The 53,465-nt window shown below is 41.2% G+C and overlaps 1 protein-coding gene and 1 pseudogene across 1 annotated transcript; both read right to left on the minus strand.

Annotated features, from left to right (window-relative positions):
* Positions 1-3,230: 3,230 nt before the first annotated feature.
* On the minus strand, positions 3,231-20,280 carry LOC127439037 (hyaluronan and proteoglycan link protein 4-like). The gene is made up of 5 exons (XM_051695055.1): positions 20,105-20,280; positions 19,047-19,155; positions 8,169-8,531; positions 7,686-7,988; positions 3,231-5,684 (listed from the first exon to the last, which is right to left on the minus strand). Exons 1-5 carry the CDS (start codon positions 20,141-20,143, stop codon positions 5,320-5,322), a joined length of 1,179 nt encoding a protein of 392 aa, XP_051551015.1. The 5' UTR covers positions 20,144-20,280; the 3' UTR covers positions 3,231-5,319.
* Positions 20,281-25,690: 5,410 nt separating this feature from the next.
* LOC127438897 (transmembrane 6 superfamily member 2-like) lies at positions 25,691-50,119 on the minus strand (annotated as a pseudogene).
* Positions 50,120-53,465: the final 3,346 nt, after the last annotated feature.

Raw genomic sequence — 53,465 nt, forward strand, 5'->3', positions numbered from 1 at the left:
ACTTAAAACTGTGAGCTACAACTTCTGGTTTGAAAAAATTCAAAACGAGTTTAATTTCACAGCTTTAGCAGGAGATCTCTCTACGTGTGCAAGACTCTCCAAGTGTTCCAAGGGCACACTATCCTCATTAGATGTCAAGCTGGGGAATCTGTTTAGTGTTGCTCTTAAGATGACCTAGGCATTTTTCCAACTTCAAAAAAAACTGATTCCTGGTTTACTGTGAAGCTTCTGAACCAGTTACTATTCTGGGAGGGTTATGAATTTGAAGAAGTATAAACCCACTTCTTGCTCTATAAATATTAAGCATGTCATCTAAGAACTTTTTTGCTGACTGAAGGCTTTTGCTAATAGCCTCTGAATCACCAGATTCTCCTGGATTTACTTGCAATGCCTTTCCCACAGTAAACAGACAGCAATTTGAAAAAATGTGACAAACAAAAGTCTTCAAAAGTGAGTAACTAGAAAACTTTACAAAACAAGGAGGCCAGGAGTCACATCCACCTCATTTAGGAAATGCGATTGTACAGTTGCCACATAAACATTGAGATTCATAGCTATCCAAATGTTAATTCCTATTCTCAAGACTATTTGTCATTAAAGCAAATAAATTGATGAATACAGAAGGTCTACTAAGCCTTTGTAAGAGCCGCATTTAACAGGATAATGATGTGTGTGCAGATGGCGAGTCCTTAAACGCTAACAGCTTTTTAAAGTACTGGAGGATGCAAAGCAAGCCAAAAGTAAATAGCTAAATAAATAAAAAACATTGCTTTGCTCTGGTCGTTCTGGGCTGGCATGGCTATACATCGAGCCAGCTGCGTAAGCCTGCATGTACCTTTGTTGTGGTTCTACGATTGATGATCCGGAAATCTTCCTTTATTAAGCAGCTTAACACATCCTCAGTACAACAGGATTTTCATGCATTGGTGGCTTCGGGGATAGCTAGTTTATCAGCAAAGCTGGCTGCCTGCATTTCCTCTTACTTCTGGTCTTATTCCAATTGGGCAGCTCTGCCGTGCTCCAGGGAAGAGTTTAACCTTCACGACTTGGAAGGGCCACATCTCAGTGGGTGTTTTATAAAGCAGGTTGTGAGTTTTATTGCTGTGGCTATTGCATTAAACATCCTGACTCAAACAGGGCTGACATATTCGTCCCAATTCGCATACTCATACTATGCACTAAAAGTTTGTACTTTGCTGGCGATGGGAAAGTACATTTTGAAAATGTAGCAAGATCAAATGGCGACTACTAAAACTAACTCCAACCCCAGCTAATACATACTGAATATCAGATAAAAAAAAAATTATTAATAAAATAATATAGCTTATAACCTTTGACCAATAGGTGGTGCTGTCACTAATGAATATGGTGTGGCTAAGTTAGACCTGTTGTGCCAATAATATACAGTATATACATTTTCATGTCAATATGCCAAAGTGTTGCTGATACGCCCTCTTTTTTGTCTGTTGATATCAAATTCATTGATGCATTAAATGCAAACAGTTTGGTCTATCAAAAAAAATATATATATATATATAATATTAATAAATATAATATAATATTATATTTATTTATTTATTTTTTTTTTATTTATTTTTTTTTTTGCTTTAGAAACAAATTTGGTGAAGATCCAATGAACGCTTTAGGGGGAGTTCTAAAAAGTAGGTTTTCAAATTAAAAATGACGGACAGGAAAAAACTTGAAAACTTGAAAAAAAACAAAAATTGAGAGTTCATGGCAAATTGCTGCAAACTTGCCGCAAATTCAACACTAATTCTTTTCAAATGCAAATGAGCTTCACCACTACCGGTGAAGAGCTGCAAACTTCTGGCAAACATTTGCAGTAAATCACAAGCTCATTTGAATGTGAAAATAATGAGTGGCAAATTTGTGGAATGTTTGCAGCTAGTTTGCCAGAACTCTGGATTTTTTGTTAGGGAAATTGGAATAATTGTACTCTGCATGACCCAAGGAATATATAAAGACCTGTCTTATGACAATAGGCCAAAGTAATCAAATGTTATAAGTATTATTAAATATTTGGTTATATCTTTTGACTACTGGGTGGTGCTATCCCCAAACATCTTAGGTACCTTCATGGCATGGTGCTGATGATACATATCAAGTTTCATCCCAATACGCCAAAGAGTTGTTAAAATACAACGCTTTATGACAATTTCAAAATGGCCGTCATGCAATATGGCTGACCCAGGAACAGTGAGTATCTCCAAAGTCACTTTCAAGGCAAGTCAGTCCATTCGGCGGCCATATTTGGAACACTCCAAGGCAGGCTGGGCAGCTATTTTCAATGTAAATTTTGAAAAGCGGCATGAAATTACAGCTCCTGTCTATTTGAATAAGCAAAGACAGAAATCTCAAAAACAGTTGATCATATTTCAAATCAACAGTAAAAACCAACAATGATGGAATTTTAACTTGTGCTTCTTTAACTGCACATGCACATTCTTAAGTTGACTGACATGCAATAGGTGATTGAAAAAGGTGATTGTCTCTTTTACCTGTAAGGCAGGACTTCCTTTTGTACATCCACTGGACGTTCCAATTTTTCCCATTCATTTTAATACCAGTGGTCTGTCTCTGCTAAATTGTCTCTGGTATCACTCAAGCATCTCTAAACACAATTGCAAAAATAAACATTGTTTTTAAACAGCTTTCCCGAATACTCTGTCAGACTTTGGTCAGACAAACAGATAGTCTCCCACTAGTGGTGTAACTTCCTTTCCTCTTTGAGTTATGTTATAGATTGAGAGAGCTCAGAAAAAGAAGTACTCTAAACAGTTTCATTAACCCTCTGCCCTTTCTTTTCCACTTCAGACTGAGTTTTCTTAATACAGGCTGGCGAGTAAAAGCAGCACGCTTGCTCTTGATGCGTACTTGCGGCCGTTTCCAATCGCTAAAAACCAGCAGGATCCCTGTTCAAAGCTTACAGGCCATAAAGAAACAGTGAACAATTGCTGTTCACCACTGTAGGCTTGTTCAACAAAGCAGAACCTTTGTACGCACAGACTTATTACCCAGAGAAAAGAGTCAATCAATGTTAAAAACACTTACACCAATTATTATGTTCCTAATTTTCTCCTGATGCATTATGTAGAGCATTTTCTGAGTTTACAGAAGGAGAATGTCATGAAAGATTAGTTTGGTTAGGACTGTGGTGTTTGTTTGAAGGATGCAATGCCAAATCTCTCAAATATACAATTCAGAATCAATATTTTTCCAATTTATTTATTTTATTATTATTATTATTAGCTGTTTGATTTACAATTCTGGTCATTAATGATAATTTTCAACTGTACATGATCAAATTGCTACACATTTCCAACAAACTTTTCACTTTATTTACTCATTACACTGTATCCTTAGCATTCCGTTATATCCATTAGCTTTCCCAGTCAACTCAATGGCATGTTTTTAGGGTTAGATTAGGCTTTGAAGGTACACTCAGTAATTTTTTCCCCATTAAAAAAGTTTTACTTCTAAAGAAATGAATTGTAATTTTGAAATGTAAAAAATCATGTCCACTCACATGAGATGAGGACTCTAGTCATATTAGTAACCTTATAAAAGCTGTTTTATTCTAAAAACAGTGCCCTTGTGGGGGCCATTTTAGAATCACATGACCAGCTGAAAACTACTCGCTTAACCTCAGTAACCGTTTTGTTATTGTACACGTTCACTCTTGGATTAAATTAATCATGGCAGATTGTGAATAGTGAATTTCTACAATGGCACCTGTAACTGAAATGTATTGATTTTGAATGATGCTGCATCCACACCACTAGGTGTCACTGAAAGTCCAAGATGACATGACTAAAAAGTTATTGAGTGCACCTTTAAAACACAATTTGTGTTTTTAAGAAAGCAGTCATACATGCTTGTACACATAACACTGTGACTCAAACTTTGCGTAATAACTGTATATGTCTGTTAACCGTTTACTATATATAATTGATTACTGTTTTTTTTTTGTTTTTTTTCTGAATTTAAAAAAAATTATTAGACTCTCAAATTAATTTGTTCTTCTATTTGAATGTGCTTCATGATGAAAAAAGCAACCAGAAATGCGCAGCATGTAATGAAAGCTATCAGAGTATATTCAGCCTCATTTCAGCAGTTTCTTCCTTTGAAATTCACAAGGCCTCATTACAGCTGTTACTATGGTAATGTGAGGGTCACTTATGTTATTTTGGCAAAGCAACAAACATTTTCTCAAGTGTTTATGTAGACTGTAGACACAAAGCGCAGCATCACCGGGAGCTTGAGCCCAAGGAAAACAAAAATAGAAATGTGCAATTTGCTAGAGGCATGTTCAGACATCGCCATGGTTACCAGCGACATCAGGTTTTTCTTCCCATTTTGTGTCAGAGATCAAGCTTATGTGTTCACAAGCAATTCAGTTTCTCGCATCAAGAGCCATTTCGAGAATTGAGAGGCAAACACAAACAGGTAAATTACTTTACTTTAAAATGCATCATCATAGACAATATTGTGCAATATTACTTTTGAATGGATAGTGCAATTGTCGACCACTAAGAGGTATTAAAGCAGCTTATGTAATACATTCATAATATTTTAAAAGAATAGTTCACTTTAAGCTTTGTCTGTGTATTAAACATCTAAAAATGTCATGCTTATAATTCTGTTATTGCTTGCAAGGTCATTCAAAATATATAAAAATGTGCCAAGGACCTAGTGTCATATGCATAGTAATTGGCATAGCTCAAGTTTTGCTACTTGCTCAAATGGCAACAACTGTTTATTTCAATGAGCAAGCTAAGCCCAGTCAAGTCAGATTCATGCCAGCACCTGATGTGAATTTCAGCCTTTATCACTTTCTCATCATCAGGACATTAAGGGCTCTTCCTAATGCGCTACATTAAATTTGAGGCTAAATTATCTCTCCTACGTTCTTAGTGCTAATTTAATTGCTTCCCACATGTTTGTATTCCTTGGGACACAGCGAAGCATAAAATAAAAAAAAAACCCAAGGCTAATTTTTGTGTTCTCTTCATGCTAGGTATAACGAGAAACAATGTCGCTAATTAGCTGTCACATATTCTTCCCTAGATACACACATCTGAGAAAAAGTAGTGGACTTTTTCTATTTAGATATGATTGACACCTCATTTCAAGCAAAAGACAAAAATTAAACAAGCACAAGTAAGAACATGTTCAGCCAGCACTAGCCTAGTTGCCTGGTTGCCTAGCAGGTGTGCAAAAAAGCCTCATCTGTCAATAATTTTTGGCTAAACATGGAAGCCATGATGCTAGTAACAAAGCACTGGTATTTTGCTTTGCTCAGATATTTCTGGTGCTGTTGGTCGGTTTGAATGTTGTTTCTTGAGGAGGCTGCGTTGGATTGACGTCAAGGGGATCGGTGTTCTTGCGGAAGCAGTAGACCCCATACAGGCGGAACTTCTTATCAGGGAAACCGAGGTTTCGGACACCGGGCTCTGGGCCCCCACAGCGGGTCCGAGGGTTGACGATGGGGTAACGGATGCTGCCGTCCTCCACCCACCCTGCCTCACATCGGTCCATGAGCTGGATCTTCCAGGCAGCGTATAGTTGTCCAACCTTGGCTATTACTGTGCCATCCCGCTGACAAGCCTTTACAGCCTCCAGGTAGTTCACCTTCTTAAATCGTTTGAGGAAGTAAACGCGTCCTGCAACACAAAATTTTTTGTGCGAGATGATAAATGTAGCAAGATTATGAGGTAGAGTCTCGTACTGCCCTGCAAAGTCAAAATGCATTCATTACAACAACACTGAAAAAGAGAAAAATTGCTTCAAAGTACTGTAATTTGCCTTGGTTTTAGTGTGGGTTTTATAGTTTTCATACTCAAAGTTGAGCAAAACCTGTCTTTAAGAGGAGAGATCATAGTCTAAGAGACCTGATTTCAATCATAACAAATTTTGACAAAATGTGTATGCAATGGTGGCCAGCTGGTATGTGATAGCTGTGCAGTGTGTAAACCTCACTCTCCTGGCCTTAAGAGATGCACTAGTGACTGAAGCTTGAGGCTATGGGTTTATAGTCTCCTTGTTAGAACGTCCGACTCCCATGCCTGGGATCACCAGTTCGAATCCCACTTTGGGTGGGTCGAGTAGGACTGATGACATGTAGTTACTGTGTTTTGCCTTTGCATGGCAGCATAAATGAGCAGAACGAAACTTTTAGCTTTTTTTATTTCTGATTAAAATGTTGTGCAGTTGCACATAACTATATTGCAGCCGAATTTACCTAAAACACTTTGTCCATGTTGTGCTTAATTTGCTCAAAATCTTTTAATTTTATTTATTTATTTATTTTTTGTTTAGTTAATATAAAATGTTTTACAGCAGAAACTCTATGCAATGGGATCATGATTTCAAAGCCTGACTGAACCATGATAATATAAAATGTAGTTTTTGTGCAGGCCTGGCTGAGAAAGAGAAAAGAAGGAAGAAAAAAGAAAGATTCCATTTCTGACTGCCTCTTTTTTTCCAGTAGTCATTCATTGATTTTTGGTTTGTTTTTGTCATGTCGTCTAATTTTTTCCACAGGGTCATTCTGTAAATTTCAAGCAGCTGGTCAGTGCAGGGGCATTATTGAAAATTGCCCCAGTCACGAAGATTTCAGGACCAAATTTCTTCTAATAGCCCATTTAGGGATGAGAAGAATAGCCTTTTGGCTTTCAATGACCTGGCTGCAAGTGGGCCTGAAGAACTAGTCTTGTGTACCCACTGGATGATACAGCACTTAGTAACAAATGGTCTGAACCAGTACTCTTCCTGAAGACAAAATCAATTCAGCTCTCCACTGAGTAAACACCTATTATTCCAACAGAGTCGCAATGTGACTCCCCACCACAGCAGCTGTACTAAATCATAGTTTCCTGAATTTGATTTGGCCAATTTTGCTGCAAATCATACATCACTCAGTTAAGTTCTTCATTTGTGGCACAAGCAACATTTGTTGGGCATGCTTCAAATGAAAGACAATGAAAGGAGAAGTACCCTGCAAAAGAAAAACAACTCAAACTGCCTAAGGTGAATAGCTGGTCTTCCAGCCAGGACAAGCTAGTTAGGATGGTCTGTTTTGATGGTTTATAGAGGTTTGGAGCACTTGTCAGCTGGTCAGTCAGGGAACCTAGTTGGGTGGCCAGCTATACCAGCTCAACATCAGCTTGCCCAGACTAGGAGACAAGCTAATCTATCTTAAACCAGGTAAAATCAGCTTGACCAGACTGGGACACCAGCCAGACCAGCTACACACCAGATTGGCCAGGCTGGGAGACCAGCTAAACCAGATAAGGGATTGTTCAGAACAAACACATTCTTGCGCCAAAAAAGCTAGATAGCACAACAAATAGAAAAGAACGCAGGTTTTTTAAGACGCTTTTTCAAAAGTTGATGTTCAAAATAGACTTTGGCCAGGCTGGGAGACCAGCTAAACCAGCGAGATGCAAGGAGAGACACGTTGCAAGGGTCAACAGCACAAAAAACGTGTTCAAGTGAGCAGCCTCTAAGACTGGCAACCTTAAGCTGGACTAAGCTGTGTTATTTCAGCAAAGTAAGACAACCTTGTCAACAGGAACCTGGTCTAAATCAAAAACAGTCTCAAGCCAGAAGAGGTTGCAGACTGAGAAGCAAACTTACGCTATGTAAACCAAGGCAACACTCACCATTAAGGTTCGAGGTAAAGCAAAATGCATCATAGCGTTCATCATCTTTGTGCCTGTAGCCATAGTTGCGGACACCAGGGGGGCTGTCCTTGCGGCCACACTCATCTCGAGGATTGGAGATGGGGTACTGCACTGAGCCATCCTCTAACCAGCCAGCATTGCACCAGTCCAGCCCCTCAAGCCAGGCCTTGTGCAGCTGTGCATGGGAGGCAAGAATAGCATCCTGCTTCCTGCAGACTTCCTCAGCTTCATGGTAGTTCAGCTTGTAGCGTCCAGATGGTGGGTAATATGGAAATACCACACCTTTGAAAAGTCAGTTCAGAGACACACAAAGTAAAAATATTTATTTGACACTTAATTTGATTTTAGTTACTGTCATGACACTCCAATTGAGACACCTCCCTGCTGAAAGGACTAGCTTAGACCAGGATGAATTCCCGTGCTGGTCTTCCAGCAGGGTTGGCCAAAACCTTAATTCCTAACCTTCAAGGTCTAGATTGACAAATCCCGTGTCATCCTCCATATCATTGGTGACTTCGCACTCATAGCGACCATAGTCTTGCAAGGTGACATTGTGAATTATAACTGAGGCGTCTCCTGGTCCAGCCAGCTCCAGAGTCACACGGCCACGATAGGACCCAAATGCCTTCTGTTGTCGGCCCAATGCAACAAACACATCTTCGAACTGGAAAGCGTCTGAAACCTTCGTCCACTTGATGCGGATGCGGAAAGGATCGATGTCCTCTGGTTCATGGTGGAATCGGCAGGGAAGGGTGATAGTGCCACCACGATGAGTGACCACCTTACCTGGAGCAGTCTGGACTATGACTGCCCCTGTTTCATCCTCTGGGGAAAGAAAAAGAGGTGGAATTATTTCATAGTAAAGAATAACTATACACCTTGCAGGCATTAACATTTATTCATGGGATGACAGATGCTTTTATCCAAAGTCACTGAAGTCCGAAAAATACTTTGGTTTTCTGCATGGCATTACGTCTTGCACATTGTGCACATGATGCAAATTTCATAATCAGAACGGTACTTGCAAACTTTTCACATGCAGTCTAGTTTTTCCAGACGCACGGTCAGTCCGCATCTTTGCAAGTCATCGCTGCATGCACCTGACTGTGCAAAAAAATCACAAAGCAGTTGTAGTACGCATATATCAAACACAGCCATATGGGCCCATGGTCAAAAGAGTATACTTTTAAAGGCTAAGTGCTCAACCATGATGAATACCCTAGCCTTTACAGTGTATAGAAAGTAAACAATTTTTCAGTATGTGTTCCATGGGAACAAACCCATCACTTTCGTGTTACTAGTACCATGCTCTACCTTAAGAGGCAATCCATTTCAGAAACCAAGAGGGCCAGATTAAAACCAGAATAGATACAGAGCACTGCAGTTATGTTTATATGTAAATTGCAGGTGAATTCAGGTAAATTGGGCAACGTTTTGACATTGAGATGACAATTTAACTGAAATGTACATGATTTACCTGAATTCACCCAATATTTTGAACAGCCTCTTGGTGTCTACAGTGTTTTAAGAATTTACTTCAGATTTAGAATTGAGTAAAGTTTGGATTAAAATTAATCTGATGATAATTTGCAAAATTTGGGAAGAAGCTGCTGCGCAAAAAGTATCATTTGCGTAATCTTTTGTTTTCCTTTAAGTTTAAGATTAAGTCAATTCAGTTGACGAGTCACATTAGTCTGAAAAGCTGCATTGTGCATGAACGTGTCTTCATCTTTTAAGGGTGAACGTAAATTATGTTGTCATGCAGATGCAGCCTACGTGCTGCTTGTTGAGTACCTTGGCTCTACCTGTTGAGTTTATGGCTAAGTCCACTGAATTTTCATTGTTGTTGTTTAAGAAGCTACTTGAAGTAGCTATATTCTGTGGCATTAAAAAAAGACACTAAAAAGGTTTCAATCCTTCAGTGTTTTAATTTCCCACAGAATCAATTAATTGTTTCAGAATCCTGTCACATTCCTGTCACTCTGGCTGTCTGGGATTTTGTCTGACAGGACCATGGCATTATCGTCCCATGTCTGTCTTGTGTTTCATTGTCTGTCTTTGTGTGAGCCCGCAGTTTCAGTTGTATTACCTGCCGTGCACTCTTCGGTCTGTCTTGTTTCATGTCGGGAGCACGGTGTCTGGATCCTGACTCCCTGTCTGGTTCGGTTTCGGTCTGTGTCGGGATCCGGACACTCGTACTCCATGTCTGTCTGTTATTGATGTGGGTGCATCACGCTTATGCCATCTTGGCAGTGTGCACTCGTATAAATAGTTTATTTCTGTCTCTCGCGAACATGGGTGCGCATCACGCTCACATTGCGCTGCGCGTCCGGGTCATGAGTTGTCTTCATGTTGTGCTGAGGTTTGGTCACTACAGTCTAAGATTTCAGGTTTGTGTATGGCCAAACTCTCGCACAGTTGTCCTGTCTTGTTTTTGTCGCCTGTTGTGTGCATTGCATGGGATTTGCCTCGCGATGTACGTTCAGGTTTCGTTTAGTGTGAGAATGTATGGCATCATGTTGTTTGGTGTTGCTACACATTCTCTCGTCTTGTTTGTTGGTTGGCATGGGTGTATATTGCCTTATTGTCTTGGCAATGTGCACTCATGCCATTCGGGTGTTTAGTTTTGTGAGAGCACGTGGCTTTGTTTCTGTATCGCTGCATGTCTCTCTGTCTTACATCATACCCCGCCTCCTTGTTTGCCCATTATTAGTTTATTAGTCACACCTGCCCTGTCTTGTTAACCCATTTGATTTCTCTCCCTATTTTAGTCTCTTCGTGTTTGCTGTCCAGTGCCAGTTCGTCTTGTTTCCAGTCTTGTGTGCTTGTGTATCCAGTCGGTCTTTAATGTTCCAGTCGGTCCCATCTTGTTGGTCTGTTGGTCCTGTTTTTTATTCCCATCCCTACCTCGGCCCGGTCGGTCCTGTTTCCTGTTTCCCCTGCACCAGCCTGTATTATATTTCCTTCAAGGTAGTTTATGTTTATTGTTTTTCCCCTTGTGGGAGTTTGAGTTTGCCTTTATTTTTTTTATTTAATAAATTCCCTGTTTTTACCTCTGCGTTTGAGTCCTGAGCCTCTTATTCCTGACAGAATGAACTGGCCAAGATGGACCCAGCAGATTTTTTTTTTCAAACTGGTTCTCCTGCCCGCCAGCACGCAGAGCACATAAGGAGACTGCGCAGGGTATGGCAGGAGGACAAGTCCGTGTGGGGGTATGCCCTTTAGTTTTTATCATTGTCTAGGATACGATCAGACCTACCTAATCGATCTCTTTTTGGCAGGTCTGAACGAATTTTTAGATCGTGGGTCCCAGATCGGGATGAGGATGGAGGTTTCCTTGAGGCAGTCAGGCAGGCTATGAAATGGGAGGAGTTTGTTTTAGTCTGCGCCTCAGAGGACTTCTATTCCTCATCCCAACCCGAGGACAAGGGCACCCCCCACACGGAAGTGGACACCTCGGCCGAGCCCACTCGACCCACTCGACTGCCCCAGAACCAGTGCCTGAAGCCTCGGCCATCCCAGTGCCAGCATCCCCGGTCATGACGGCTGCTCCCACAGCAGTGCTTCCAGCCGCCCAGAAGAGGAGGAGGAGAAGGGTTCCTGTTCTCCAGTTGCTCTCAGCGCTCCCGGCCACGGAGGCTGTTCCCCAGTTACTGCCAGCGCTCCCGGCCATGGAGGCCATTCTCCAGTCACTGCCAGCGCTCCCGGCTATTTTAGCACTGTTTTAGACTCCTCGTGTTTGCTGTCCATTGCCAGTTCATCTTGTTACCAGTCTTGTGTGCTTGTGTCTACAGTCAGTCTTTAATTTTCCAGTTGGTCCCGTCTTGTTGGTCTATTAGTACTGTTCCCTGTCTGTCACTCACTCGACATTGTGTCGATGTAGTGACACTAGGGGTCACTCTTGGGAGCCCAAGACACCTCTGGTCTTTGATAAAAGGCCAATGAAAATTGGCGAGTGGTATTTGCATGCCACTCCCCCGGACATACGGGTATAAAGGAGCTGGTATGCAACCACTCATTCAGATTTTCTCTTCGGAGCTGAACGGTCATGCTCACTGAGCTGAGTACTACTGTTCATTCACCTCTGCTGGATCTGACGGCGCATTTCAGTGGCTTCTCCCCCCTCGGCACTGGTGCACTGCAGAGAATGCCCCTGGGCGCTTCGGCAGAAATAAAAGAGTATATTTCTCTAAAAGAGTATATTTCTCTAAAAGAGCGGCACACACGGAACGTCTTTTTAAAGACGCGTCTTTCTAAAGATGCTTTTCCGATTGTGTGTTATTCCTGGTTGCGCTCATTATCTCTCGCCTTCTGACGGTCACGATCACTGTCTTTCGTGTCTGGGCACTGCTCACGTGGAGACAGCGTTTGTGGATGGTCATGTTCTCATTGCGAGGATATGTCCATGGCAACGTTACGGTCGCGGCTCGCCTTCGTAAGAAAGCAAGCCACCCCAGAGGCTCCCCGCCTCGATCCTTTTACCCACGGGTATGAGGCCAGCATGGCTAGCACTGGGGGTGATTTGGGGACCCCAAATGGGACCGCCTCCGCCTGGTATCCCCCGCGGACCTCCCATTCCCCAGCACGCTCGTCTGCCCCGATCGGACTTCCGGATGAGTCCGCCGGCTCGTCTCATGGCGAGTTCGACCTCTTATTTGGAGCCCGTGAAAGTGATGAGCTCTCGAGCGCAGCATCGGAGAGTGGGCTCGTCCAGTCGGAAGCCTCAGCTGGGCTCCTTCCTTCAGGGACGATTGCCCAGTCACAGGCTGACAAGGAGATGACGACATGCTTTCCCGGGCAGCCGTGAGCATCAACTAGAGTGGAACTCACTGCTCTTCCCTGAACCCTCGCAGCTCGGTGATTGTTCCTGGGCTCGCGGCGCTGCTCAAAGCCACGCCCCGCCCCATTCCTTGAAGAGCTGACAAGGTGGCGGGAGGCACTTTTTACTGCCCGGTCCCGATCTTTTCAGTTTCCCTGCCCTCACTACCCTCGATGGTGGGGCGGCCAAGGGCTATTCGGCAATCCCCCAGTGGATAAAGGCGCTCGCGGTGCACCTATGCCCGCAGAGCGCCACCACCTGGCATGGGTGCCCAAAGCCCCCATCCAAGGCCTGTAGGTTTACGTCGTCTCTGACGGCCAAGGCCTACGTTGCCGCTGGACAAGCCGCCTCCGCCCTGCACGCCATGGCTCTCCTGCAAGTCTGCCAAGGCACTAAAGGAACTGCATGAGGGTAGTTCCACCCCGGGATTGATGCAGGAACTGCGCTCGGCGACCGACCTCGCGACGAAGGTCACGGTGCGGTCTCTCGGGTGGACAATGGCCACACTAGTGGTCCAGGAGCGCCACCTTTGGCTCAACCTGGTCGAGATGGGCGAGGCCGATAAGACACGATTCCTTGCTGCCCCCATTTCCCAGGTGGGCCTATTCGGCGACACCGTCGAGGACTTTGCCCAGCAGTTTTCGATGGTGGAGCAGTAGACGGATGCTAGCCAGCATATCCTACCCCGGCGCGGCTCAAGATCCCGCACCCTGTCTACTCATCACCAAGGGTGTCCCCCTGCGGTGACTGCACTGGCTCCGCCGCAGCCCACCCCTTCAGCCCAGCCCCGGAGTGGAGCCCACCGCAGGAAGCAGACGCCACCCGTCTCACGGCAGCCCAGAACCCGTGAAAGGCTTCAAAGCGCCCTTGAGACGGGCGACCCAGGGACAACGAAACCCGCTGCTCTGGAGCTGGTAAGCAGATCTCTCCATCTTTTTGTTACCTTTTGCATTTAATTGCGCTGCATGTCCAAGTGGCTGCAGTACTCAAGAGCTCAGCAAGAGCGGTTTCCTTGTTCCCTGGGTCACATATCCGGTGTGCATGGCCGTCATCACATCCTCCACTCTATTTGGCAGGTTTGGCGCTCCAGCGGCGGTCTCCCGCCCCTGAGCGCCCAGCTGTGGCACAAATCTGCCCCCAATGTGACAGTCTTTACGGGTCACGAGGTCAGGCCTCTTCCTCCCCCATCCCAGGCTGTTCCGGGGGTAGTCACAAGGAGTCAGGTAAGTGCTTCAATGTCCTTAGACTCAGCACGGCCACGACGTGGTGTGGCACCTGGAGCTCCGCCCCGACGCGAGGCCCCACCTGCCGGTACGTCCGATGACATTGTCCCTTTGGTCCCCCTTGCGCGGAACTTGGACGCATGGCTTGCGCTTTCCAATCCGTCGCGAGGGCTTGTTCAGACCGTCCGACTCGGCTACGCAATTCACTTCGCCGGGTGTCCGCCCAGGTTCAGCAGTGTCCACTTCACCTTGGTGAAGGACGAAAACGCTGCTACCTTGTGTGGAGATCGCTACCCTCCTACGGAAGGGCGTGATAGAACCTGTCCCTCCAGCCGAGAAGAAGAAGGGGTTTTTCAGCCCCTACTTCATACCGAAAAAAAGGCGGTGTGTTGTGGCCAATCTTGGACCTGTGAGTTCTGAACTAGGCTTTACACAGACTCCCGTTCAAGATGCTGATGCAAAAACGCATTCTGGCGAGCGTCCAGCATCAAGATTGGTGCGTGGTGGTAGGCCTTGAAGGATGCGTACTTCCATGTCTCGATCCTTCCTCGACACAGACCCTTCCTTTGGTTTGCATCCGAGAGTCAGGTGTATCAGTACAAAGTCCTCCCTTTCGGCCTGTCCCTGTCTCCTTGCATTTTTACGAAGGTTGCAGAGGCTGCCCTTGCCCCGTTAAGGGAGGCGGGGCAAGAATTCTCATTCTCAACTATCTCGACGGCTGGTAAATCCTAGCTCATTATCGAGACATGTTGTGTGCACATAGGGACCTGGTGCTCTCACACCTCAGCCAACTAGGGTTTCGGGTCAACTGGGAAAAGAGTAAGCTCCTCCCAGTTCAGAGCATCTCTTTTCTCGGTTTGGAGTTGGACTCAGTCTCCTTGACGGTGCACCTTATGAACGAGCGCGCCCAATCAGTGCTGGCCTGTTTGAAGGTGTTCAAACAGAAAACAGCAGTTCCACTGAAACTTTTTCAGAGGCTCCTGGGGCATATGGCATCCTTGGCGGTGGTCACCCCACACGGGTTGATGCATATGAGGCCGCTTCAGCACTGGATCCAGACTCAAGTCCCGAGATGGGCATGGCACCACGGGACACGTCGCGTGGTCATCACGCCGGTCTGTCACTGTCTTTTCAGCCCTTGGACCGACCTCTCGTTTCTCCAGGCACGTCGTAGTCATGACAGACGCCTCCAAAACGGGCTGGGGCACTGTTTGCAACGGGCACGCAGCCGCCAGCCTCTGGACGGGTCTGCAACTGCATTGGCACATCAACTGCCTTGAGTTGTTGGCAATTCTGCTCACCCTGCGGAGGTTTCGGCCGTTGATCCAGGGCAAGCACGTGATAGTTCAGACAGACAACACGACAACGGTAGCATATGTCAACCGTCAAGGCGATCTGCGCTCTCGTTGTATGTCACAACTCACCCGACATCTCGTCCTCTGGAGTCAGCAGCACTTCAAGTCACTGCAAGCCACTCACATCCCGGGCAGCCTCAACACTACAGCGGATGCGCTGTCACGACAGGTTACCCTCAGGGGAGAGTGGAGACTCCACCCTCAGGTGGTCCAGCTGATTTGGAGTCGATTCGACAGGCACAGGTGCACCTGTTCGCCTCCCAAGAATCCTCCCCACTGCCCACTCTGGTACGCCCTGACCGAGGCCCCCTCGGCACAAACGCACTGGCACACAGCTGGCCACCTGGCATGTGCAAATATGCATTTCCCCAGTGAGCCTGCTTGCACAGACCCTGTGCAAGGTCAGGGAGGACGAGGAGCAGGTCATCCTGGTAGCACCCTACTGGCCCAAGCAGACGTGGTGCTCAGACCTCACGCTCCTCGCAACAGCTCCCCCCTGGCAAATTCCCCTGAGGAAGGACCTTCTTTCTCAGGGACGGGGCACCATCTGGCACCCGTGCCCAGACCTCTAGAGTCTCCATATCTGGCCCCTGGACGGGACGTGGAAGACCTATGCGGTCTACCACCTGTGGTGGTAGACACGATCACTCAGGCTAGGGCCCCCTCTATGGGGCATCTGTATGCCTTTAAGTGCCATCTGTTCACTAAGTGGTGTTCTTCCCGTCGGGAAGACCCCCAGAGATGTACAGTCGGATCAGTGCTTTCCTTCCTGCAGGAGAGGTTGGAAGGGAGGCTGTCCCCTTCCACCTTGAAGGTGTACATTGCCGCCATAGCAGCAAACCACGACGTAGTCGATGGTAAGTCCTTAGGGAAGCACGACCTGATCATCAGGTTCCTAAGAGGTGCCAGGAGGCTGAATCCCTCCAGACCGCGCCTCGTTTCCTCATCGGACCTCTCTGTAGTTCTTCAGGGTCTCTCTGTCAGCGAAACATGCCTGGAGTTCGGTCCAGGTTACTCTCACGTGATCCTGAGACCCTGACCGGGCTATGTGCCCAAGGTTCCCACCACCCGTTTAGGGACCAGGTGGTGAACCTGCAAGCACTGCTCCAGGAGGAGGCAGATCCAGCCCTGTCGTCGCTGTGTCCGGTGTGCGCTTTACGCATCTATTTGGATCACACACAGAGCTTTAGAATCTCTGAGCAGCTCTTTGTCTGCTTTGGTGCACAGCGGAAAGGAAGCGCTGTCTCCAAGCAGAGGATCGCCCACTGGCTCATTGATGCCATAACTATGGCATATGTCGCCTAGGACATGCCGCCCCCAGTAGGGCTACAAGCCCATTCTACCAGGGGTTTAGCGGCTCCCTGGGCCCTGGCCAGGGGTGCCTCTCTAACAGACATTTGCAAAGCAGTAGGCTGGGCAACACCCAACACCTGTGCAAGGTTCTACAACCTCCGGGTGGAACCGGTTTCGTCCCAGGTAGTGGCACGCAACACAAGCAGATAAGCCCGGGATAGCTGACCGGGTGTATCGCTTGCACATAGCGCTTTTCACCTCCCTTGGAGCTGAAGACGTGTGCCATTAATTGCCAGTAGTGTTCACAAACTTTGTTCCCTGGTTGACTTCCTCCAAGCCCTGTGGCAGTCGAGTTTTCGGAGAGACTCGCTGCCAGCCCAGTACATGTGCTAACAAAGAGCCCTGTTCTGGGGTAGGTGCTCCGCATGTGGCGGTTCCCTGTGAGGCTAACCCTATGCGATTCGTTTCCCTGTTGGCAAACTGCTTCTTCCTTGGGCAGAGCCCCTCTGCCCCAGTCTCCATGTTTGTAGTAACTCCTCCCCCATTGGGCAGGATCTACCTCGAAGACTCCCCACATGGTTGGAAAGACCATGTGACGTATTTTTCCACTTAAATATCCCCCCTCTATTTGGGTGAGGTGTGGTCTTCACGGTGTCTTCCCCTTGGGAGGGACACCCCCCGACTAGACCTGGTGGCCCAGTCGGATAATCCCCCTTCTTTTTTAGGGAGTGGAAAAAAAGAAGGGGAAAAGAGGCCATGACTGGGTTAAGCCTGTCTCTATCTTTTGGGTAGTCGACTTGTCCACAAAAAGGGCCGTTCGACACTCATAAATATGTTGGGGGATGTTACGTGTCGACCTGGTGTGCAGGCTATGAGGCACACAGTAGTCTGCCACTACACACCACCAGTTCACATAACACAGTTCAGCCATTTGTGGCGTTTCGTATAGGGTCCCCTAGTGTCACTACATTGACACAACGTCGAGTGAGTGACAGATAGGGAATGTCATGGTTACTTGTGTAACCTCCGTTCCCTGATGGAGGGAACGAGACGTTGTGTCCCTCCTGCCACAATGCTGAACTACCCGCTGAAATGGCCGGACCTTATATCGGCTCCTTAGCATAAAACCTGAATGAGTGGTTGCATACCAGCTCCTTTTATACCTGTATGTCCGGGGGAGTGGCATGCAAATACCACTCGCCAATTTTCATTGGCCTTTTATCAAAGACCAGAGGTGTCTCGGGCTCCCAAGAGTGACCCCTAGTGTCACTACATCGACACAACGTCTCGTTCTCTCTATCAGGGAATGGAGGTTACACAAGTAACCATGACGTTTTTTATTACCATCCCTACCTCGGTCTGGTCGGTCCTGTTTCCTCTGCCCCAGCCTGGATTACATTTCCTTTGTTTTTTTTCTCCTTCGGGTAGTTTGTTTATTGTTTTTCCCACTTGTGGGAGTTTGAGTTTCCCTTTATTTTTGTATTTAATAAATTCCCTGTGTTTTACCTCTGCGTTTGGGTTCTGAGCCTCTTATTTCTGACAAATCCTCCATAGCTGGATTTCAGGGTGATGAGTCCTCTTTCAAGCCACCTAGTTTAAAGAGTGTGACTGAGTGCAATGGCTTTCTAAGATATTCTGAACAGATCTCAAGGGTCACAATCAGCTTTGACATCTCATTTAAACTGTCGGCTGGATACCTGGCACTCTGAAATGTTTTCTACCGAAACACCTTTGCATATGAAACCTGGGTTGACAAACATGTCCAACTACTAATTCAAACCAAGACAGCTAAAGAACTGGCATTTTGTGTGTAGAAAAGGGGTGTAAAGTGAAATCAATGTCAATGCAACCTCAGACTTATTAAATGTAATTTACAACTGCCAAGTAAGTGTTGGGGCCACACTGAGAGAGGACGGAGAAAAACATGGTAACAAGAAACAACCTTTTATAAGCAAAAAAACAACCCTGTGGACAAAAAACTTTATTATATTTATTTATATATTAAAAGATTATACACCATGTGTACTTGCATTAGTTGCCATCATTGAGCCTGTTTACATGCACACCAATACGCTGACTACTTCCAAAAATCAGCTTCTTTAAAAAAACAGACAAAGCAAGAGATCCACATTTACATGACATTTGAAGTAATATAATTTTACTTTAATTGTCATGAATAAGTGTAAAATGTCAAAAGAATAAACTTCGGGAGTGAATTCGGTTTTAGAATGCGGTTTTCACTCCTGTAAATAACTAAACTCTGTGTGAGCAGAACAGAATTGAGTACTCCGAAGAGGACAACTGTTTTTATTGTAGCAGCTGTATGTTGTAACAAAAGACTATCAGATGTTGGATATTGCTTGCATATCTGAGGGCTCTTGTGGGTGGAGTGCTCTCTAGGTCAAAATTTACATTATATATGCTCTAAATAGCTATGAACTTACACAATAAGATATTGTACGTTTATTTGTTTATTCATCTTATCTCTACAAGGATGGCAGCAAATGTTTTTCTTCAAGTAGGCATTTGTCGGTAGGTATTATGATGATGTTTTGTTTACATTGCATTTGCATTTATGTGGTTGTACCATACAGGCTATTTGTGATATGGAACATCTGGCATAAAGTGGCACTGAAGACAAAGGTCTTACCCATTACATGAACCACTCTCCTCCGTCCTTTCTCTGAGTCAGCTGGGTAGGTGGCCGCAGGGGGTGAAAGGAACAGTAATGTGCAGGGAATGGTTGCCAGCCAAAAGATCTTTGCAGAAAAAACACAGAATTTTGAACCACTTTGAATAAAAGGGTAAGGCATGACTTGAAGGGGTTATGACATGCCTTTTTTTATTATTTTAATATGTTCTTTTGAGGTTCACTTAGGATATTAGTAAAGGTGTTTTGCACAAAAAACAGTCAAACTTGTAAAACATGACCATTTTCCACACTCATTCTGACCCTCTGTCAGAAACACAGTTTTGCTGCTGCTTCTCCTTTAAGACTTGACAGTAAACGCCCACTGTTATGATTGGCTGTCTGCTCTTGACTGACCTGCTCTCTCCACTTGCCGTCTCACTGCTCAACGCTGCTAGGCAGCCTACAGAAGGGATGTGGAGGAAGTGAGATGGAAGTTTTGAGTTCTAAAACTTACAGTATGTTTTTATAGTATAAAGACCTCTTAAATGTTAAAAGATCAAGGAAAATGTGATTCTTCATGTCATGATCCCTTTAATGGAGAAATATTAAAACATTAAATCAACCTGATTCTTTACCAAATCTATCTATCTATCTATCTATCTATCTATCTATCTGTCTGTTTGTCTGTCTGTCTGTCTGTAAAATGTACTATTATATTGTAGTACTGCCCAAAATTCAGCAGTATAGTGCAAGGTTATTACAAAAGGGCCAAGAATAACAAAATAGATATTGTCCTTTTTAAAATGATAATTTGTATGTAAATGCCAAATAGTAAAGATCATAACCTTGCTTGCAAATGCTGCCTTCATTTATGTAACATAATCAACACACACTGTCAGAGACCCACATATACTAACCTTCTGCAGAACTGACACCAGCCAAACACATTGTATACGACACAGATTCATCATTATCCTCTACTCCCGTTACAGCATATGTTTCTCCACACTGCAATACCCTGCCGCATATATCAAGGTTACAGTAATAAAACCCATGAGCATGCATTTTGAACTCACCATCGTCATGAAAGGATGCGATTTATGTTGAGATGGCATAAAGATATTATTGCTTGGAGTGCACTGAAATGCGCGTTATGGTGCAGTTGGGCTCTGTGCTGTCCCGGTTCTGACTCGGTATCACTGCAGATTACTGTCGAGTCTCATCACACGGATTGCTGCTGACTGGACCAGCACAGCGCTACACCTCATTTACGACTGTAGAAAACCTCAGTGTGTGAGGATATGGGTTTATTAGTGTTAGTGTGTGGAGAAAGATGGTGTTGGTCATAGTTTGACTTGAATATTGTTTTAAACATATTAGAATAACTTGCATTGTTTTTATATGGAGATGGAATTGTTGCATATTAACATACAAATGGAAAGAGATTCACAAATAGAAAGTTGGTTCACAAATAAATTGAATGAGATCCACGAATAAATGTAAGGAGTTTCACAAAAATGAAATGAATTCACAAATAAAAAGAATGAGATTTCTAAATATATGTTAGGAGTTTCACAAAAATAAAGTGAATTCACAAAAAAATAAAATGAGATTTGCAAATAAAAAAATTATTATTTACAAATATATTTTTTTAACTCACAAACACAACTCTGTTCGCATCTAATCGCATTTATTTGTGGATCGCTTCCTTTGTATTTGCGGATCGCTACAAGCATTTGTCGATTTTGAAACAAATCTAGCGTGAAGATGTGCACACAAATATACAAATAGGTGGACTCTACCCATCGTCTACTCAAGCCAATCAGATAATGGCCACATTACTCGGACCAATCGTAGCACATTCTATCTTCAACCAATCACGTTTTGTATTACTATCAGGGTGGGACCAGAGTCACAGCGCTCTCATGAGCATGGAATCAAGCACATACAGATAAGCTCCAAGACCACAAACTTTTAAAGAAACGGATGTCATCAGAGGAATACTGTGATTTAAGATTCGTATCATTTTCTCTCAGTTATAAACATGTGTAGTGTCTTGTTAAATGTTGACAGATGAAAACTGCCCATTTGTAGAGTGTCCTGATCATTAGTTTTATAGCTAACCTGGCTGAGAGTATGAGTCTGCTATTTTAATTTTAACCAAGTTTCTTGACTGAAATGTGTCGTCAAATCCTTTACTCTTAATGTTACAAGGCAGAACCAAACAGACACACTACTAGACACGACAATAGATCAGTAGTACAGATAGTGCCTTTATAAAACATGAATCATATTAGATGATCTTAGGAGCACAAACCATAAATGAATATCCTATATTACACAGTGTACAAGATCTGCTATGCCAATAATGTGGTTTCACATTATGTTAATGTAATTAATAAACACAGTTGTAAGTAGAATTTTACATTTTAGCACTTTTGTGTGAATGTTTTATGGGGTCCCTCTCTAAAATACAGCATCATGTTCTGACAGTGATAAATGACTCATTAGTTATTGCCATCTTTTTCAGATGTTTCCCTTGTGTACTGCCCATCAACTTTGAGCAGTTGACTCACTTGCTCCAAAACTCAGTGGTTCCAGCTCCAATACAGGACACCTTTTAAAATGTGTTATATGAGATTCTTTATTTTTCTGTTATGTCAGATTTTATTATGTTACAATGTCATGTCTTGAAATGAAAGTGCATTACAAAATGTAAATAAACTGTAACATTGTCTTTGGGTTGACTTACTTAAAAATGGAAATTCTGTTATTTACTCACCCTCATGTTTTAAAAAAAAAAAAAAAAAAAAAAAAAACCTGTACTATTTCACGTCTTGGCGCTAGATTTGTTTCAAAATTGACAAGCGCGTGTAGCGATCCGCAAATGCACAGGAAGCGATCTGTTCACAAATGAATGCTGGACAGAGTTGTGTTTGTGAGTTAAAAAAATATATTTGTAAATTATTTTTTTATTTGCATTCTCATTTTATTTATTTGTGAATTCACTCTATTTTTGTTAAATTCCTAACAAATATTTATAAATCTCATTCTTTTTATTTGTGAATTCATTTCATTTTTGTGAAACTCCTTACATTTATCTGTGGATCTCATTCAATTTATTTGTGAACAGACTTTTTATTTGTAAATCTCTTTCCATTTGTATGTTAATATGAAACAAAAATAACCCCATATTTTTAGGTTGCACTGTAGCTAACGTAAACTCAGTGCTTTGGGAGTTTATCTGATAATTAGTTCTGACATATCTTTCGTTGTGTCTGCTGAAGATGTAAAATAATCTCACACAAGTTTTAGTCACAGTTTCGGACCCCTTCTCTGTGAACTTGCTTTGCTAGCAAGCTGTAGACATGTCTGTTAGAAATATGCTACCTAAAGTTATGAAACTGTGAAAAGTGGTTAATATAATGACAATTTGTGTCAAAATATATCAACATATCTGTTTTAAATGTACAAACAACATATTGGAATACTATCAAAACAATTGGGATGAATAAATGAAGTGTACACACCATGTGATTTGATTTCTCGTACATTTTGAATATATGATATTTTGTGAAAATAACTGTTTGACTGCATTCTCCCACTAATAACACGGCTACTTACCACATAAATAAATATATGGGCATAAAATGTTGATAATGATAAATTGAAATTATTTTATTATGTGGGAACAAAGACACACAGAGTGATATGAAAGACAAGAAACTAGTGTCAAATGGCTATTCCAAGGACAATGGTTGTTTATACAGTTTAGCAGGCATTATACAAACATTTTGTTTTACCACAAAATAGAGTGATTGGTTTATTAAAGGAATGTTCCGGGTTCAATACAAGTTAAGCTCAATCAACAGCATTTGTGGCATAATATTGATTGTGAGGCACTTACAATAGAAGTGAATGTGGACAGTTTTTGAACATTAAAATACTTTCAAAAGTATAGCCACAAGACATAAACAATATGCGTGTAAATATGATGTTAGTGTGATAAAATCGCTTACTAACCTTTTTTGTGTAAAGTTATAGCCAATTTTAAAAAACGTTGTTACCATGACGATGTAATGTCAACAAACCCTAAAACGACTGTAAAAACAATTTAAACAACTTTACTGCTTTAATGCTTTACTGGACTGTCATAAATTATATTCTCTTAACAACACACTGGCAACTGACAATCAACCAACAGCCTGAATGTCAATACAGTACAATACAACCTACTGTACATTTAACATATACTATATATACAATTTTTTTTATTGTATAATGTGTAATCTATATTGTGTGTATTGTATACTGTACATTGTATGTTATTATTTGTGTATTGTGTTATGTGTAATTATGTGTATATTAGATTTTAAATTGTGTTATGTAAATCTGATGTTTATTGTAAATTGGTATATGTCTCATCACTGTCACGACTGCTATGTTGCTCGGAACTGCACCCAAGAATTTCACACACTATTGCACTTGTGTATATGGTTGTGTGACAATAAAAGTGATTTGATTTGATTTGATTTTGAATAATACATACGTTTTAACAGAAGAATTAATGTAAGTGCTTTTGTAAAATTATAAGCTTCACATTTCTGTTTAAACCCTCCAAAAATTGGCCACATTCCCTTCCATTGTAAGTGCCTCACTGTAACTTACAATCAAAACTGTAATCAAAATCCATTTTTGTGATAATCAAAATTATGCCACAAATGCTGTCGCTTAAGCTTAACTTGTATTGAACCCGGAACATTCCTTTAATCAGATTCAAGTATTCTTGATATTTCCCCTCATCTCTATGTCTTCTAGGCTTCCTCATGTACAGATTGCTGTACAAATTCCACTGGAACTGCTTTAAAAGGGCAGATTTAATTTGGAAGATGCCACACAAATACTGTAGCACAGTGGTTTTCAACCTATGGGTGGGCTGCACGAGTATTACAGGGGGGTCGCCAATTATTATAATTTTTATTCATATTTAGTTAATACACATTTAAATATACTATAAGTAAAATTTAAATACCATAAATAAATAGCACAACATAAATATTAGACTGTTATTATTGTGCATTCACTTCACGGGCTCACTGATTGGTTTTCTGTGTTACCAATAAACCGCCATTTTCATTAAGCTACTTGTGCATGATGCAGTAACTGTACAACAGATGTGAACATGGATAAGTGGTTATCAATGGGGTCTCTCAAAAGAACAAATACAGATGTTGGTCCAACATCTGTATTTGGAAACAGATGTTGGAAACAGCTCCAGCAGTTCCTGACATCGAAAAGACTAAAAATAAAGCTAAACGAAGAAAATACAGTAGTGAGTGCCTAGCACTAGGCTTTATATGTGTGGGAACTGAGAACGAGCAGCTACTGCTGTGTGTTGTGTGCTCAGAAGATTTGTTGAAAGAAGCTTTGAAACCAAACAAACTCCATTGTCACTTGGAGACAAAACATAGTGAATTTGTGTCCAAGCCTATTGAGGTTTTTTTTTGAGAAAAAACTTAAAGAGTACCAAAGCAGGAAAAAAAACTTGAAACTGCATGCACTGGCATCGACAATAGTGAAGCAGTGGATGCATCCTATCATGTGGCAATGCTTATCGTAAAGGCTAGAAAACCTCACACAATTGGTGAGAATCTGATTTTACCTGCCGCAAAAGAAATGGTTGGTGTGATGTTGGGAGAAAAGGCCCGCAAGTAGTTAAATCTGATTTCACTTTCAGATAATACAGTTGAAAGAAGAATAAACGGAATGGCAGATGATGTAACTCAGCAGCTGATGCCCTACAACTGGACGAATCTATGGATATTGCAAACCTTTCCAACCTCCTTGTTTATGTAAGGTATGAGCATAACAGAGAATTATAAGAGGAATTCCTTTTCATTAAGCCACTGCCAACTCAATCAACTGCCGAAGCCATATTTGATATTTTGGATTAGTTTATTGTGTCAAATGGAATAGAATGGTGAAAATATATGGGCCTGAGAACAGACAGAGCCAGAGCGATGATGGGACATCGGAACGGAGTCATTGCTCGCGTGAAAAGGGTTGCGCCACTCGTGACCTCCTTCCACTGTAGTTTACATCAGGAAGCACTAGCTACTAAGAAAATGTCCACAGATCTCAAGTGTGTCTTGGATGAGGCAGTTAAAATAGTCAATTTCATAAAGAATAGACCTCTTCAGGCCCTAGCTCAGCGAGTATTGATGCTGACTACCACCCCTGGAGTCGCGAGTTCGAATCCAGGGCGTGCTAAGTGACTCCAGCCAGGTCTGCTAAGCAACCAAATTGGCCCGATTGCTAGGGAGGGTAGAGTCACATGGGGTAACCTCCTCATGGTCGCGATTAGGGGTTCTCACTCTCAATGGGGCGCGTGGTAAGTTGTGCGTGGATCGCAGAGAGTAGCATGAGCCTCCACGTGCTGTGAGTCTCCACGGTGTCATGCACAGCGAGCCACGTGATAAGATGCGTGGATTGACTGTCTCAGAAGCGAAGGCAACTGAGACTTGTCCACAACCACCCGGACTGAGGTGTGTAACCGTGCCACCACGAGGACCTACTAAGTAGTGGGAATTGGGCATTCCAAATTGGGAGAAAAAGGGGATAAAATTCCAAATAAATAAATAAAAAAGAATAGACCTCTTCAGTCATGTTTGTTTGAAGAAATGTGACCACTGGCACTGTTGTGGTGGATCAGACAGAGATGTCGGATGCTTAGTATTGTTTTTAGTTCTAAGTATTAAACTTCAGCATGTAAAGTAACACATTTCGAAAAAAAAAAAAAAATCTAGTTTTATGTTACACTTTTATAAAGTTAAATGAAGGGGACACAATAAGGATAAAGTCAAGACCTTGAAATGTATTATCAGGTACCCCTGCTAATGGGTGAGTAGAAATGAATAGGCTGCAGTGACATCCTTTTAGCTTTGAGGTGGTGTTGCGTTCAGTAATCTCTAGAGTCTGAGATCTACAACCAAGCTCACAGAGAGTGAAGTACAGTGAAGTCCTGTTCTGCTGGAAGTATTTGATTAGAAATGCTGACTGCTCAGGCCTCATACTGAGAGTTAAAGGAGTGCTAGACAAGCTTGATCAGACCAGGGGCTTTGATCATGGTACTGTTTGATGGTCTCTTTCTATAGCATCCGTATATGTGAATCTCTAGGTGAATATCATGAAAATTGTCTTATGAAACATTTTCTGGTGATTTTTCACCTCTATATCAAAAGAAAAAATTATATTTTGATTAAAGGAAATAAAGCCTTTTTAAAGGACCATTACAATTTTTTGCATTGTGATATTATTTTCCTGACAATTAAGCATGTTTCCCCCCCAAAAGATCCCATTACAATAATGTGTTCAGATATTTTAGTTTTTTTTTTTTTTTTTTTTTTGCTGTTTTTTTTTCTTTGTAATTTCCATTATTCTCAGTGATGATTCTCATTAAAATATCTTTACTTTAATACAGTATATTTATATTTTATGACAGTAAAAAATACTCTATTATGATTCTTTTTTTATTAAATACAGTACATCAAATGCTATCATGATTCTACTTTAAACATTTCAGAATTTATAATTGTTTTGTTGTTGTTTGCATTCCAGAAATGAGAATATTTATTTTCATTGCAGTAATGAGAATAGGTAAAAAGTGTCATAATAAATGACCCAAGTTCAGCGTTGTCTAAGTTGCGCAAGTTGATAGGTTCTTGAGCTTGTTATCTGTTAGCCAATCGGCTCACTCACATGACATGTTAATCCAACTGGCTCGCATGTTGAAAGCTTATTGGTTCTTTGACATACAATCAGGTAGCCAATCAACTTGTGTCTCTTTGTGTAAGATTTAAATGGCTCAGTTTTTCAGACAAGCTGGTTTTACTGTTTATCAGTGAAAAGAGTTCACAGGTCTAGATCTACAATGCAAAAAGTCTAAATGGTACTAAATCTAGGCTTAATTTCCTCTATGCAATATATGATTGTATTTATAGTATTATATTAATTAGAAATTATATAAATTATATTTTATATATAATAAAAAATTATATAAAATAATTTCTAATATCTTTTAATATATGTTGCTTAGCAAAATTGCAGAGTTCATTTATGATTTTTTGCTCTTCAGCATCTGCAGTGCTTCAAATTGCAAGATCTCACAAATGCACAGTACAGATTTGAAACAATATTGGATTTTTTTTGTAAATTTTCAGTGCCTCACCTGTAAAATTGCACCTGCAAAATATACCGTCCAATCCAGCTTCCAGGTGTAGCCAGGTGTACACAACCCATATGCAAACGAGCCTGACACTGGAAGTGCATGGAATAAGAGGAGCAACATCTGTAGCATATACAACATCACAATACAAGTATTATTTCTACCTGTGTGTCAACAGTACCAGCACTGCCACTACACACCAGTGCTTTGATGGCAAGTGAATGTGGTCCGACTCTGTTCTCAAGGGCACCATTGCTGTTGCAGCTCATGTACTCCATCTGAATACAGATCGGGTTGAATGTATAGGGTTCCCCTCATCATTCACACATTATTGTGGTATAATCAAAAGCACAAACATATGGACGTATCACCCATGATTAGGGACTAAACAGTGGCTGTTTGTTTTGCAAATGAAACATAGTGACTTTCATAGTGAGTTACACCGAGGTGTGAAAGTCATGTTTGCACGGTAATGGAATCATGATTTAACTTTGGAGAATTACTTATATACTTGACTGAGCCGTTGATGAATCTTAATGAATAAGGAGAGGGCCTGGCACACATGGCTTGATGTTTTTAAAGGAGAAATTCTGTGGTAAATATAAAAGTTTCACTCGCACTTGAACTCAGTACCAGGATTGCACAAAATTTAGAATTTAAGAATTGGCTCCACTTCATTTTAAGGGTTAGTTAACCCAAAAATAAAAATCCTCTCATGATTTACTTACCTTTAAGCCAGCCAAGATGTGTATGTCTTTCCTTCTTCAGTAGAACCAAAGTGAAGATTTTTATAAGCAGATTTCAGCTCTGTTTGTCCATACAATGCAAGTAAATGGGTGCCATCAGGCTGCTGGCTGTTTGATGGTCCAAAAGGTATATTTAGGCAGCATAAAAGTAATCCACATGACTCCAGTCGATCAAATAATGTCTTCTGAATTGAATCGATACGTTTGTGAAAAATAAATAGATAATTAAAACTTTATTAATTAAAAAAAAATCGCTTCCTGCCAGCAGTCGACGCATCAGTGATGTAAGCGCTATGGCGCGTCCACGCGAGAAGTCGGAAGCGTGCACTTTGTTTACAACAGAGGAACAAACATCACACAAGAGTTAGGTCATTTCAAACAGCAATTCAGCGTTGGCCGGAAGCAACGATTTAATGTTAAAACATTTTAATCATCAATTTGTTTCTTACACAAACCTATCGATTTGCTTCAGAAGACATTCATTGATCAACTGGAGTCGTGTGGATTACTTGTATGCTGCCTAAATATGACTTTTGGACATCAAACAGCCAGCAGCCTGATGGCACCCATTTACTTGCATTGTATGGACAAACAGAGCTGAAATTGGCTTATAAAATTCTTCATTTCGGTTCTGCTGAAGAAGGAAAGTCAAACACATTTGGGATGGCTTAAAGATGAGTAAATCATGAGAGAATTTTCATTTTTGGTTGATCTAACCCTTTAATGATTTGGAATTTAAATTGAATTGGCCACGTCCTACAGGATATAGAATTTGAATTTAAATGAGAATGGCAGACAGATCAATTTACTCTATTGCAATTCAAAGAAATTGCAACACAATTACACAACAGACAAATTTCAGTAGTCTAACACAAGTTTTGCGACAAACCATGAAAAATTATTTGAATAATTTTGATGAATTATGCCTGTTTATTTATAATAATGCCTATTATGCCTATTAATTCATCATTAATGTAATTTTTTTATTTTTATAATTCATAATTATATATTAATTTAAAATGATTACAATTACAATTTATTTATAATTTATATTGTTCCCTATTACAGTTTTTCTCGATTGCTTAAACACTATAACCAGGCTTTTGAACTAAAATTTCAAAACCATAACGGCATTTTTCAAAATGCACACTAATTTCCCTAAACTATAAACACTATTCCCCTGTTTTGACACATGAGTCAGATTTATTGAATTGTCACTGCAAAACTCTACACACAAATCCCTTCATTTCTCATTGCCTACACCATGTGGTCATTTAGAAAGCACTAGCATTCAATATTGTTCATTCAACTCAGCACAGCTTGAGCTCAATTAGCACACAATTACCCAGGTGGAAACACTAAGAGTCAAAATTGATCACACACCAATCAGAACCTTCAATAGATAGATAAAAGGGCCCGAGTCAGTTCATTCAGTTTTGGAACAATGGATCCAGAGAGATGTGAAAGAAGAGGTCGAGGACACCAGAGAGGTGGAGGTGGAGGAGGAGGACGACGACGACGACGACGACGACGACAAGGAAGAAGGGGAAGGGCAAGGAGACAAGCAGTCTCGGATGAAATTCATGCCACTCTAGTTGACCATGTCCTTGTCCATGGTATGACTATGAGGGAGCCAGCACAACCAGAGCAGCCTCATTACATTGTTGTTTGGGATAACATCAGCTTCCATCGCACTGCTCTGGTTCGTGACTGGTTTACCAATAACCCAAGGTTTTCCAACATCTTTCTGCCTGCATACTCTCCCTTTCTAAACCTGATAGAGGAGTTATTTTCGGCATGGCGGTGGAAAGTGTATGACCGAGAACCTCACATCCATGTTCACCTCCTCCAGGCCATGGAAGAAGCCTGCCTAGACATTTCAGTTGATGTGTGCCAGGGTTGGATCAGGCATGCGAGAGGATTTTACCCCCGCTGCCTGCCTAGGCCCAATATAGCCTGTGATGTTGACGAGATTCTCTGGCTTGTCCCAGACCAAAGACGGGATGCTGGGTCAGAATAATTTTTTTGTTGTTGTTTGGTGTATTGTACTGTACAGTACATTAAGGAATAAAAAATTTGCAAATGTATACATTTGTGTCTTTTGGGTTCATCATGTGAAAAGGTTTTTGAGGGGGAGAACCACAAGCAACATAACTTATTACCGGGTTTTTGTAGTATTGTTTTGAATTTCTCACCAGTGTGTAAGACTATGTTGTAGTGTGTGTTTTTGAGGGCAAAGTTTGGTTTTTGTTTATGGATTTGTGTTTCAAGAAAAGGAGGCATAATTTCAAGAAATGTGTTTAAGCAATCGAGAAACTAATTTAAATGATGCCCTGATATAAAGATTTTTTTAAACTAATTTGTTAGGCATAAGTCAAAAAATTAACACTGTCATCAAAATACATTTTAATTTTGACAAACAGCACCAGAAAAGCACATCACATAGTTTTCAGATAACTTTATAAAATATACATTGATATCAAATTATGAATCTATTGATTATAAAATATAGTGAATTATATGAACATATAAATAACATCTAATGTTTCAGTTTTGTGTAACCCAACATGTTTAAGTGTAACTGAAATGAATTAAAATCTACATTTCATTGAATTTCATTCCCTTTGAACTCTATTTCCTTAAAGGAATGTTCAATATAAGTTAAGCTTAATCGACAGCATTTGTGGCATAATGTTGATTACCACAAAAAAATAAAAATAAAGCAAAATTCATGGTTACAGTGAGGCACACAATGAAAGTGAATAGGGCCAGTCCAGAAACAATAAAATACACACAGTTTCAAAAGTATAGCCACAAGACATAAACATTACAAGCGTTAACATGATCTTAATGTCAGAAAATCAGGGATTTACGGTGTTTACCAGATTACAAGGTTTACCAGCTTTACGTCACCATACCAACAAAGTTCTGATATTGGCAAAATAATGTTAGTAAGCGATTTTATCAAAATCATATTAACATGTATAATGTTTGCATGTATTAATGTATAATGGAACATTCATTATATTCAAATTTGAATTACACCTCTGAATCCAGTTTGCTACCTTGATTCAAATCCAATTCAATTTCAGGAATTGAATCAAAATTTTAAAGTCATTAGCAATAAATTCTGAATTCTCCAGAACCTCACCCAGTAAGCATAAATATTCTCGCAAACACTCTTGCATCTATGAGCGCACACATTATGTGATCGAACTGTGGCTCTGTGCTCTGTACAGACATACGTGTTGGTGTAACCTCATGTCTTATTAAACACATTACCACTCGTCACACACTCTCTGACACTCTCTCCTTGTTGAGAGTTGATGGAGGGGCTCAGCCAGGACTCATGTGTGAGATTAGCTTATCAAGATCTCACAGCACATCTCCAGCCTGATCGATGGGCCGCCATTGTGCCTGGGCTCTGGCTAGAACAAGGACTTTGGATAACCTATTGACCAAACTAAGACCCCAATCCAAACAAAAAACACAAAGGCACCGTCACTGTAGGTTGTGACAGGGGGGAAAGATATTCTTTGACTAACCAAGGTGACAATAAGTCACCCAGGGCTGGAATTCCAATTACTGAGTGATAATGATGAGTAATGCCTGTTCAGTAGCATACGGTACAGTAGTGTTGGGCAGTAACTAATTAAACTAAAAGTAGTGACTCTACTAACTTTACTACATTTTCAGTAGCATGAAAACTCATTAGCATGCTACGTTTTCCAAGTAGCGGTGACCAAACGATACAACGCTGTTTTTCATGTCACGTAATTTGCGCATATGAATTGTTTTAGTCCAACTGAAATCGATCTTTTAAAGTGCATATAAACATACTGATGAAAACACTTTCCTAATGTCCTGTCTCTTATTTGTAGAATTAGGAAGTCTGATTATAATTAAAAGATACATTTCAACTTGTCCCTTCTTTTTATTTATTTATTTATTTATTTATTTATTTATTTCAATTTGGAATGCCCAATTCCAAATGCGCTCTAGGTCCTCATGGTGGCGTAGTGACTCGTTTCAATCCGGGTGGCGGAGGATGAATCTCAGTTGTTTCCACGTCTGAGAACATCAATCCACACATCTTATCACGTGGCTTGTTGAGCGCATTACCGCAGAGACGTGGCTCGTGTGGAGGCCCACGCACAACTCACCACGTGCCCCTCCAAGGGCGAGAACCACACATTATAGAGACCACGAGGAGTTTACCCCATGTGACTCTACCCTCCCTAGCAACTGGGCCAATTTGGTTGCTTAGGAGACCTGGCTGGAGTCACTCAGCATGCCCTGGATTCGAACTCACAACTCCAGGGGTGGTAGTCAGCTTCTTTACTCTCTGAGCTACCCAGGCTCGTCCCTTCTTTTCTTTATAAAAAAATAAAATAAAAAATATAAAGCAAAAATCACGTTTACAGTGAGGCACTTACAGTGGAAGTGAATGGGGCCAATCCGTAAATGTTAAAATACTGACTGTTCCAAAAGTATAGCCGCAAGACGTAATCATATTTATAGTGTGATAAAATCACTTACTAACCTTTTCTGTATAAAGTTATACCAATTTGACAACTTCTTGACCTTGACAACATAACGCTGCAAGCCCTAAAACGACCATAAAAACAATGATTTAAACAATGTTACATCTCAAATAATACACCAATTTTAACAGATGAATTACTGTAAGTGCTTTTATAAAAATGTAAGCTTCACATTTCTGCCTTTAAACCCTCCAAAAATTGGCCCCATTCACTTCCGTTGTAAGTGTCTCACTGTAACGTCGATATTTGAGTCAAAATTATTTTTTGTGTTAATCAACATTATGCCACAAATGCTGTCGATTGAGCTTAACTTGTATTGGACCTGGAATATTCCTTTAAATAGCTTCAATGTTGTTAGCTACGTCTTGTTAGTAGATTGTAGTGTAGCTAACTACTTTTTTAAATACTTGACTGTAATTTAACTACTTTAAAGTATGAATAGCTTGTAGTTTGAAAAGCTACAGTTTCAAAGTAGCTTCCCCAACACTGCGGTACATTAATTTAAAGAAGTTTAATACTATAAAGCTTAAGATATTAAGAAGCAGAATATGCTTGGGGGTTTGCCCTAGGCACTTGCCTGAATGCATTTGTCTGAAACTGAATGAATGTGATTACTTTGAGAGCTTTAGGTTAGTACTCTGCGACAGGTTATTTGAATATGCACTCGCCATAACTTTGGCGAACCCAACAGGCTCCTTCAAGTATGGTTCATTCTCAGTCAGATATTTCTTGAGGATTTCCAGAGGGCAATCAAGAACTGCCTGCATGCAGAGAGTACAGTACACTTTATAGTAGGTTTTGAGCTCATAACCAAGCATATCCAGCTGACAAGATAAGCTTAGACCTCCATGGATGACCATGGAAGTCTTTCTGGTTAAGTTATTTAAGAAGCCTGGTGGGGGCACCAGCACACCAGTATCCTATATTGTGCACCAGACAACATCCAAAACATAGCCAAAACAAGTTATGGTAACCACAAAGTCTGAATTTACCAGTCCTCTTAAAGATAGTGAAACCCATGGCAGCTAATTGGTAAATCACAAACAGCAGATCAAGGGGGTACCAGATTAGGGCTTTTTTCTGCTCACATTCTGCCTGATGAACACCAGCATCAATGGACTAACAAACATATTTGATACTGTGAAGGAAAACCAGGTCAGTGGTGAAATTTTGATTCTTCACCTTGGATGTACCCACAAGAGGCATATCCCATGGTCTAGAGAAAAGAGACACCATCACCCATATGGGCACTAGCAAGAAGGACATGTTGAGCCAGAAGGCAGGATGGATCTCTGAACCATATTTACCTGCAAATAAATATGCCATAGGAAAAGAAAATGCATTCAAGAAGTGTCTTTTATAATTATTGTTTTGCTACAAAAATAATTTTTTGGTAGAATGTGCTGCCTAGACACTTTGTTTGCATGTTTTCCCTGTGTTCGCGTGGGTTTCCTCCGGATGCTCCGGTTTCCCCCACAAGTCCAAAAACATGCAGGTTACGTGAATTGGAGACTCTAAATTGCCCTGTAGGTGTGAGTGAGAGTCCCCCAGCCACTGGGGGTTGCATCAGGAAGGGCATCTGGCGTAAAACCTGTGCCAAGTCAAATATGCGGATCACGGATGGTCCGCTGTGGAGTCCCCTAATGGGAGCAGCCGAAAGAAGAAGAAGAATTGCTGCCTAGATGCTGCAAAAGCATTCCCTGGTTCCCTATCTGTCCCCAGTTCACAGGCGGGCCTATTCGGCAACACCGTCGAGGACTTTGCCCAGCAGTTCTCGATGGTAGAGCAGTAGATGGATGCTAGCCGGCATATCCTGCTCCGGCGCGGCTCAAGATCCCGCACCCCATCTACTCATCGCCAAGGGCGTCCCCCTGCAGTGACTGCACCGGCTCCGCCGCAGCCCGCCCCTTTGGCCTGGCCCCGGCGTGGAGCCCACCGCAGGAAGCAGACGCCACCCATCTCGTGGCCGCCCAGAACCCGTGAAAGGCTTCAAAGCGCCCTTGAGATGGGCGACCCAGGGACAACGAAACCCGCTGCTCTGGAGCTGGTAAGCAGATCTTCATCTTTTTGTTACCTTTTGCATTTAATTGCGCTGCATGCCCAAGTGGCTGCAGTACTCAAGAGCTCAGCAAGAGTGGTTTCCTTGTTCCCTGGGTCACGTATCCGGTGTGTACGGCTGGCATCACGACCACCGTCCACCACTCCATTTGGCAGGTTGGCACTCCAGCGGCGGTCTCCCGCCCTGAGCGCCCAGCTGTGGCACAAATCTGCCCCCGATGTGACAGTCTCCACGGGTCATGAGGACAGGCCTCTTCCTCCCCCGTCCCAGGCTGTTCCGGGGGTGGTCACAAGGAGCCAGGTAAGTGCTTCTATGTCCTCGGACTCAGCACGGCCACGACGTGGTGTGGCACCTCGAGCTCCGCCCCGCCGCGAGGCCCCACCTGCGGGTACATCCGATGACGTTGTCCCTTTGGTCCCCCTTGCACGGAACTTGGACGCATGGCTTGCGCCTTCCAATCCATCACGAGGGCTGGTCCGGACCGTCTGACACGGCTGCGCGATTCACTTCGCCGGGCATCCGCCCAGGTTCAGCGGTGTCCACTTCACCTTGGTGAAAGACGAAAACACTGCTACCTTGCACGGAGATCGCTACCGTCCTACGGAAGGACGCGATAGAACCTGTCCCTCCAGCCGAGATGAAGAAAGGGTTTTACAGCCCCTACTTCACTGTACCGAAAAAAGGCGGTGGGTTGCGGCCAATATTGGACCTGCGAGTACTGAACCGGGCTTTACACAGACTCCCATTCAAGATGCTGACGCGAAGACGCATTCTAGCGAGCGTCCGGCATCAAGATTGGTTCGTGGCGGTAGACTCGAAGGATGCGTACTTTCACGTCTCGATCCTTCCTCGACACAGACCCTTCCTGCGGTTCACGTTCGAGGGTCAGGCGTATAGGTACAAAGTCCTCCCTTTCGGCCTGTCCCTGTCTCCTCGCGTCTTTACAAAGATCGCAGAGGCTGCCCTTGCCCCGTTAAGGGAGGTGGCTAATCTTAGCTCACTCTCGAGACGTGTTATGCACACACAGGGACCTGGTGCTCTCACACCTCAGCCGACTAGGGCTTCGGGTTAACTGAGAAAAGAGCAAGCTCCTCCCGGTTCAGAGCATCTCTTTTCTCGGTTTGGAGTTGGACTCAGTCTCCTTGACGGCGCGCCTTATGAACGAGCGCGCCCAGTCGGTGCTGGCCTGTTTGAAGGCGTTCAAACAGAAAAAAGCGGTTCCACTGAAACTTTTTCAGAGGCTCCTGGGGCATATGGCATCCTCGGCGGTGGCCACCCCACTCGGGTTGATGCATATGAGGCCGCTTCAGCACTGGCTTCAGACTCGAGTCCCGAGATGGGCATGGTGCCACGGGACACACCGCGTGGCCATTACGTCAGTCTGTCACCGTCTTTTCAGCCCTTGGACCGACCTCTCGTTTCTACGAGCAGGTGTTCCCCTAGAAATGGTCTCCAGGCATGTCGTGGTCATGACAGACACCTCCAAAAAGGGCTGGGGCGCTGTTGGCAACGGGCACGCAGCCGCCGGCCTCTGGACAGGTCTGTGCTGGGGCTGTGTTGGCACATCAATTGCCTCGAGTTACTGGCAATTCTGCTCTCCCTGCGGAGGTTCCGGCCATTGATCCAGGGCAAGCACGTGCTAGTTCGGACAGACAGCACGGCAGCGGTAGCATATGTCAACCGCCAAGGCGGTCTGCGCTCCCGCTGTATGTCACAACTCGCCCGCCGTCTCCTCCAACGGAGTCAGCAGCACCTCAAGTCGCTGCAATCCACTCACATCCCGGGCAACCTCAACACTTCGGCGGACGCGCCGTCACAACAGGTTACCCTCAAGGGAGAGTGGAGACTCCACCTTCAGGTGGTCCAGCTGATTTGGAGTCGATTCGACAGGCACAGGTGCACCTGTTCGCCTCCCAAGTATCCTTCCCACTGCCCGCTCTGGTACGCCCTGACTGAGGCCTTCCTCGGCATAGACGCGCTGGCACACAGCTGGTCCCCTGGCATTCGCAAATATGCATTTTCCCCCAGTGAGCCTGCTTGCACAGACCCTGTGCAAAGTCAGGGAGGACGAGGAGAAGGTCATCCTGGTAAGCACCCTACTGGCCCGCCCAGACGTAGTGCTCGGACCTCACACTCCTCGCGACAGCTCCCCCCGGGCAAATTCCCCTGAGGAAGGACCTTCTTTCTCAGGGAAGGGGCACCATCCGGCACCTGCGCCCAGACCTCTGGAATCTCCATGTCTGGCCCCTGGACGGGACGTGGAAGACCTAAGCTATCTCCCACCTGCGATGGTAGACACGTTCACTCAGGCTAGGGCTCCCTCTACGAGGCGCCTGTATGCCTTTTAAGTGGCGTCTGTTCGCTAAATGGTGTTCTTCCCATCGGGAAGACCCCCAGAGATGCACAGTCAGATCAGTGCTTTCCTTCCTGCAAGAGAGGTTGGAAGGGAGGCTGTCCCCTTCCACCTTGAAGGTGTATATTGCTGCCATAGCAGCACACCACGACACAGTCAACAGTAAGTCCTTAGGGAAGCATGATCTGATCATCAGGTTCCTAAGAGGCACCAGGAGGCTGAATCCCTCCAGGCTGTGCCTTGTTCCCACAGCGGACCTCTGTAATTCTCAGGGTCTACAGAGAACCCCCTTTGAGCCTTGCAGTCAGCCGAGCTTAAGGCACTCTCCTTGAAGACTGCCCTCCTGACTGCGCTCACTTCCATCAAGAGGGTAGGTGACCTGCAAGCGTTCTTTGTCAGCGAAACGTGCCTGGAGTTCGGTCTAGGTTACTCTCACGTGATCTTGAGACCCTGACCGGGCTATGTGCCCAAGGTTCCCACCACCCCTTTAGGGACTAGGTGGTGAACCTGCAAGTGCTGCCCCAGGAGGAGGCAGACCCAGCCCTGTCGTCGCTGTGTCCGGTGTGTGCTTTACGCATCTATTTGGATCGCACACAGAGCTTTAGAATCTCTGAGCAGCTCTTTGTCTGCTTTTGGTGCACAGCGGAAAGGAAGCGCTGTCTCCAAGCAGAGGATCGCCCTCTGGCTCGTTGACGCCATAACTATTTCATATCTCACCCAAAACATGCTGCCCCCGGTAGGGCTACGAGCCCATGCTACCCGTGGTGTAGCAGCTTCTTGGGCCCTGGCCAGAGGTGCCTCTCTAACAGACATTTGCAGAGCAGCGGGCTGGGCAACACCCAACACCTTTGCAAGGTTCTACAACCTCCGGGTGGAACCGGTTTCGTCCCAGGTAGTGGCACGCAACAAGCGGATAAGCCCTGGATAGCCGGCCGGGTGTATCGCTTGCACATAGCGCCTTCCACCTCCTTTTGAGCTGAAGACGTGCACTGTTAATTCCCAGTAGTGTTCACAAAAGTTGTTCCCTGGTTGACTTCCTCCGAGCCCTGTGGCAGTCGAGTTTTCGGAGAGACTCGCTGCCGGCCCAGTACACGCGCTAACTAAGAGCCCGGTTCTGGGGTAGGTGCTCCGCATGTGGCGGTTCCCTGTAAGGCTAACCCCATGCGATCTATATCTTCCGCTAATTCATTTCCGAGCTGGCAAACTGCGTCTTCCTTGGGCAGAGCCCCTCTGCCCCAGTCTCCATGTTGTAGTAACTCCTCCCCCATTGGGCAGGATCTACCTTGAAGGCTCTCCACATGGTTGGAAAGACCATGTGATGTATTCTTCCACTTAAATATCCCCCCTCTCTTGGGGCAAGGTGTGGTCTCCGCGGTGTCCTCCCCTTGGGAGGGACACCCCCCGACTAGACCTGGTGGCCCAGTCGGATAATCCCCCTTCTTTTTTAGGGAGTGGAAAAAGAGAAGGGGAAAGAGGCCACGACTGGGTTAAGCCTGTCTCTATTTTAGGGTAGTCGACTTGTCCCCAAAAAGGGCCGTTCGACCCTCATAACTGTGTTGGGGGAGGTTACGTGTCGACCTGGTGTGCTGGCTATGAGGCACACAGCAAGTCTGCCCACCGCACACCGCCAGTTCACGTAACACCGTTCAGCCTTGTGGCGTTTTGTATAGGGAACCCTAGTGTCACTACATCGACACCAACGTCGAGTGAGTGACAGATAGGGAACGTCATGGTTACTGGTGTAACCTCCGTTCCCTGATGGAGGGAACGAGACGTTGGTCCCCCCTGCCACAACGCTGAACTACCCGCTGAAATGGCCGGACCTTATATCGGCTCCTCAGCATAAAACCTGAATGAGTGGTTGCATACCAGCTCCTTTTATACCCGTATGTTCAGGGGAGTGGCATGCAAATACCACTCGCCAATTTTCATTGGCCTTTTATCAAAGACCAGAGGTGTCTCGGGCTCCCAAGAGTGACCCCTAGTGTCACTACATCGACACCAACGTCTCGTTCCCTCCATCAGGGAACGGAGGTTACACCAGTAACCATGATGTTATATTGACTCACCAACCACTATTCCTGGTACAAACACTATCATGTTGGCACACAGTGATCCAGCTCAAAAGAGCCCCAATGTGCGGTATTGTTGCCTGTCATGATAGGACACACTAATTTGACACGGACAGAAACAACCACCACCTTTTAAACATAACAGCAAGAACTGACTCATATTTCATGTTGTATTCTTCTAAGATAGTGTGACCTTAAAATAACAGTTCACCCAAAAATGAAAATTCTGTCAATATTTACTGACCCTCATGTCAATGTAAACCTGTTTACTGTTTTATTTTTATTTATTTATTTTTTTTTGCTTCTGAGGAACACAATAGGAGACATTTTTAAAGAGTCTTTATGCAGCTCTTGCCATACAACAACTGTTCCAAACAGCTCCAAAAAGGACAAAAAACACCAAAAAAGGCAACATAAAAGTAATTTTTTATTGCTATATTCCAAGTCCTCTGAAGCGATATTGTATGATTGTGTGAGGAACAGACTGAAATAATTATTCACTCTCTTGCCTTCCCCCAAAGCTTGTGTAATATTTGCCCAGCATTCAAGATTAGCGGGTCGTGTTCAGCTAATGCACACATGAAAACCAATGTCGTTTTGGTGTTGATGACGTTGACGTACTACTTCTTAATCTGGAGGCAGACGTAGACTAGATGCAAGACTAGATGGAGGTTAAGATGAAATGGTGATTTTTAGTGAATACCAACTTAAATAACAGCTGATAAAGCCAAATTGTATGTTGGCTTGACAAAGCCATCTTGCTGTTACTGGCATGACATAGTCATGTTATTTATATTTTGTTCACCAGATGGCATCAACCTGCCACCGATTTATGTCACATTCTTATATTTTCTTCATGTTTCAACGTATATACACAAGTGTAGGTTCTGAATTTTTATTTTTTTCAAAAATTTGCTTATTTGTATTTGCAAATTAATGGTAAACTTTAGAGATGTAAATGTAAATTAGATCAAAATATCATAAAATCCCAAAAGAAATACATAATTTTATTGTTCTTACTTCATGGAAGAAGAAATGGTATCATTATCATCATCATCACAAAAAAAAATGGGGTTACACATCTGACCCTTCTGGTCAAAAATGGCTGTGAATACCAAAGGGAGGTGCCATTTTTAAATACCGTAGGAGGGTTAAATAAACGCGGGACGAGTCGAAATCATTTTTAATCCAGATTATGCCACAAATTTGGTCGATTAAACATATCCTGGAACATTCCTTTAAAGTGAAAGAAACTGGAAGTGTAAAAGTAAAGAAAGGCATGTTATTGTAAGACATTTGTGCAAATACTTTTCTTGTATCCAATTTCATGGTTGGATTGCCAGACTAGATAATGTAAACTGCCATTCTGCCTGCATCTATGCATATCTAACTGACAGCCTCGTAGATTTGTTGGCTCAAAAAGCTGCTTACAATCCTCAGAGTCTGATAGTGACGGCTCGTATCCCTTTCTCCGCAATGCAGACCCGTTTAATCAGCAAGGCTGGGAAAACAGAGATTACCTGTCTGACTGACAATAGTTTAACTGACTTGTGCCAATAAAATGCCAGTCTTGGTTTTTATAATGATCCCTATGAGGTTTATTTGCGTTCAAATTTAAAGGTGCACTCACTAATTTTTTTTCCTCATTTAAAAAAGTTTATTTCTAATGAAATTAATAGTAATTTTGAACATACAGTATGTATAAAATCATGACCACTCATGTGAGATGAATAGTTCAGTCATATCAGTAAACTTATTAAAGCTCTTTTATTCTACATGGGGCAGGGGTGCCTCATGGGGGCATCCATGTTAACTTCACATGACCAGTTGAATACTGCTCACTAAATCTCAGTAACTGCCCTGTTATTGGACACTTTAATTACTGGATTCAATTAATCCTGGTTTACTGTGCATAGTGAATTTCTACAATGGCATTTGTAACTGAAAATGACTGTGTTTGAATGATGCAGCATCCAGGCCACTAGGTTTCAGTGTAAGCCATACTTCAAAAATTACTGAATGTACCTTTAATGAATGAAAAAAGTGAGGAATTCATTCCGATGTGAGTGACCTAGAAAGTGGAATATTTTTTTGAGCAGGGATTAAAAACTGTTTTATGCAACACACTTTCAAAGAGAAATCATATGGATTCGTACGAGTTGGCTATATTATATGAAATCGTGTGAAATCGAATTTTACAACAGCAAATAAGTTGACTCTACCTCGTCTCCTTCTAAAACCCGACAATTACTTTCTTCCATCATACACAACCAGGGCCGTAGGAAGTAATTCTGGGCCCCCTGACTGAATATTGCTCTTGGCCCCTTACCTATTAAAAAGATACATATTTGAATGTGTGGTGCCCCCCCTACTTTTGGGCCCCTAGAAATGTTTCCACCTTTTACCCCACTAGCTACGGCCCTGTACACAACATACTCTTTACACTTCACATCATACTCACAGACTCCACTCTATGGTTCGATTTAGATTAGTTAGGGTTAGTTAGGGCATCAAATTAATAAGCATGTACACAACATCTGACACACGTAACTTTTGTTTACTTCTGCATTACACATCAGGGTATTTGCATGTCTTCAATTCTTATGAATTCATTTATACAACTTCACATGAGATCGGGTTGTTTTCATTTCGGTTCATTCTAAGCAAAAACTGTATTTTTTTGTTCCGTTTACAGGCAGTGTTCCACAGCCATCTTTTACAAATGGTAACCGAGTTTTTAACATTCTTTTTAGTACTCTGTGCTAAGGGTTGGCGATATAAAAGTCGCAGTGTTGCCAGATCTCCCAAGAGAAACAAGCGACCTGGTTAGAATGGAAAAACAAGCCCAAAGTAAGTGACTTGCCTCACCAAAAATAAGTAAAAATAAGTAATCCAATTTTTCTGTGTGAGGGATTGATTAGCATAGAAATCATAAAAGCTTAGTATACAGTATCCTACTTATAAAAAATAAATAAAAAATAATAAATGTATTCTATATATTTCAAATATGTCCCAAAAAAATAACTAAAACATTTAAAATATACAACAGGCCATCTAAATCAATGAATAAATCTCTCTCTCATGCACGCACAGGAGTGTGTTGCGTTTGGACTAAATGTCACCTTATATGGGCCAAATAATTTTTTTTAAACCTTGGTGTACCCACATAGAGTGCATGCACAGATCATGTTCTTCTGAAACTAAAATAGTCCTGAATCAAATTTATACTGCTTTAAAGGTGCACTAAGTAAAAAAGTTTTACAAATAAAACATGAATTGGATTTTTTAGAAATACCAACTTTAACCAACATTGGTGTAAAACAGAAGGGAGCACACACTCATTGCACTTGGCTCTTTAGCTGTAATAAGCCACCGAACTGTATCACAGAGTAAGGCCTTCTCAGTCAAAATGTGTTAATAATGTGTCATGTTTCACAATAATTGGACCCACTTTATATAAGGTGTCTTAAACTACTATGTACTTAATCATTTGATACAATGTACTTATTATGTACATAGGGGTGGAAATTAACACCCACTAACCCGGCAAATGTGCGTAAAAATCAGCATGTAACCCTAACCTAATCCTTATCCTAAACCCTTACCCCTAACCATACCCCTACTCTTAAACCTATCCGAACCTCAACCTCAGTAGCAACAGATGTGAATCTTGTGAGAATTTTGGAGAACAATATGTAGTTACACAATTAATACATTGTATTGTATGTTGTTGTTGTTTTTTTTTTTTATGTTATACAGTATTAATTACACCTAATATAAATTGGGAGTGTTTTAATGAGTGTCCATTTACCTGAATTTAAAAGTAATGCCGAAATCATTCCGGAACAATTGAAAGGAAAACCCGTTTATGGTTATATTCTGCAAAAAGTTCTAGAATTCAGAATAACCACTGGCCTGCATGTAGAAAAATGACAAACAGAAATAAAAAATTACCATATTAACTTTTCCTTTTGCTTAAATCACAACAGAAACACATTACAATACTTAGTGGAGTAGACACACCATTATCAATAATGCAATTTACCAGCAAAGATCAGGTTGGGAGACCAGCTAAGTCCACCAAACAAGCTTAGGCTAGTTTAAGCTGTTTTTTTAGCAGCATGCTTAACGTTTTCAGCATAAAAGTTTTCTGATTACTTTTTCCACATTGTTTTTCCCCCAATTACTCCCAACCTATGTGTATGTGAGCATGCTCTTCCTTGTCTTGAATTAGTGAACAGAGATGAATGGGTTGGCAAACTGTAATTATTCCAACACCAAGAGTGCCAGCAACAAAGAGGAGCCATTCAGACAGTATACACTTCTTATTTTGAACATGAGAGTTGATACAGCCTCTAGACAAGACTGTGGCTTCTTAGAATTGTATATGAATAAATGTTGGCATGGAGATATTAAAATACTTTGATAAATACGGTTTTGATCATACAAATGAGCCAATCTCTTGGTGGCAAGAAAGATGCTGATTAGCTTTTACCCGTGACCTTCAGCCTAACAATATGGGAAAATTGAAATCCCAAATTTATAGGCATACAAATGTCATCACTTTCTGTTCAAAAGTTGTTTTTTTTTTTTTGTTTTGTTTTTTTTTTGAAAAGGTTAGAGAGAGATATGTACACAAATGCTTCCATCTGCCAAGTGTGGTATAGGCTATAATCTTCTTTGCTTGTACTGGATTTCATTTGTTACATCATGAAAATGGCTGGAATGATGTCACTTTTTTTCAGTTTGTAATTTAATTAGTAATCATACAGATAGCCAAAATGCCATAGTTTAATGCGAAACCATTACTCAGTCAACAATACTACAATCTTTCACTGCCCTCATGTGGAAGAGAAGTAGAAACAAAACAAACTTCAGCATGCACAAGTCTGTGTAATATCTGCAGAAAAGTACACTGTAGACCCTAATGTTGTCATTACTGGGAAAATCAAGTTGTCCTAATTAAACACGGTGTTGGGCAAGCTACACAAAAAAATGTATCTAGCTAAGCTACCAACTACTCAACAGAAAAATTAGTTAAGCTAAGCTAAAAGCTACACTTCAGAAAAAGTAGCAAGTTACACTACAAGTTACACTGTAAAAGTAGCTTGCAATATTTAAACTGTTTCATTTTTTTCAACCGCAGATGCATAGTGCATACTGTAATAGACAAAGCCTAAAAGACGTATTCACATGACGTTTATCAAAGCTGTGGTCCAGTATATTACAGTTTAGGGCAATACAGTATACAAGTATACAGTTGGTGCTATACGTATGTGCACGTAAAAACAAACTTATTCAAATTCATATTTAGACATGCTACCTCTACAAACACGTGATCAACATGTAAAATCACTATTTTTACATTTTATTTTTTATATTAATACTACTACCTCTACAAAAGCACGTATTCAATATGAAAAATCACAATTTTTTAAAAATTGAACATTTTTATTTTTTTATATTTATATTACTACATCTACAAACCCATTTAAATGCACATTTCTGTATCAAAACTGCATACATACAGTATACTGGATTCATCTTATCCTGTAATTCTGTGTCTAGCTGTTGTATTTCTGTATGTACTGGAAGCTTTTGATAAGAGGCAAATTGTGTGTGTGTGTGAGAGAGAGAGAGAGAGAGAGAGAGAGAGAGAGAGAGAGAGCACATCTGGGCAATAACAATGTGATTTCTGATTTTATCTGATGGTAATACCATGGTACTTTGATATACAACTATGCACTATTCTGTAGTTGCATGGTGCTTCATAGTACTTCAAAGAATACCATGTTACTACCATGGTAATTTGCATTAAAATTATGTAATTTGAGAAGAAAGAAATCGCTGAACAGCTGGAATCAACCTCCGGTTTGTGTCAGAGTTCTGTTTTGTGTTTATTTTGTGAAAATTACTGTCTGACTCCTCAATATTCAGCCTATTACAAGACTACTTGCCAAATAAATAAATAAATGGACATGAAACATTGATTTGTGCTGAAATTATGTAATCTGAAAATAAATAAATCACTGAACAGCTTAAATCAACCTCCGGTTTGCATCTGAGTTCTGTTGGTGTTTACTTTGTAAAAATGGCCATCTGACTCCTCATTATTCAGCCTATTACAAGACTACTTGCCAAATAAATAAATGAATTCACATGAAACATTGATTTGAGTTTAAATTATTTTATTAGCTTACTTGTAGAGATCGCACAGTGAGCCGAGAAACAGGACAAACGGCTCGCAGGACCAGGATGAGCAGTCTGATACGTTTTAATCCCTGGATGTGTGGTTGTTACAGAGCAATATCTCACTGCTGGATGGCGCCATTGACCAATCAGAATCAAGTATTCCAGAGAGCCGTGTAATAAGTTGTTTTATTGCAAATAGTTGTATCATGTGATGACACCATTATGGTGATCTGTGTCAAGTTGGACCCTTTTAACTCTATCTCAGTTCACCTTGTGCAACTAAAGTACAGGTATATATGCATTTCTGTGGAGAATAAAGTTTATTTGATGATTGACCTTGAATTGGTTATAATATTTTTAATAATTTGAGCTGTGATCTAAATTTGAGTCAATTCAACTAGAATTATTAAGTAGAAACAACAATATTTAAATAGCACATCTGAGTTAAGTCTACTTGCATCTAGTTACCTTAACTGAAATAGTTAATTTCATTCCCTATGAACCAAGTTAAGTGAACTTAATTACACAAGTTTTAAAAATGCCATTACTCAATTCAGCTGAAGGAACAAGTTTACTCAATATATTGAGTAAAGTCAAATTTTTGGGGACTTCAGTGTACCTTTGCTTTTCAAATGCTGCTTATGAAAATGTATCCTTTTTTAAGCAAGAGTAAAGGTCAATACAAGTACCATTTACATTTATGTATTTAGCAAACATTTTCATCCAGAATGACACACAGTACATATTCTGCATTCACAGTACACGTATTGTTTCCATGCATTCCTTAGGAATCAAATCCAAGAGTATTATGTTCAGTGCCCTCATGTAGAAAGATTTATGTTACATAAATGTTCATTTTAAACATAATTTATAATAGCCAAATAAATTACAAGAATACTCACTCTTGACAAGCAGGAACATTGTTCATATTATAAAGGATGCCAAGAGCCATCAGAGAAAACAGAAAAACACACATTTCTTGTGCCATGATGTTCTGCTGGAAAAATAAAACTACAGTAAATCAGTTATTCAGTTCACAGTTATCCACAGTTGAGACTCTGCAAGTTGTTAGAAATTCTTAGAGCAAGATCTATGTAAAATATACCCTATACGAAAACTTAAATAGTATATATCAATATTATATACACTGGTGGCCAAAGGTTTGGAATAATGTACAGATTTTGCTCTTATGGAAAGAAATTGGCATTCAGCTGATCACAATGTATAGTCAGGACATTAATAACGTGAAAAAATACTATTACAATTTGAAAAAAATGTTCAGAACTTCTTAAACTTCTTCAAAGAGATCTCATCATAAATTCCTCCACATGCAGCAATGAGTGGTGGTGGCATAGTGGGCTAAAGCACATAGCTAGTAATCAGAAGGTTGCTGATTGTCCTTGAGCAAGACACTTAACTCCAGGTTGCTCCAGGGGTATTGTCCCTGTAATAAGTGCACTGTAAGTCGCTTTGGATAAAAGCGTCTGCCAAATGCATAAATGTAAATGACAACTTTGCAGATCCTTGGCATTCTAGCTGTCAGTTTGTCCAGATACTCAGGTGACATTTCACCCCATGCTTCCTGTAGCACTTGCCATAGATGTGGCGGTCTTGTCGGGCACTTCTCACGCACCTTACAGTCTAGCTGATCCCACAAAAGCTCAATGGGGTTAAGATCCATAACACTCTTTTCCAATTATCTGTTGTCCAATGTCTGTGTTTCTTTGCCCACTCTAACATTTTCTTTTTGTTTTTCTGTTTCAAAAGTGGCTTTTTCTTTGCAATTCTTCCCATAAGGCCTGCACCCCTGAGTCTTCTCTTTACTGTTGTACATGAAACTGGTGTTGAGCGGGTAGAATTCAATGAAGCTGTCAGCTGAGGACATGTGAGGTGTCTATTTCTCAAGAGACTCTGATGTACTTATCCTCTTGTTAGTTGTACATCTGACCTTCCACATCTCTTTCTGTCCTTGTTAGGGACAGTTGTCTTTTGTCTTTGAAGACTGTAGTGTACACCTTTGTGTGAAATCTTCAGTTTTTTGGTAATTTCAAGCATTGTATAGTCTTCATTCCTCAAAACAATGATTGACTGATGAGTTTCTAGAGAAAGCTGTTTCTTTTTTGCCATTTTTGTCCTAATATTGACCTTAAGACATGCCAGTCTATTGCATACTGTGGCAACTCAAAAACAAACACAAAGACAATGTTAAGCTTCATTTAATGAACCAAATAGCTTTCAGCAGTGTTTGATATAATGGCAAGTGATTTTCTAGTACCAAATTTGCAATTTAGCAAGATTACTCAAGGATAAGGTGTTCGAGTGATGGCTGCTGTAAATGGTGCCTGTTTAGTTTTAATGACGTTTTTCAAATAGTGATGGTGCTGTTTTTATCATCAGTAATGTACTGACTATATTTTGTGATCAGTTGAATGCCACTTTGGTGAATTAAAGTACCAATTTCCTTCTGAAACAGCAAAATCTGTCACATCCGCCAGTGTAAGTAAATATGCAATTCCACCTCAAAGTCTCAAGGACTTTGCAAGTAAATAAATATTGTACAGGTCTACTGTATTTCAGGCTAAAATAAAGTTCTGCTTACCGAGAACACCCTCTTCAGAAATTGTTCATAACCCAGTTTACAATACTGTAAACCTGGGAGGGCCACATCATTGTAGAAGAAGAATCAAGCCAAATAAAGGCGCTTTTGGAAAAGTACATAATTTGATTTTGTCATACATTTACATAATCATGTTTACTTTTGGTCTAATTTGTCAAAGGCATGTGTGCCAAAAAAGGAAAGCTCTGCCAAAGCAGCGACAGGACAAGAGACTTCTGTGTGTTTGTGTGATACTGTGTAAGCCCAGGAATGTACTTGTGAGCTGCTTTGGGGATAAAAGGCTTTCAAAAAATTATATGACAAATTGCTGGGTTACAAACATTTGCTAGAGATACTAAATTATTGTAAGACCTATTCTTAATCTATAATTACCTATAACCCATAATTAACATATTAATTATTCTTACATGCAGAATTTGGGGAGAATCATTGGCCCCACCTGAAAAAAGGCAGATGCTATTTGCACCCTGGTGCAAATACAGGTATATGCAATTTACACCCCAGTGCAAATAGTGGCAAATATTATTTGCACCCAAACCCTGGTGCAAATAATGGTAGATACTAATTGCACCCTGGTGCAAATAGTTTCAGATTCTATTTGCACCCATATTTAAATACCAGCATATAGTATGGGCAGGGCCGCATTAATGCACGAGCGTTAATGTCACGGTTGAGGAACCAACACTTCAATGACCAGCAAAAACACAGAGCAAAGCCACGTTTTCCATATACTCATATCAAAACAAGCTCTGTTTATGTTTATTGACAGTGGGGGCCTGGAGGGTGATTTATGACTATTGTGTCGGGTAATAAACCACGGATGGACATGATGTGCTCTCAGATACTAACTGAACCGTCTCGCTGAAAATGGTAAGCACAGGTACTGTATATGTAATTTATGTAGCTTATGCATGCGTAGCCAACCTTTATTGTGTAAATATTATGTCAGGTAGTAAATCAAGGATGTTAGCACGCATTTCTTTCTCAATGGATTTTAGTTGTGGCGACCAGGGACTAAAAAAGAATGATTCTAGGAACGAAAACAAATGTTTATTTTTTTAGCAGAATGTAACCGAAAACAGGAACAAAATCCCTTTCAATTGTTCCTGGGTAAAAACATTATTTTTAAATGCTGGTAACTGGTTAATAACTGGTTAATTTTGTTCTGATAATTATTTTATGAAATCGAAGACCAAAGGTTTATCAGTAAATTTTCATAATTACACCACTTCCTGTTGCCTGATAAAAGAGTCTTTTCTCTTTTTAGTAAAACATGAGGTAACACTTGATATTCAACTTACTATAAGTGACTTATCAACTGACTTGCTATAGCTAGTAAACAATGTTTCAACAAACATTCAGTAGACTTCAGTAGCCTGTATATAGATCTTTATTAATAACCTACTTACCTTTCTTTGCTTACCTGCTCATTTTCTTATTTCACCTTTAGTTACCCAAAGGTTTTTTGGAAATGCTCTACTGACTGTTTGTTGCATATGCATTTCCTATCAGTACAGAGTCACTTTACTTTAATGTTGCATCAACTGTTCATCTATAGTTACCTAGGGACCATCAAAATAAAGTGAACATCTAAGGAATACGGTTAACTGACTGATACATGTCTCCTTTTTTTAAACAGACTATCAACAGATGTTAAATACCAATACTGATAATAACACACAGGAATAGCAGCACCACATTGCAACCAGCACATAGACTGTATGCAAAAGAAATATAAATGTACAGAAGTCGTTGTTTTGTCTAACAATTTTAATGAACTGATTTGTATGTCTCACATAATAATGTAAAGGCTTATGAAACTCCAAAGGCAAAACCTTTTTAACTGATTGAGTCTAACAGAGCAATTAACAGGAATAATAATATCATTTATAAATACTATAATCCCACAAACATTAACTGACCACACACCAAACAAAAAATAATATGGCAGTCAGATGGTTGTAAGAATTCCTCCCTCACTCCTCTTTCAGCAGAATTCCATAAGGGCGAACTGACTTCTCCAAAATCTCTCTCTCTCTTCATCTGGAGTGCCATCAAGAATCTTAATCAGCCACTAATCTTTCCTGGCACACACTTTCCTTAGATTTGGATTGATACTGTTCTGCAGCAGGACTTTATAAGTCTTTCCGGTCTTTTTATATGTAAATGCCTTGCTGTAACGAGCAGCCTCATTTACATCATACGTTGAATAAATCCCTTTTCCATACCTATCTCTTGGGCCTGCTTTGTAACTGGATTCAATGATGGCTTTAGCACTGATCATGCTGGTTCCATGATAGGAGACGGGCCACTCACCATCCACTGAGTTATTTCTCTATCCATTCAGGCCCAACCAGGCATTTCCATCGGAGTACTTATCCAGGACTTTTAAAGCAATACTGTACGTTTCCACCCAATAGGGCGTTTGTATGGCTCATTCCCACGCACGCAAACTAAGTAATCTTTTTGTTTGTGCAGTACAGTCATAATCAAAAGTTGGGTCAAACCATTTTTCCATGTTCACAAACAGCTCCTTGCATGAATCTGGGATGCGAATTCCATGTGGGTTGAGTAGAAATGATGCTGTGAGATCAGTAATCATTGCAACTACCAGAATATCAGCCTGTTCAAAGGGGGGAAAAGTATCACTTTTCAGAATAAATTCCAAAGAATTCTTCCTTGTAGGAACACATTATTATGTGAACTCTTGAAAGCTCTTTGGATCTACACACTTCATTTAATTTAATTTTTAATTATATTCATTTTTCACACATTTGCACATATACAGTGAAATTCTTTATTTTTTTTTCACATATCCCAGCTAAGCTGGGGTCAGAGTGCAGGGGCAGCCATGATACAGCATCCCTGGGGCAGATAGGGTCAAGGGCCTTGCTCAAGGGCCCAACAGTGGCATCTTGGCAGTGCTGGGGCTTGAACCCCTGACTTTCTGATCAGTAACCCAGACCCTTAACCACTGAGCCACCACTGCCCTTCATATGACATTTCAAGAGCAAATTCTTGTCCAAAAGGTGAATAGTATGCTTCACCCACACAGTGCTTTTAGGCAGCAAAACTGACAGAAACTGGCTTAGTTCAGTTTCTGATAGAAAAAAATATAGAAACCTTTAAGGAATGGTTCACCCGTACATCAGCTCTGTAGGTCCATACAATGCAAGTGAATGGTGACCAAAATTTCGAAGCTCCAAAAAGGACATAAAGGCAGCATAAAAGTAATCCCAGTGGTTAAATCCATGTCTTTAGAAGCAAAAAGATAAGTGTGGTTGAGAAACAGATCAATATTAAATATATATATATATATATATATATATATATATATATATATATATATATATATATATATTATTATTATTATTATTATTATTATTATTATTATTTTTTTTTTTTTTTTTTTTTTTTTTTTTACTATAAATTTTCCTCCCTGTCTAATAGGTGGCGATATGCACGAAGAACGCGAATGACCAAAAACACTAGAGGAAGAATGTGAAAGTGGAGATTTAAGGCAAAAAACGACTTAAATATCGATCTGTTTCTCACCCACACTTATCATTTTGCTTCTGAAGACATGGATTTTACCACTGGAGTCTTATGGGTTAATTTTATGCTGCCTTTATGTGCTTTTGGAGCTTAAAAATTTTGGTCACCATTCAATCAATGGTGATTACATGGTGATACTATAGTTACTATAATAAAACCATAGTTAATTATTGTATGGGATGTTTAGGGTTAGGTTTAGGGGTGATGTTGGTGTAGGGTGTCTGTGGGACTCTAAATAAAAACAATAAACACACTGCAGTGATGCCCTATACTGTATGTTAGTATTTAAATAGGGGTGTAAATAGTATCTTAGTGCAAATAGCCACTGCCTTTTTTTAAAATGCTGTAAATTTATGTAGCTATGGCATATCCCTGAAATTATCACATTTATTTGGTGACAAAATACTTGTTTGTCATTTTCTGTTTTGTTCAAGGTGATTAAATTAAAAGTTATTTAATAACTGCCCTAAAGGCCCCCTGTGAAAACACATTGTTTTTCTTATGTGGGGTGAATAGATTTGTTGTGAATACTGTTCAAAGTGGGCTCACATTGACTGATTCAATCACAATGGGGATTCATTTGTTTATAGAATACTTGAGATGTAATGAAATGTCAAATGTGTAAAATTAACAGGAAATGATGCACCCTTTTCTGAAGTGATTATTTTGAATAAGCATTGTCTTAATTTGTTACTCAAAAAAGCATCTTGCTGTCTCAAAAGAATTTACCTACGTGGAAAAGTGTTGCCCTATAACTATTGTCTCTTTATCTACACAATATCACTAGAAACCCCCTGGGGGCCTTTGACCCCAAGTGTGTTTTTTATTATTATTATTTTTTTATTTTATTTTATGAATCTTCTGTTATTTTTCCTTTTCACACAAATTATGTTGCTCCATCAATATTCAGTAAAAATATATATTTATATATATATATATATATATATATATATATATATATATATATATATATATATATATATATATATATATATAGTGTGTGTGTGTGTGTGTGTGTGTGTGTGTGTGATCTTGATACAATTTGTGACCAGAAAAAAACTAATTTTCCTTAAGTGGTGCTTTTAGCCTTGTTATACCCTACACTTAAAATGATTAATACTTGCATGAGGTTAAGACTCTTACCAATTCAAATCATATCAGTGGCCTAGAAAAAGCTTTTCTACACAGGTTTGCTTGGTCCTACTACATAAAATGTCAATAAATGAGAAAAAATGAGCCCTCAATGTAATACTATTTTTTTTCTTATTATTATTTTCTTGATATTATGTTTCCCTTCTGATTTTGGCCTGATATTAGTTCATTTAAGACATAATGAATGGCTGAAAAATGAATTGGTTATCATCATTTCTTTATTTGTATGAGTGAGGTGGGTTGTTTGTCAGTGATTTCAAGCAAGATCGCCTGCATTTTCTGCAGATGCCTTTTAGAAGATTTACATTCATTTATGGGTAACAAGTCAACAACAGTATAGTTAATTAAAGAATAGAATCTTGACCCTAAACGATCGATAAAGAATAAAATCTGTAAATAAATATAAGAAAGCTAAACTATAAAATACACATGCAAATAAACAATTTTGTAATTATATATATATATATATATATATATATATATATATATATATATATATATATATATATATATATATATATATATAAACGTTTAGAGATATTTAGATACGTCATCTCGCGCTATACCCACCAGGGGGCGCTACCAGCTTGAAGCGTGGACAAGTTTATCACTTCACACGACAGTGATGTTTAATACAGCACGAACAGAACCCTTCTGATATTGAGCCTACAAGCTTAGCCTAAAACAGCATAATGCGACGGTCCAGTAGAAATTCTATGGCGAGGAGACAAGAGGCCGTTCTTTTTGAATGGATGTCTATGGAGAAGATGCTTCAGTGTGCTGAATAAACTGCTTTTGTGAGGAAACAGCTCGACAAATGATGAATTCACCGCCTTTCAGATAATCTTCAACATGTTGTACACTAAACAATACTTTTGGAATGAACTACGTGTGGAGTTTACTACAATAAAATTGCTATTTTA

The sequence above is a fragment of the Myxocyprinus asiaticus genome, chromosome 50 (genome assembly GCF_019703515.2).
Source record: "Myxocyprinus asiaticus isolate MX2 ecotype Aquarium Trade chromosome 50, UBuf_Myxa_2, whole genome shotgun sequence".
In the NCBI taxonomy this organism is placed as follows: domain Eukaryota; kingdom Metazoa; phylum Chordata; class Actinopteri; order Cypriniformes; family Catostomidae; genus Myxocyprinus; species Myxocyprinus asiaticus.

Excerpts from the sequence above, each read along its gene's own strand:
- LOC127439037 (XM_051695055.1), bottom strand. The coding sequence starts at position 20,143 with ATGCCATCTCAACATAAATCGCATCCTTTCATGACGATG. Across the intron at positions 19,156-20,104 it reads CGCATCCTTTCATGACGATG|ATCTTTTGGCTGGCAACCAT; the intron begins GTGAGTTCAAAA and ends TTTTCTGCAAAG. Across the intron at positions 5,685-7,685 it reads CTTTACCTCGAACCTTAATG|GACGCGTTTACTTCCTCAAA; the intron begins GTGAGTGTTGCC and ends TTTGTGTTGCAG.